This window comes from Mytilus galloprovincialis, chromosome 3 (genome assembly GCF_965363235.1).
Source record: "Mytilus galloprovincialis chromosome 3, xbMytGall1.hap1.1, whole genome shotgun sequence".
NCBI lineage: Eukaryota > Metazoa > Mollusca > Bivalvia > Mytilida > Mytilidae > Mytilus > Mytilus galloprovincialis.
Genome location: NC_134840.1, coordinates 79,743,339 through 79,815,427, shown reverse-complemented (window position 1 = coordinate 79,815,427; position 72,089 = coordinate 79,743,339). Strand labels below are relative to the sequence as shown.

The window sequence follows — 72,089 nt, the reverse complement described above, 5'->3', positions numbered from 1 at the left end:
TTTACCATTTATCAATAGGTAATCCATTTTAAATTAGAAATCGGAAGTGGTCTTTTTAGAATCAAAAAAGTACATTGAGATTTATATCTGATTGTGATGCATTTACTTAACCTATCCTATTTTCTTTTATACAAGCTAATCCAACATGAGAAATCTAAGGGTCTTAATAGATAAAGGATAAATCAAATGGATTTTTTGTTTAGTATTACTTGATATAGTTTGTCCTCGAGAAAGCAACATTTATAATAGTACGATATTACGTTAAGTTGTGGTTATATATTTATATTGCTTAATCGTAAAAATGAATTTCTTGCATAAATCGTGTCTTGCTTGCAAACAATTATATCATTTAGATTGTAAAGGTATTATCTTTGAAATTATCAATGTAAAATTTCTAAGGTGTGTATCATTCAAAAAATCCTTATGTCTTATAAATATAAAATAAGGATATTAATTATTTCGACAATGGGTAGGTGATTGCTACTTCAAAGGTGTCCCTTTGAACAGCGGTATACTACTGTTGCCTTTATTAATGATAAATCCAGAAAAAAACTTCATCAATCACTATTTTTCAAGGCCGCTTACGAGAGCCTTTAACAAACCATTTGATCCAGATGTTTTAATGACAATTTGAAAAACGTGTTACAGTTCTTGTTTCGGGTAAAATTCCCTCAAAAACGTGTATGGTGTATGGCATATGGTGCAATGGTAGGAGGCGTATTGTGTATAGTGTAAGGGAAATGGTGTGTAATTATGTGACGTGCGATCGGGAATGGTGTGGATGAAATGTGTGACATTTAAAACTATGCAAAATATTTATCAGAACTGATTTTTTATTTTATAAATTAATTACAATATTGTGATCAAATTCGTTTTTTTAAATGAATAGATAATTTTGTAGGAGCACGCTTACTTTAAAATTTAATTGCATTTTAAGGTAACTTCGGATGGTGTAGACAGAATGGGAAATGTTGTAATTTGTAAAGTGTATGGTGCAATGGTGTAATATGTATGGTGTATTGGCTCAGGGTGTATGGTGTTAGTTGGAAGTTAAGTTAACACTATCCAAGGACTGTAAACTTTTCTAATCTCATTGTTTTATAACCCACCCGATAGAGTGACATGATTGGTTTATCAGAAGACAAATAGAGAACTGCTTTTAAAATATAACTAAAATTTAAAAGGAATGTTAAGGAACACTATAGAATGGAAATGTCTAAGTTCGTCGTATTATTTTTAACCGTTCAAGAGTAATATTTGTTTGAAAATTCGAAAAGATTACAAAACTTTAATTTTATGTTTACATAGAATTACTTGAATTGTCTCATCCGGCATTGCAACTTATACATTATGTGAAATGTTTGGTGTGCAAGACCAACAAACATTCTATCGGTTTGGTCTGAACAAGGACAACATATCTGATGGCCCATGAATTGAGAGTACAACACACTAAAAGAACAATGTAGACAACACCCTGGTTGGTTGCTGGTGCCGGGAAAAATGTCTGTTTTACCTATCGTGTCCTTGTTTTTCATTTGCAGTGCACGTTTCTGTTTCCATTCCGATAGACAAATTAACCGTTGCATCGTTAAGCACAAATGCCACTCTAAATGTATCAGAACTTGCAACAACTCTATGAAGTTTGTATATAGGTTGTTTGTGCTTTAATAAATTCTGGCTGTTTCCACCATCTTTCATTTTTTATTGACAGTCAAAATAAAAATCCACGCACATTGCAGAGTATATCTTTCAGAATTATTGTAAATATGTTCTCGTCCTAAATTTATAAGGATCAATTGAACAATCTAGGGCCTGACATACTCTTTAAATTGGTTTAATTGAGGTCTGGAGCTGGCATGTTAGTTAACTGCTAGTAGTCTGTTGTTATTTATGTATTATTGTCATTTTGTATATTTTCTTTTGTTACATCGGACGTACCTTGAACTGAATTTTAATGTGCGTATTGTCATGCGTTTACTTTTCTACATTGGCTTGAAGTATAGGGGGAGGGTTAAGATCTCATAAACATGTTTAACCCGTCCGCAATTTTGCGCCTGTCCCAAATCAGGAGCCTCTGGCCTTTGTTAGCCTTGTATGATTTTTAATTTTAGTTTCTTGTATATAATTCAGAGTTTAGTATGACGTCCATTATAACTGAACTAGTATACATATTTCTCAAGGGGCCAGCTAAAGGACGCTTCGGTAGTGGGAGTTTTTCGCTACATTGAAGACCCATTGGTGGCCTTCGGCTGTTGTTCTATGGTCGGGATATTGTCGCTTTGACACATTCCCCATTTCCTTTCTCAATTTTATGGTAAGCATGAATAGAAGTTATCACGCTAAAAATATTCTATTTTGCCCTTTTAAAATCATCAGTATAAATAAATTAAACTTTACAATAACTTTTCCCTTCGCTCTCATTGGGCTATGACATTGTTGTCCTTTGAAGGCAAAAAATAATATATAACTGAATCAAAATCAATCTTCATCAAACATTTTTTACCATGTTAACAACTTCTTTCCGTCATTGGTCATTGGACTTAAATCTAAAATAAACACAACAATTCAGTTAATCAATTATATTATCATATTAACACGTTGCCTCTTAATCTCTAAAAGACAAGTCAAGAGAGTACGTTCTGAAAATTTTAATCATTATTAAGAAATTATTTTAATGTGTCGCAACATCTCATCAAAATTTCATTCAACAAATGATTTTTTTTTAATTTGAGCAGCTCTTTGAAAGTGTTAATTTCAGTTTAACTCAGAGCTCTGTCTTGAGTTTTCAATGTTGTGTTTTGTGTCTTTCGCCTCTCTTTCATAAGTACTTAGTACAGTGAAATCAGTCAAGTTAAGCGTTTGTTAGTTCATTGATAACATTCTGGCGTATCACAAACAAACAACTTGTAAAGTCTCATTTCATTGGCTGAAAGATTCAAATACAATCCACAATCATAGTGTGCACGTGAATTGACACAGGTGACTGACTATGGAATGTACTATGTTACTACGAACGTAAAAACAAGGATTTGACAATGCATAGTTTACAAATCTTTGGGCAGAAGAATTAAATAAATGTTTTGTGAATTTCGAAATATTATACCGCAGCAACATAATTATCTTGTACAACATTATAAAAAATATATGGATAAAATAAAATACATGTGCCGCTTTTATACGGACTACTTTTGATTTCTTCCAATGTCGTCGCTATTTATAATAAGGATCTCATAATACTGATCCATTACAATAATTAAAATAATTTATGATGGCTTCACATTCCTCTTTTATTGTTTTTATGCTATAAAACGAACATAGCGGTAGAACGTTACACTTGCAGTAGCTAAGCGTTTGGTCATTCAGAAATTACGTATCATTTACGGAGCAAATTGTCCCGAAATATAGAAACAAAGCAACAATAATCGTATCATTTGTGCACGTGAACGAAGACGTAGTATGCAATGTACTATCATGGACACCACGAAATTCAAATGAATTCAGTGAAGGCATGTTGGTATAAAAAGGATTGATTTGTTACATCGGCGAAGTTTTTTCTTTTGTATGTGTGGAACTAAAATTATTAATAAATAATTATAAGAAATATCGTAAACTAGTTTATAAGGAACAATATAAATGTACCTTTTCGATTTCAATTGGCTGAAAACTTATCTTTTAATTTCAAACCGTAAAAATAGTTGAACTATCCCCCAAAGTGACGTGTAGTATGCATGCGTATTTGAAATGAAATACGAAGATAAATCGAAATATTAAGAAACTACTAATGAGGGTGAATGAATGCGTGTACAAGAAGGGACCCACCCGCTTTTTATCAATACATTTAATGAATAAACACGCTTTTAAAAACTGATTGTTTTCTATGTTTCTATTTAGAAATTTACACTATGAAATTTACGTTCGTTTTTTAACAGAGAATAGCAAAACAGTTTATTATAAATTCATGAAGTATATCGCTGGAGTTTATAAAGAACCTTTCCTTTCACTCTCAATTTTTTTCTTAACAAAGCATGGTTGGTTACATGTTCTGAATTTACACTATCCTATGTCGAATACCTAAAACTTGCGACAGAATATGAATAGTGTACATGAAAGTTTATAACACAGACCCATTTACTAGAAAAAATCGAGCAATATAGTCAGTATGTAATTTTGTTATTTGTGTAGTTAAGTACTGTTTCATAAACTAATAAACTACATGTAATAAAAAAATGCAGGACTGCATAGACTGAAAATTAAAAAGACAGGATAGAGATTACAACTAAAAAAATGCAGGACAAAATGTTTCATTGAAAATAAAAAAATAAAACGTTAGCTCCCTTACGGACGAAATAAAAAGATTAATGTAGGATAAAAAAAAATAATTTCGAATAATTTGGGGGTTGGGGCGAAACATTGCAATGCTGCAATTTTTGTTTATTTGACATCGATTTTGCATTTATCCATATTGGTCAATCAAGCTTTTCCAAAATTAAGTTAAGAAGGGAAGGGAATTCTGTGAAAAAAAAATTGTGAATTATTATTTTTGTATCCTACATTGAACTTTTGATATCGTCCCTTAAGACAGTTGAATTAAATATGTCGATGGGAAAAAAAGGATCAGATTTTAAAGTCTGAAATGTTACTATTGCTCAAAGTTATAAAATCAATGAATTGTACACGTATACATGTATAAAAGCTAGAAATGAAATAAATAATCAAGAACACAATCATGTACGCGAATATGACGATGGAAGCTTTAAACGACCTTGGCCAGCTATGCATTCAACGTTATAGTACGTGTGTTCTATTTTCGCAGGTGTGAGATCGAAGGTTTGAATTGACCAATGAAAACGATCGTTCCTTAAAGAGTTAATCTAAAAAAGTGAGTTTGACTGATTATGTCGCACGACCTTTCGCTAAGCTTGGACGCATTTTGGTGTATATAGTAAATGATCACGGAATACATACCTTTCTATACGCCAATTTAACTCAGGTGTAATATCTGTAGTAGCAAGTAATGTTTCCAAAATCACCCAGTACTATAATTGACGCTTTGATTCTTATAATAATAAGCATAATAATTTCAAGTATTTCTTATTTACCAAAACTGTCGTTTATGCAAATCTATTTGATAGTTTTTAGAAAAATTATAACATCTAAAACTCATTTTTTCAGAGCATGGATATATTATTGACTATGTTCTAAATGCCGATTTGATAAATGGGGATTTGAGACTTTGCTACTACAATGCTATCAAACGTCCAGTTGTCAGAATCATATTTTAAGTGCAATCAACACCATTTACAAAAAAGACTCTTTCGTTTGTTTACTTGTTTTCTTGGCAAATGTCTGTGGAACAATACCCTTTTAAAGTTGAGCAACTTATCAATAATTAAAGTAATACATTTACTGCAATTCTTATTCGACCTTTCGTTGAATCGGTTTTCTTTTTTGCCTATATTTAGTGAAGATACCTTACTAGCTCTTCATCTTTTATATAAGCTTTGGATTTCAAATATTTTGGCCATGAGCATCACTGAAGAGACATGTATTGTCGAAATGCGCATCTGGTGCAGGAAAATTGGTACCGTTAATGTTATTACTAATTATCCTGTTTGTAATGTTATTCTTCATCGCTATATTGACCTCAAATGCATGCATTCATATCAAATTAAAATTCAAAAGGTCATATGAATATGTATATTGTGAAGTGGATAAACATTGCTCTTTGAAGTGGTGATTGGTAACTGGTACAATACGTTTCAGTATTCGACTATTAGAAACAGTCAGGCAATGGCTCTTCTATGTCCACGTGGACATAAAGTGTTGGTGTTATTTGCACGTGTTCTATTGATTTTTTACGCTGACATAATGGTTTTAACGCGTGATACGTGACATGGAATAATAAAAGTAAACAAATCTTTTCCTGTCTATTATAATGGAAAAATCATTTTTCCTCCCCCGATGTCCCATTAATAATGTATTTTTACAAATAATGCATTAGGGTCTTTATTTTTAATATTTAATATAAAGTAATGAGGAAAGTACTGTTTATTGGTTGCAGTGTTGTCTTTTTTTATTTATCTTTTGTTTTGATCTTGTGTATGCAGGAACATTTCGGTTAAATGATAAATGTATGCAAACAAAGCGTTGATCACATAGGTGAACAAGGTCTAACTTACCTTATATGTTATTTGTTAAGTATGGTATATGTTTTTTGCCATTTTCAAATCCAAAAGATTATCTGGTATTTATTTCTTCGTAAACCAAAATGACAACGAGAAATGAGCTTTCAAATTGACACCAACCCGAGTTTTGGGTATTTATAAAGCTGTACATCTACATTACTTTATTGTAATCAACTGTAGATCATTAAAGCGGAGCCATATAATAGGTATAGGTTGCACTTTGTAAATACAGGTTTTTCTCAAAACACGCCTCTTTTTGGGAGATCTTGAATATTCATAGAAAACTAATTTTGTTTACATACTGGTTCCCAGTTATACTCTCTGTGTTTCATCTCATAGAGACATAACTTGTCACCAGTGTTACCAGTAAATTTACATGTGCATATTGTTTACATTGAAATCTGCGGTAACCTTTCATTCGAGGCAGGGGTAGTTAAGAAAATTAGTGTTATTTTGAACTTTGAGAAGTTCAGGGCATATAAACGTTGAAAATATGCCGCACAGCCTTATATTTTGACCTTTGAAAAAAATTGTGGTGCATATGAACTTTCAATTCTAGTATAAGATTTTTCAAAACTTCATAGTAAAAGTGGTACAGTTTTAGCCGTAAAAGGAATTCCTATGGAAAATTACATTGTCAATATTTACAGATATGCAACCTATAGGTATTGCTATAAGTATAGTTATCAGGAGTCGGTTTCCCCCCAAAAAAAAGTCTCAAGTCATGAACAAATTAGTAGACATAAGATCAATCTCAGTCGTACGTGTTTATTGTGAAATCGACTCCAGGGACACCGCCACAATTACTTCAGTCTCCAAAAACCCTCTCATTTTCTGTAATACACAACATAGATATTTCCTCATAATAGAATAACGTATAGATATTTTGCCTATAACACATTAACAAATATCAAGCCCCCCCCCCCCCCCCCCCCAAATCCCGTTCATCCAGATCGATCTATATATCAGACTTTTTATGATATTTATATTCTTAGTTTGATTTCGCCCAGAACATGCATCACCTGTTTGCCACTGGCTGTTAAGCAAGATACAACCAATCAATCATTCATAGATGAATATCTTGCTCAAAACTAAAAAAATGCACAAAAAAGCAAAAGTTTTTTTTTATGAAACGGATCACTATTTGCTTGTTTACTATGTTAACAATTATTTGGTTTTAAGCATAATTAATCGGTAAATAATAAATGTATCAGAGCTATTGAATTTTAAATGAAAACATGTATTTTGGGACAAATTAAAGTAATACAAGAATACGTATATGTGGCATGATTGTATATGAGACAACTCTACACAAGAGACCAAATGACGTAGAAGAAAGTTTTACTACCAGATTATTTCGGTAGCGAGACACACCTAAATCTTTTTTTGCTATTAGACTATCGATCATTCCACAAAATAAAGCGGCTTGTAAATATAGAAAGTAATAAAAGTTGCATCATCCTTATATAAGGTTACACAGAATGAAATTGTTACTTATTTTGTATACATGTTTCTTCAAAAGACGTACGAATTTTGATTGTTTGTATAGCATTTGTAACTTACTATCATAACAAATTAATCTATACATGAAAACACTAATTTTACTCTTTTAAATCTAGTATTTGGAATTTTTAGCAAACAACAAAAATACTGCTTATTGTATTAAACTCAAACCTAATAAGCAATATATGTTTAATGTATTACGGTAAACCTATCATATTAAGTAACGATTGGTAGATCTATTAAGACAATTTTCCGAGTTGATGTAGTAAACTATTAACGGAAATGAATCCTAACGACACACGTAGGTATTAAGGATATCGATTGCTATGACAAAGCACTGAGCAAAGATTTTAAAGTATGGTCAATAGTTGAAGTCTTCATTTATACGTCATTTTTTTTGTTTATCCACTTATTTTTTTAATTTGTCTCTATTTAGCAGATTTGGTTGACTGAGAAAGAAAATGTCATAAGCGACCTACAGAATTCGGAAATATCAGAACATTTTCTACGAAGACAATTTGTGGGGGAGACAAATCAAATCGAATGTCATTTTTCAGTCTTTAGTGTACCGATGCAGGCTTATATCATCAAGGACTATATAACAATTTCGTCCTCATAATGACAAAACAAGTATATTTAAAAATGAACTGGTGGAAAAACAATTTACTGACATGTTATAGAACTTTTTTAGTGCTCAACATTTTTATAGGATCTTCATTGTCATTACATCGTTGGGAACGAGCAGGGTGCCACAGAGTAGGTAAGTACCAGTAAGAACTATTTAAAGGGATTAAACATTCTTTTACAGACTTTCCTTATTGTTCATATATTCATTTACAAAAATTGGAACCTACAGTTTTGAAGATTGCAGGCTGACCATGATTTTCTTATTTTTATGTTCTATACGTATAGCATATAAATTTGTATGCTTGTTTCAGGTCACGAACCCTCGTAAAATATATAAGCGTTGTAGTGACGTATAATTTTCGGACCGTGGTCCCTAATAAATAAGTAAACGATAATTACATACCTTTTAAGTGAAAGCTTCCGATTGGTAGGACATTGATCTCTATAAAGAGAAACGTGTATCTATTGTTGAAAGATAATTTCAAGTTATCGTGTAATTTTACTATATGATTTATTTAATGATTTTAATAGCGAACAAATGTCTTTGCGGTACCATTTAAAAAGAGAACTTATATACTGTGTTAAGTCAATTGGTAGTTTATTTACTGATATGACAAGACCAATGCCATAATCAAAGAATTAGAATTTGTTTGTTACTATTATCTGGGTATCTCACTGTTACAATAGACACGGAAAGACAAAGAAATAGATTTACAATATGTAAATTGGAATGATCAGTGTAGAGAAATAAACTGTGCAGTAATAGCAAAATGAATAACTGTAGTCGTTAGTATACAATAGGGACTTAATTAATCCATGCAATGGTAAAAAATATAACCCAAAAATGAAATTAATCATTGTCAAGGTGAGGTTATTTCATAAATTAACAATGCTGAGACAGTGTGACTGAAAAATATTTACAAATAAACTCTGTAGTGGTAGTAACATTAATAATTGTAGTTGTCAGTATACAATAGGGACTTAAGTAATTCATTTAATGGTGAAATATATTACACAGTGATGAAAGTAATTGGTGTTAGTATTTAGCCAGTAGAGCAATTTACTAGCTTATGACATTCAAAGGGAAATGACATAAACTATGAAAGTGAAGACCAGATCAAAACTTTTCAAGTTAATTAATTTGCATGTAATAATTGGTCATCAAATTCACGATAAAAACGTGAATTAATGAAAAAGTTCAAAAAATGGAAAAGGTTTCGATAGAGTCATAAATTTCTCATTAAATGAGGCTAACAATAATATAACAATTTTATAGTTATTATCCTGGTACCTTTGATAACTATTATAGTAGGTAGGTAATGCCTAATTATATTTGCTTGTACTCACCAATGTACTATGGTATCATAAACTTTGTGTTTGAGTATCAGTCATAAGTTCAAAATAGTAAAATAGCAATTCATATTGTGCTGGAAACCATAAGTAATGGGACAAAAGAAAGACAAATGTAACAATAAAATTCAAATAAAACAACAGAGAATATACACCAATGTTGTTTCTTTTAAAAATGTTCTATATGAGTTCATAAGATTTCTTAAATATGAAAAGTTAAATAACAAAAACACCGATTCCAAAATGAAAAATCAAAACGGAAAGTCCCTTATCTAAAGGCAAAATCAAAAGTGCAAACTTAAGAAACGTATGGTACACAACTGTCATATTCCTCACTTGATACAGACATTTCCTTGTGTAAACTATTGTGTTTGATTGTCGCATACATTTTCTTTATATTATGATAAGACAAGTTATATAGTCATTATCAACAAAATATAGTATAAGTAACAAAAGCAAGAACAGAATAGGAAGTCTTTTATTAAATGTGTTTACCAGTATTCTTCTTTTGAATTAGTCATGTATTACCAGCGTCATTTAGAATTTAAAGGAATTGTAAGTATCGTCTACAATTTTCAGAGTTAATGGTGTAAACATATCCGAAAAGCAAAGTGTTATTTCCGATGCTAAATATGGTCGTGTTATTCATTCATAAATAGCTATAAAGGGTAGGCGAGATATCTGGCAAAGATAACATAATTTAACTATTTATTTAGATCCGATAAAACTTATGTGGTTTGTTAAACAAAGTAAAAGATCAATTGGACAGGTTAGCAGTCTGTTATTACAATTAAGTGGTTAGTAATATCGTTTACATTTCAACATCGTTCTTCGATATCACGATTTGAATATACGCAAGTAAAAACATCAAATACATGACACTATTAAGTAACAGGTGCTATAACTAAGTATGTCCAATGAAAAAAAGTACTTGACTGATTTAAAAGAAATTGTACACGTTTATAATCTGTTCTATTCTTAACAAAATAAAGATAAGCATATCACAATTAAGAAATGTTATTACAATATCTCCACCGTGGCATATATTTCATTTGTCAAAAGACAATTATACCAATATGTTTGGTCTGTTCAACCCTTTTTTTTATATAAATTTCCCACAAGATATGTAGGCGTTATAGCGCTGACCATTCCATTCCTATTTCCATATAGTTTATATTTCGAATAGATATTAATTTCTGCAGTAAAACAGTTATCAAATATAAAACATTAAAAAAGCCAAACAAGTACAAAGTTGAAGAGCTTTGAGTACCTAAAAATTCCAAAAAGTTGTGCCAAATACGACTAAGGTAATCTACATCTGGGATAAGAAAACATAGTTGTTCTATGTTTTATTTAAGAGGCTGATTATGACAATCAAACACATTAAACACAACCGAATTCTGCATGTGACTGTCCAAAGTCAGGATCCTTTTATTAAGTGCTATTAATTTTTTACTCCTGTACGTTTATACATCCGAAATTGATTTGCGTTCTCAATTTTTTAGAGGGCCTCAACAATATGAAATCAAATGTCTTTACCGTGCTTATTACCACAGAACACATATTAAGTTTTGCCGTTCTTGTGTTATATCCTTTTACAATTTAGGGGTTTCCATTTTTTAACTTATATTTGCCAAATGAAATGATATACAATGCCTATTACCACAAACCTATAAAGTTATATGCAAGCCGTTGCATCATTTGTGTCCCGTACAAATAGTTAAGTAAGCTTATATCATCGTATAGATCATCTATCATCTATCACAAAAAATCTTCCTAAAATAAACAATTTAACCAAACTTGGCCACAATCATGAGTTGGCTATGTAGTTTGAAAAATGTGTTCGATGACCCCGCCTACCAAAAAACATGAATTTATGTACTCTCATATAACATCATAAATGTCGGAAAATGTCCTTAAATAAGGTATTTTACCAACTGTTTGTATTTTTAGCTCCGTCATCTTTTAAACTTTAATAGATAGATAGATAGAAACTTTAAATAGCAAACATTACACTACAAACCATTAAAGTCTGAAATGGCCTATATCTGTACTCGACTGTACTGATTTTTACTCGACCAGTCTGAATTTGTCTGACTTTTACTTGACATTACTCGACCCCAGTCTGAACCATACTTAACTGTACTGAATCGTACTTGACCCTTATCTTTGCCGTTGAAAATAGTCTGAACTATTACTCGACCAGTCTGAAACAGTCTTAACCCATTCTCGACATGTACTCGACCTATTTTTTCAGTCTAAACCATACTTAACCAAAGGTCTGAACAATACTCGACCAGTCTGAACCATACTAGACCAAAAAACCTCTACTTTTTTAACTGTTAAAATAAATTTCTTTTTAACTGACATATATAACAACAGCCAACAAAATTTATAAAAAAATTTAACCTTATAAAAGAAATATATCTCTGATAATATTTAGGATAAAAAAAAATATATTATATATAACTTATATCAAAAAGGGATAAAATTGAATAAATAAATAAAATTGTTTTTCTGATTAGTGGTGAAATATAAAGTATAACCTCTGCTTGGGGGCAAACTCATAAATAAGGTCAAACCTGGTCAGAGGTATTAAATTCTAAATAACATTGATTCCAAATTGCAACATTCTGTTTAATATAATAACAAGGCCTTTCGAATATATATGTATGTACTAGATAAGTAATACACGAATTTAAGAACATAGGGCTTTCTTTTTACCTGTAAAACACACATGTACTGAGGTAATTAGAACATATTAAAGTGCTTTATGTATGCCATGTTAATTTGACAAAAAAATACTTAAATTAATTGAATTTTTTTTTAATGTTACTTTGGAATACATTTCCTTTTTTAAAAAGGTTATCAAGGATTGCTATGGAAATTCTATTATCATGATTATATTAAATTCTTGGTTTAATAAAGCAAAACAATTAAGCTCTCATTTTTTTTTTAATTTATTAAGTTGTTTTATATACTATTTTATATATATCTTAATAAAAAAACATTCACTGCATTATTACCTGAACTCAACTGACACCATAAATCTATACTAGGCTTAAGTTAATGGTGAAAATAGTCCAGTTACCATAAAATACTTCTGAAATATTCATAAAATTTTGAATAATATTGAAAATATTAGTCACAATTCATTTTTTTAGATTATTTGAACAGCTTGTTTTATTTATATTTTAAAAGTTGATATATATTATTATGTAAGTGTTGATTAATATTGAGTTGAATTTATATTATGACTGATTATTGTGAAATTTTAATTTCAATACTGTATTGAATACATTTTTAATTTCAAATTGTTGTTCAAATTTCATTTTTATCAAAAAAATTCCTAAATTGTTAAATATCAGTTGATAGATACAAAGAATAGGTCTAGGTTGGTTAAGACTTGGTCGAGTATGGTTCAGACTAGGTCGAGTATGGTTCAGACTAGGTCGAGTACGGTTCAGACTAGGTCAAGTACGGTTCAGACTCGTATAAAATGGTTAAGTACTGGTCAAGTACATATTCAGACTGTTAAGTATGGTTCAGACTACAGTCGAATATTATCAAGTAAATCTCAGACGAATTCAGACTGGTCGAGTAAAAATCAGTACAGTCGAGTACAGATATAGGCCATTTCAGACTTTTAATGGTTTGTAGTGTTATCAGCAAGACAATATCTTCAATCAAATCACCATTCCCAAAATGATATGTCGACTCCTTATTGAATTTACTACCCCTTAATGACGGTTTTTATCAGTTGCATGGATTTTCGTCACTTTCTAAGGGAACTGAGTAAAAAGCAAGATAGGTAAATAGAAACTTATTGCAAATATAATAAAAAAAATATTTACAAATAAATCGATGTTGCAAGTTAAATTCCTATAGGAGTTATAGTCCTTAAATGACAAAAATAAAATTTCAGCATGACAAGATCCACAAAATCCTCATCATGGCGATTTTTTCAGTCAACCCTTTATTGGAGATCTAAATCATATTGTTAATATCTTTTGCTGAAAAGGAAACTTGACTGATAAGGAAAAACTACACAGAAAAGCAATTCAACATGACCTTAATTGCCATTCGACTGAATATACAGGTTAATGCTCGTAAATGACAATTTTCACTTTTTATTTCTTCTCGGTAAAAATTATCAAGGATAGAAAGAGCAGGTGAATTTCCGAATGATAGGATTTCAACCTATACGTACTATTTTATGTAGGAAGTCAAACAGTTTTCAAATAAAAATAAGAAATTTGCTACTTCATATCGTCTTTGTAATGTCACTAAACTTCTTGCAATGACTGTAATAAGAACATTTAACAAGGATTCCCTTTCAAAACCAAATAGCAAATGAAAATTATTCCATTGACAGAAACATATATTTTGTTTCTTTAAACATCTGTTAGAAATTAGATATTGCTGGGATATAACTGATATGAAAAGTGGCAGTAATATAAGAAAAATATGAAAAATGATTTCCCACTGGTAAAGTAAAATTGAACAGAAAACTTGTTCATTAAAACCATATATTGTTAAATTCAAGACATCCCGTTTAATGGACTCTTTTATCCCCATGCAATTAATGTCAGGGTTTGTTAATATCTACGCAGTTTCAAGTCAACGAGGTTGGCGACCTTTGGATATTGTGTCCTACTTGCAGTAAACTGTTATCATATTCCTATGTACATAGTTTTCATTGCATAAATCCGTAAATTCAAGTTCATGTAGATACACTCGTCATATATACCAGGTATACACTAAAACTGAAAACGTGTTTCATACTGAGCCTGCATGATTTTATATCATGTTTTAAAAACAGTCACAAGCAACAGTCTGGTGGAAAGGTAGGTTTTTAATTCTGTCTTATCTGTGACTCAGAATAGCAGTAAACTGCATCTCTCACGTTATTAAATTATATTTTGTTTGTTTTGCTTCACCTACGTTAGTAGAGGCGCATTATGCTTTACTGGTCTGTGGGTCCGTTCGTTCGTTTGTCCGTCCGTCCGTCCGTCTGTCTCGCTTCAGGTTAAAGTTTTTGGTCAAGGTAGTTTTTGATGAAGTTGAAGTCCAATGAACTTGAAACTTAGTATACATGTTCCCTATGATATGATCTTCCTAATTCAAATGCCCAATAAGAGTTTTTACCCCAATTTCACGGTCTATTAAACATAGAAAAATGATAGTGCGAGTAGGCATCCGTGTACTATGGACACATTCTTGTTACACTTGGAAATCTACTTTTTACAATTATGTTTAGTTGCAAAAAATGGGCAAAAGCATTTCGAATAGTATTAAATTATAATTCTGGTACCTTTGATAACTATTTCCACCACTGGGTCGATACCACTTCTGGTTGACGTTTCGTCCCCGAGGGTATCACCAGCCCAGTAGTCATCACTTCGGTGTTGACATGAATATCAATTATGTAGTCATTTTTTAAAATTTTCTGTTGACAAAACTTTGAATTTTTTGAAAAAAACTAAGGATTTTTCTATCCCAGGAATTGATTACCTTAGCCATGTTCGGCACAATTTTTTTGACTTTTGGAAGACAAAATGGATGCAATGTTTTGTACTTTTTTGGTATATATTATGAGTTATATTATCAGCAAATTGTCATTGAAATGCATGTGTCTGTATGATGTATAACAAAAAAAACTTTATCCAAGCCAATCAGTCTGGTTCGGTATTTTTCCAAGTCCATGAGTCCTATTTAACATCTTGCCTTATGATGATACTACCTTGAGTTTTTCCTAGTTTTCGTACTAATGCAAATGATGTTTTGACAATAGTTTAATGCTTCCTGTTTTTCAAATGCATGTTTTTTCTATAGACATAAACACCACTGGTAGGTTTCAGGATATGAGTCTATGAACATAACATTACGTTAATCTATTTATCTGTCAGAAAATGCTGATTTTGCATCTGAAAAGTTATAGGTATTCTTATGTTTTATAGCTTGCCCCAATCCTGGCCTACTATAAGTTGAGATTAATAATTTTACTTTCTGGTGACCCATCAATGAATACTATAATCTTAAGCGTGGGATTGTCATACTAAATATTATTTTAACATATTTCAATTCTCCTTATAGCACCTGAATATTAAAAAAGTAGAAAAGCTTTTTCATTTCGACAAAAAATAGCTGTCCAGTAAAAGAAGTAACATAATCACAGCATTTTGATTTGATTGCATAATGCTACCATACAAGAAGAATATGTGTTGCATACAATATCCTCCGTTTAATTTAGGGGACGTTAATTTCCAACGCAAATGAGAAGAGAGAATGATGTATCCAATTTATAGTAATCATAACAATAATATCATAATAATAATAAATGAGTTTTTGATAACCAACAGAACCATCTTTTATGTTCATTAAACTAATTCGATTTGCTTTACCCCAGGAGTAGATTACCTTAGCCGTATTTGGCACAACTTTTTGGAATTTTGGGTCCTCAATGCTCTTCAACTTTGTATTTATTTGGCTTTTTGAACTATTTTGATCTGAGCGTCACTGATGAGTCTTATGTAGACGAAACGCGCGTCTGGCGTATAAAATTATAATCCTGGTACTTTTGATAACTATTTACCCATTAACATTGATAAGCTTATCCGATGGTTTTGACACATGATCATCAAGCTACAAATTAATAAGTGAAAACTGCACGTAATAATTCTGAACAGTACTGATACGTTGACTCTTCGGCAAATAAACTTCGATTTTTTTTCCTGCTCTTGATTCTTGTTGTAGTCTATTTGACACATTCCCCTTTTCTTTCTCAATTTTAGTTAGGGATAGACCGTGAAAACACATAGCTGCTGAATTGAGACACATACACATGGTATCTGTCAACCAATTCGTGATGAAGACAAAGTGACAAAAAAGAAATAATCGATAAGAAAAAACATTTAGGATGTGTTTTATACGTGTTATACGCACAGATATTAGTTATGTCTCTGTTGTGTCGTAGTTCTCTTATATTTGATACGTTTTGATCAGGTTTAGTTTGGTACCTGTTTTTTTTCTCTATCGATTTTAGAATTTTGAACAGCGGTATACTACTGTTGCCTTATTTAGTGAATATCCCCCATAGAGATTCTTAAAGATATAACAGCTAACTAGTAACGGAATTTTAGTATTAAACGTCCATGTTGATCTTAACATCGAAAAGTCTGAACAATTATTTATGCAGTAATAATAGACATTTGTCATACTTATTAATTGTGGTAAATTCATTGGCGTTCAAACAATTTGCTTGATGTAAATTCGGTATTGTTTAGTAGCTTTTCACACAATATAGTATGATGTTGTTGTGTAAAAGTTAATAACAACTACTGAAAAGTTTCAACATAGTTTGAAATTTTGTAATCGACTTGTCCCAACAGTACTGAATTATCCCCAGTGGATATGTCTTACAACTGACTGTAAGACTTTTCAGATAGAAATTGTTTACCTAAAAGTAAGTAATATGTGAAACAAAAACATCTAAAAAAAAAACAACATTAACATCAACTATGTGACTGATATGTGTTGGTCTTTCTTTTGAGAATTCACGAAACCATTCGTAAGAACTTTAGACTGATCATAATTAATATAAAATATCATTTTAACGATATATTTGAAGTGACATTAATGAGAAGGCTTATTAGTATTGACATTGGAAAAGTGGCTGTTTTGTTGCCTGTTGCTTGTTGTTTTTGGTGACAATATAATGGAGTTTGATGCGACTGTCATACAAGTGAGAGGTTTAGCTAGCTATAAAAACAGGTTCAATCCACAATTTTTCTACATTTGAAAATGCCTGTACCCAGTCAGGAATATGACAGTTCTTGTCCATTCGTTTTTGATGCGTTTTGTTATTTGATTTTGCCATGTGATTATAGACTTTCCGAATTGATTTTCCTCTGAGTTCAGTATTTTTGTGATTTTACTTTTTTTCAACATCAATTATTTCTTCATTTCATCTGATTCTTACATATTTTCATTTTATTTGAAGCAAATAGATCGATAACGCGATAAAAGTAGTACTGATGTGTTAACATGTGCTGGGAAAAAAAATGTTGAGATTTACAAATGATGAAATTAAAAAAAAAAGTCAAAAATGTCAACGATGCGTACCTTATATGAATACATCACCTTAAATTATTTAATAAATCGAATCATTGTCTGTCTTATTTGATATATTAACCATAGTATTTATTTATCAAATTTACTGAAGAAAAATGCATTAGGCTGTCGATGATGTTTGAATTGTCACATAGTAATATCTGCAACGTGCCTAAACTCTTAAAGTACTTTGATAAATAAAATACGAACGTATGACTGCAGTCAAATAATACAATCTGTTAATTGATTTAGTAAACGACTTTTGAATGGGGTTTCGACTTACACATGCATAATGCATTGTTGACTGTCATACGGTGTCAATTTTAATGATTGAAACCAGGAAGACTTGCAATGCATTCTGACTAAGTTGACATTTGAGGGGATTGGCTGTTTTATTGGTCAAATTTACTTTTGTGTTCTCCAAAGGAAATTTATCTTTCGGGCTAATGAGGCTATTCCAGAACAATTGTCGTGTGCCATTTCCCCCTGTAGAGTTCATAAAACAGTAATTTTAAAATTAAGTGTTTAAATGATTATATCGCCACCTTCGTAGTATAATTTAGTTATATTGCAGGTTTTTGTCAGTCACTTTTTTGTTATACCAGCACGTGATTCAATGTACTATACATTGTTATCTGATATAAAAGACTAAATTTAATGAACGAATCCAGGAAGGCTTGCATCGTCCTATGAATAAGTTGACAATTCTCGATACCGAAACCAACCAGTACATCATACTACACATAAAACTAGTGAAATAAACTAATCAATGATACCAAGCGTTTATTCTGTGGGCCAGACGTGCGTTTCATTTACAAAAGACTCACGCTAGCATTCAAAACGTTAACATTAGGATAACTAAAAGTAACAATGGCTACTTAATAAAGCAATGAAAACAAACAATAGCAAGGATGAACTTAAAACATGTGTTTTGAAAGGATAAAATAATTCAGTTCTAGTACTTGTATCCGCTGCGTTGCTCATTACATTTAAAATAAGAGTATCTCTGCAAAAGAAAGTACTACGGAATTTTGCAACGGCAATTAAAATGGAACATTGAGTTTTACATCCTTGATACAGATATTAAGTAATACTTATTAAAATAATGAGTAAATAAACTCATCATAGATACCAGGATTGAAATTTTATATTTACGCCAGACGCGCGTTTCGTCTACAAAAGACTCATCAGTGACGCTTGAAAAAAAAATGTTAAAAGGCGAAAGAAAGTACGAAGTTGAAGAGCATAAGTACCAACAATTCCTAATAGTTATCAAAGGTACCAGGATTATAGTTTAGTACGCCAGACGCGCGTTTCGTCTACATAAGACTCATCAGTGACGCTCATATCAAAATATTTATAAAGCCAAACAAGTACAAAGTTGAAGAGCATTGAAGATCCAAAATTCCAAAAAGTTGTGCCAAATACATCTAAGGTAATCTATGCCTGGGATAAGAAAATCCTTAGTTTTTCGAAAAATTCAAAGTTTTATAAACAGGAAATTTATAAAAATGACCACATTATTGATATTCATGTCAACACCGAAGTATTGACTACTGGGCTGGTGATACCCTCGGGGACAAAACGTCCACCAGCAGTGGCATCGACCCAGTGGTGTGAATAGTTATCAAAGGTACCAGGATTACATAAGAGTTTTGCCAAATACAGCTAAGGTTATCTATTCCTGCGGAAGAAAAGCCTTAGTATTTCAAAAATTCAACAGTATTATAATTATGAAGAGATCAATGAAAATTCAAGTCAAAATAGAAGTGCTGACTACTGGTATTACCCTCGGGGAAATAAATCCCCACAAGCAGTGAGTAAATAAACTCATCATAGATACCAGGATTGAAATTTTATATTTACGCAAGACGCGCGTTTCGTCTACAAAAGACTCATCAGTGGAACTTTTAAAGTAAATACATGGTACATTCGAAGTGATGACTTCAATTACAAAAATTAGAGCACTTGTTTCTGAAACCATCTGTACGCAGAAACCCTATCGTGTATATCTTTTATCAGTATAAAAACATGGTTATAAGTAGTATACCTTTCGAATTCATTGGGTTAATACGGTTTATCTGTTTGTCCCCGTATGTATCATCAGTTGATAGTGCTGCATCCTTTATTCTAAATATTTCCAATGTTTTATACATGCTATGTTCTGGGGTTGCCGTCTGTTTATGTGGTTCATATGTTTCTCGATTTTATATCGTATAGACCGTTGTTTGTCCCGTTGGAATGGTTTTACACTAGTAATTTTGGGGGCCCTTTATAGCTTGCTGTTCGGTGCGAACTAAGGCTCCGTGTAGAAGGCCGTACCTTGACCTATAATGGTTTTTCTTTTATAAATTGTTACTTGGATGGAGAGTTGTCTTATTGGCACTCATAATACATCTTCCTATATCAATTCACATGATGAAGAAAAAGCCTGTCAACGATTTTCGTAAAAAACTATTTGTATATATTCTCATTACCAAACCTTCATTCCCGGTAAATAAACTCATCAAAACGGTCTTATTTGCCTGAAAGTAGTCACGACTCAACTACGGTTTATTTAAATTACCAATCCTTTCTTAATTAATTAAACGTCATGTCCAGTGGTTGACCACGTTGTTTTCTATATACTTTAGTCATAGTCCTGAGAAAATATGACAGTTGCCTACAGCACATTTCGAAACTTTTTTTGTGTTTGATGAAAATAAAACAAAAAACAAATACATCCGTAAAAAGAAAAAAAAAAGCCTAATAATACCTTTCAAGCCATATAGGTAAATCGAAAAAAAAAACACAAGACTGTGCATTGTGATGGCATGTACCAATTAAGAATAGACTGCATTATCATTTTTCCAAATATTTATAATAATGTCAAGCATTTTGTTGTTTAAAGACGGACCTTAACATATGCAAGTTGCTGCTGAAATATTTCAATATTGGAACATATCAATTAATTGATTGATGATTCACATATCCGTAAATTCAAGTTTTTTCATTCAGGTTGATGTTGAAGGATGTTCTTTTTAGGACAGTCTTAAACCAACATGAATTGATGTACATCCAAAAGACACCGTTTAATTACCTCCAATGAAAAATATTGCCTAAGTTAAGAATGTTCTTGTTTCTTTTTACAATTATCAATACAAAATATTAGTCAAAAGCTACAAAAGTAGTGTATCAACGTTTTAAACAATAAATAAGGGTATATGATCTAGCAATCATTCTTCTAAATCTAAAAGCACACATATGCAGCTGTCATTCTGTGGTTTCCAATAAATAGCCCTATGTGAATTAAATGCAGTGGAAACCATTCGTATTGCATGTTATTTGCTGAAGATTTAGTAAAATTGTATGTAGAATATATATTAGTTTGAAATGTCTATGGTATGTGTATTTTCAATTTCCTTGAAGATTTTCATTAAAATGACTTTTTGCAATATCTTATATTAGGTTTGGTTATGATAATTCCTCCTGTCTCTTTAAAATTCAAAAAGCACAAAAAACAGGATTGCAATAAACATCAAATTAAACCAAAGATTTCAAAAGAAAATGTGTGTCAATAGTGTTCTATCCTATATGTTTGATCTATTTAATTAATTTCTCATTGCAATTCAGCAAATGTCTTTCAAAAGGAATACCAATGCTTTCAGAAATGGGATTGCCTCTGTTATAATTGTCTGATCACTGTATACAACTATTCATAACTGATCTGGTTAATCTTTACAGCTTCCGACATTTAACAAAAATGATGATGTTTAGACGTTTTACTTAATATCAAATTGATTTAGACTGCTAAAACGACTGATTATGCTCACTATCAATGAAATTGTTCAATATTGCTTTAAAAAGATTTGTGATGCTATAAGTGATGTCATCATTTTTCATAGAATGATTGAAATATATCCATTGAATTCATTCAACATATCATATAATCATATATTGTTTTAGATCTTGGCCGGAAGTTAAACAATCAGCAAATATTAAAGCCAGATATTGATAATGAGATTTTACAAATGTGTTTTTTAAGCAACCACAAATAAATCAAAAACGATTTTCCGTCAGTACAGATCTATTTTGATATTAAAATATGAATGATCAGTTTAAAATGTCAGTTCATATGGCTTCATGATGTATAAATATGAATTCAAAGCAAAGGTCAAAATCTGGAACGTTCTATTAAACTATGACCTTGACCTTAATTTCAAGGTCACAAACCAAGGACCTCAAATCAAAAGACCATAGGTCTATAATATGTATGGTTAATGAGATGATAAATATAAGATGGGCGATAATTCCCATTTATTGTCTACATACTATTTCAACCAAAATTTATAAGTTACGACCTGTCGCAACTAACAATTTAGTAAAAATAATATGTCGATATGTTATATAAAAAAGATGTGGTGTGATTGCCAATGAGACAACTATCCACAAAAGACCAAAATGACACAGACATTAACAACTATAGGTCACCGTACGGCCTTCAACAATGAGCAAAGCCCATACCGCATAGTCAGCTATAAAAGGCCCCGATAAGACAATGTAAAACAATTCAAATGAGAAAACTAACGGCCTTATTTATGTAAAAAAAAAATGAACGAAAAACAAATATGTAACACATAAACAAACGACAACCACTGAATAACAGGCTCCTGACTTGGTACAGGCACATACATAAATAATGTGGCGGGGTTAAACATGTTAGCGGGATCCCAACCCTCCCCCTCCCTGGGACAGTGGTATAACAGTACAACATAAGAACGAACTATAAAAATCAGTTGAAAAAGGCTTAACTCATCAGATGAACAAAAATACAAGTAGACGTGGCCCGGTACTTATACATCCCGACACAAAACGACACAATGAACAGATCTGAGAGTACTCGCAGTTATCTGACAGCTAGTTCAAAGCCACTAACAACTAATAAAAAAATCATGCAACTAAGACTAAACTATCAATCCTACACATCCAACATCCAATGGATTTAGTGTAAAGACGTCATAAACAGCCAGAGAAAAACATGACCTTGTGTATACCGTTTTTGAAAACAAGTGAAAATAAGCCAACATCAAAATTTAGAATATGACCTTAACCTTTGATTTCGACCTAATTTTCCTTTTTTTTAACATCTCAGATCAAAAGACCCTAGGTCTCTATCATTTATGGTTTACCAGTTAGAAATGCATAACACTTATATCAAATGCATAAGGGGAATAACTCTCATATAAAGTTTCCGGATAGCTACGGTCCAAATAGCCATCCTTATCCTGAAGATATAACGAGCAATTTGGTAAAATAAATTCGTCGTAATTTTTAACGGTTCCGAAGGAGTAGTGGCCACAAGAAAAACAGTGTTTGGGAGATAACTCTTACCACGTAAAGTGTTCGGTTAAGCAGTGTTAGTTTCAAAAGCATATAAAAATATCTAAAAATATTCTAAATATCTAAGCGACATCTTATAAAACAACACTACGCAAGAAAAAAATTAGGCGGAAGATAAAAAAAAATGTTTATTGATCATATTAGGATACATTTATCTTCGAATATCTCGTCCGAGACTTTTCACGATAAAACATAGGAAATCATACAAGTATCTGTTTCCACTTAGTCAGGACAAGTGTAAATTAATATAAATCGGATAGTTTTCCCCATCGTTATTATGGGCTAACGAAAATCTTAGTCCCTTCTTAAACCTGTATCCAAACATTTTGTCATATTATTTTTTTTAGAAGGTTCAGAGCCCAAGGAAGGCCAAGGTAGTTTGGGTTGAATTATATCAGTCTTTAAGTTGTACAGTACATTTAAATTTATCTCTGAATCTAGAAAAAAAAACTATCCAGTTAGAAATTTATAAATTCCCACTTCAGATCTCTTTAAAATACACAACGATCTTTGTTAAGGGGCTAAGAAAGTATGCTATACCTTAAGAACTTAACTATAGCGTTATTTTTGTGTTCGTAATCGAAATTAAATAAAGGCTGTTCGAAATACAGAGCTGATTATTTCACGAACATCACGGGAGTGTCGCGATTATTTTATGCCATATAATATTAGAAATAATTAAGTCGTTTTACTGGATAGATTGAAAAACTCATTAAAATCACTAGGCTTATAATAGTGTACGCCATTCCCGCGTTTCGTCTATAACAGTCTCACCAGTGATGCTCGAATCGAAAAAAGTTAAAAAAGGCAGCAATAGTGTCTTTTAGTGTATAAAGTGTCAAAGTACCATCACTAAAACAAAACAAATAACAGGTATATTATATATTTAGAATATAAAGGGATATTGATAAGTATATTTATACATGAAGAAGATGTCTAACTTTCATAATTTCCGCTTATTCTATAAATAGTTATTTATTACGACGCATTAGTCTTGTATTTTACACTTCTTGAATGGAAAGCAAATGATAGAAACCACAGATAATTCCCATCATCTTAGATAGACATATACATCTTTGGATTATGTCGCCTACTGCCGGCATTAAATTGTGCATTTTGATGTTTTGCCTGTCAACCAATTTTCCAATACAAACAATAACAAGTCTAGTGTTGACAAGAAAAAACAATTTTCCCAATAGATGTACGCGTATGGCAAGAGTAACAGCATGAGATAAAAAGAAAGATGGATTCATTTTTGTTTCTAAAGGTCCATTTATAAATGACTTATGCGTATCAATGAGGGAAAAAATCAGTTATAAATCTATTTTGGTAATTACTCCAAAGTGGGCCGGTAATTAGGATTGCCACTAAAAAATTTTAGTATTTTGGATAGGGAGATTTCCTCCCTTTCAAATGGTCAATCAGGGACCTTTCAGATAAAATCATGCTGTTACAATGATTAATTAAGGCAACAGTAGTATACCGCTGTTCGAAATTCACAATTTTTTAGTGTTTTCAGTCCGACCGACGTTAATTGCATATATACGCCCGCAGTGGCGGATGCAGGAATTTTCGAAAGGGGGGGGGGGGGTGCTAGCCCAGGGCAAAGGGGGGGTGCAAAACATTGCAAAACATATGTCCCGATTCAAATGCATTGATCGGCCAAAATAAAGGGGGGGGGTGCGGACCCCCGGAACCCCCCCTCTGGATCCGCCACTGGCCCGCACAGTAGAACATTTTTTTTTTAATTATGCATGGGTTTTGCTGCCGGATGGGATATCCCTAGTTTAAAAACTATGTTAACATAGCAAAGTTTACTTGTGGCTCCATGGTGTTGTATATATCTCTAGTTTCTCTTATATCGATATGAGCAATGTAAATTTGTCTGATCATAATCCAAGACGTCATTACCAGCCTTCTACCAATATGAGGTTTCTAAAGTTTGCTGGCTCTAAATGTTGCAAATTATTTTAAATTAAGGAATATATTTCCCTCATAAAAAACTCTAAATCCTTGCCGACTTTGGCTACTTTTCGTGTCAATATATGTAATAAGCTCTTCATCATTCTAATAAATTTTAAGGCTTTGTCCGTTTGATGTGCTTGAGATTTGATTTTGTTATTAGTTTAGGGACTTTCCGTTTTAAAATTTTCCTTGGAATTCAGTATTTTTGTAATTTAACATTTTCCTCTGCTGGAGGACTCTTACGTCTTTGATGGTATCACCAGCACTCTTGGTTCTAAATTTCGGAATTTATTATGTCTTCGATCATCACTGAAAGGGATCTTTGTTGTCGAAATGCATATTAGGGGCAGAAAATCAGTATCGAGAAAGTTGGAAGCCATGCAATTACAAGGACAATTTCTGAAATCGTACAAATACTAAATAAGTGTGTAATTAATGGTTTATTTGTATTGGTGATGGAAGTTAACATTTTGACAAGAGTCAGAAGCATGTATTGTAGGAGACGCTCTTCGTCTTTTATATAAGCTTTGGATTTCAAATATTTTGGCCACGAGCATCACTGAAGAGAAATGTATTGTCGAAATGCGCATCTGTTGCAGGACAATTGGTACCGTTAATGTTATTACTCTGTTCTTTCAAAGATTCTCGCATATCTTTGATTTCATAGGATTTGATCATTGCTAAACACTTCTGTTACATTAAGTGTTTACTTAAAACGACCAAAGAGCTATTTTCATTTACTTTTGTTTGAATAAACACATTAATGGTTCTAAATTCAGTTTTTTCACTGCATCATTACGACATAAATAAATGCATGTTTTGTTTGTTTAATCATCTTTTTATACAAAGAAATGAAATTCGCATTTTTTAAAAATGTTTTACGACGACCGCTCCTTTAAAATATCTGATAAGAAGCACAATCATATCACGAAGTATATAGTCCAATTTAGGAAAATGGAAATGTGTTATACAGGAAAGTGAAGGGAAGCGAGTCATATCCTTGCATATAAATAACCAAGAAAACTAGCGACAGCAAATGTATATTAACTGGAGTCTCCTGGATAGAGAGGAACCATTGTTGTCGAATGGATTTATCAATATCACAGTCCATATTTAGAAATCCATTAGTTTTCTTCGCACATGCTTGACTTGGTTAATTTCTTTGACAAGTTTTTACCCATTTTAAATTTGCAAGAGTTTCAGTGAAAATAATTATAGCTACGATCTTTCAATGGGTATACATTTCTGAACTTTTAAATGTGAACGTTGAGTAAAACAAGTACATTAAGTCAAAAACAAAAGCTGTTTCAAATTGATTAGAGTGACAACACAACAGTTCCCCATTTATCATACATTCTTGAGGAGTAAATCATTATTTTATTGGGTTACATTATTTATGATGTATACAATAAACTAATGTGTGAAACACCAGTTAATGAAATACTGTGACAGGGGATTAAGGATACATTTTATTGTCTTGTCTGCTTTGATTAATTCATTTGTTTAATACAAGATCACGCGAGATTCCAGTTTTGATCACATGCAACAAAGAACTAAGTTTCGAGATAACAACCGATATCGAAATCAAACATGAAAAATATCTCGTACAATATAAATAGTTAATGTCTGATTGACGATAAAACGGACAATAAATAAGACTTAAACTTGCATTGTAATGTTGATGAAACAAACCTTTGGTATCTAATTATACTGTGGATTCATTTTTTTTCGTGGTTACTAGTTTTAGTGGATTGAGCAAAACTTGAATTTTCGTGGAAATTTGATTTCGTGGTTTTGCCAAAGTCTGCATACATTCCTATAGAAAATTTGTAATTCGTTGGACATCCGAATTCGTGGTTTCCGGGTACCCACGAATAAAAATGAATCCACAGTGTATATATTGTCATGCATGTAATTTCAGGCTCGTGTATTGAGTTAACATAAATCGTACAACACCTTTTGAATAAATAATATGAAAGCAGAAATGTGAATACGACCTTCAACAATGAGAAAAAATATATAGTATCGTCAGCTGTAAAATGCCCCTACATGAAATATGATCAAAAGAGAATAATAATGACATAACTTACACAATACATTTTACGAAAAAGTCAACTATGACAGACACCGGCGACAACCAAAGAACGTCCGATTATTCAAACATCCTTGAGGATTAGATTGTTATTTTATTGAGTTTTATTATTCATGATGTATATAACATACCCATATTGGAAGCCCATGTTCATAAATTTTTTTTGACAATGGACGTAGGATACATTTCATATACTTGATTGACAAATGTTTTTCTCTTAAAAGTTTTTTTTTATATCCATAATTATGGTAAGTTGCATTGTGTAATTTTGACAATTCACATTTTTGTTAATTTCAGGTCATTCCAGAAGTGTACAGATACCAGGTTGTGTTGAATTTAATGTGACTACGACTGCATGCCGCGGTTTTTGTCTTTCTTATGCCATACCATCACCATCTAGAACACTTTTAACAAATCCACTGCATCAAGTAACTTCTAGGGCAGAATGTTGCAGTATAGAAGCAACACATGATGTAAGTATAATAAATATTCTGAAGCTTTGACAATTAAATGAATATCGGAGAAGGATATAAACACCCTGCGCAGCACAAGCAGTCATCTCCAGGTTTTGGTAGTCTCATCCTCTTCCTTTGTTTTTGGCTTGGTCTCATTGGGCTATAATGTCCCTTTGGTATATTCCGCTTCTTTTTACCGACACCTGTGATATTGCAATCAGGCAAAATAATCTTACTAATTTGATTTTCTTCACGTATAACGATGACAACTCGGCATAACCCAACTGTTCGCAGGGTTACATCATCATTACCCCCGGACTAAGATATTCATATATTTAATCAAATTCGAAGAAAAAGTTAACGTCTTGAAAGTATCCTTAGAATTTTGATAAAAATTTGGTACTACAGTAACTAATAATAAAATCGTTCAACTGCATACTTGACTTTCTCAGAAAATTGATAGGAAATTCTTTGCTGCAGTTGAAGGATTCTTTTTAAATGTCAGGAAGTCAACAAGCTTATGTAAGTATTTTTAGGACTTCACTTAAGATCTGTAGACATCTTATCGTTGAATACAGGAAACTGTAATTGAGTAAAGAAATATGAAAATGAAGCAAAAATCTATATATCAATATGAAACGCCTTGATTGTCCGAAAATATCTGATAATGTTCATATTATTGATTTGCTTTCTTTTATTATTGTTTTCCGAATATATTTCCCGTTTGCATTCACGAGATAACAAATAGCTAGTGCAAGGAAACTCAAAAACAAACGACTTTGGTTTACGATGAAAATAAATAGCATCTCAAATAACTTTCACAAAAATAAATATCAAATGGGCTATTGAACTAGCACATATCTTTCTTAAGTTTACAATCCTGGTCATACGAGTAGATTGAATTTTGATGTACTAATCAAAAAGCACAGTCAATATATCATATATCATATACCACAATAAAAATTCCCTAATAGTACCTTTCACTAGCACATCAGGTCAAAGGTAAAATCAATGGTACGGATAAAATGATTGCAATTTTGTTTTCAGGTAATTGTTGCCGTGCGTTGCATAGACGGTGTCAGAGAAGTGACTTTTAAATCAGCAACGACATGTGCCTGTAATTTATGTCGGCGGAACTGGTGACGTATTATACTCCATCCATTCTTGTGATATATGCTGAATCTCAACCTAAACCAATGTCTGACTGTTCAACTCCAAATAGTGGAAAACTTACATGAATCACTCGTGAGAAGACGTATTACAGCTTCCAATAATGCTTATATGACATATTTTGAATTGACCGATTCATGTGTTCATTATATCTTTACTGTTGTAGTGAACATACCCTTTGCGGTTTCATCTGTGTTTAATACTCACTCATAACCAACAGCTATATGCTATACAATTATGCTATGTAATATGGTTGGTTATTAAGGGTGCTTGGTTGTGATAAATTGTTTTTGTGTCTTTAAATGTTGAAAAATATTTTTACATGTTTTTGAAATGTTGTAATCAAAATTAGAAACAAGGAGATGTGGTATAAAAGTACATTTCAATGTCTGTTATTGTTAGAATTTGTAATGTACATGGTTTTTAAGACATTTATATCGGGTTTAAGCCTTTAATAAAGTTAGCAAATACCATAAAAGACAGACTCCACCACAGCAAAAAAAAAATTACAAAAAAACCAACGACGAACTAACACACAATAGTTAAAAAAAATACCATACAAAAATAAGTTTGAATGAAGAGGTTCTAAAACGTGTTGTAAATAATTATTCTTAAGGTTTGACTACCACAGACCTCAACTTTAATCAGATTTATTGGACATCGACTACAATTAAATGTATCACTATTCTATACTTTCAGGAGTAAGTTTTTTGCAATTTGATAATACGCATTTTCATATCACCAGAATAATAATTTTTATACAAAATGGCAAAAATATCTGAATACAGAATCGTTTGATAGAATGTAATATTTTATGAATCCAAACGTTTTCAAAGTTTGGAGTGAAGCTGTTTTGAACACATCGTTAACATGTTAGATTTATTATATATGAACTATGGAAAGAGATAAAAACATCTTAAATACATTAAAAAGATAATTTACTACTATGCTTTGAATATTTTTCTGGTACATATTTGTTTATCAAATATTAAGTGTTATTTTTGCGTGCATCGTGAATATATAATTGACAATTTTTACCACCCAACCTCAAAAGAAATAAAAAATAAAGACATGTAACATTTGTTAATATGAAATAAGTTTTAATTTTTTTTACGTATAAACTGTAAATTAACCGTAAATGAAATTCAAAATTCAAAAATGGGTTGTAGTATAAGATTTCCCAACTTAATTATTATTGAATTTGTGACTGCTTGTCAAATGGTATGGAAACATTTGTATCCGCAATATTTTATGAATGTAATTTATTTCTGCGTTTTCTTTAGAAGAATTATATCGGGAAACACATGTATACTGTGTATACCATGTGTTAGCACTTTCTTTATTAGCGGATCACAAGCCTCGCCTTTATTTTCTAAGCTCAACATTTCAACTGAGAATGAAGAACATGTGTGATAAATGTTATGAATGTATTTACTATTTATTTTATGTACTATTGTACGATTGTAAAAACAGTTATATTTCATTTTTTCGATTGTTAATTTAAATGCAGAAATAAATATTTTTTGAAAAAAAAAATACTCGTATAGTCACGTTACTTAAGCCTGCAGAGCTTGAACTATATTCTATAACTTATCAGGTGCTAGCTCATGTGGCTATATGAACCAATGCAAATACTTGGTACCGTCGGCGTCGGATCATCTTATAACAAATCGACCACAATTAAAATTAATCTATAAAATAAGTTTTAGGAGTAGAAAGAACAATAAGAACATCGACATTCAAGGCAAATTTAAAAAAAGGAAATCTTAAGAAAATCAAATGTAATCAAATGCAATCAATCAACAGAACAAGTGTAAAATGAAACTGAAACATACCTCTAACAGAAGGATTCGGTTCCAGTACAATCTCTCAATCCTTTATGGAGGATTATAAATCGTATAATAAAAAAGCAAAATGAGGTTGTTAAATATGATGTTTGCTTTTTGTGCTTCTTTGTTATATTTGCTTGTTCTAATAGTGATTTAGATGATTACACAATGTTGACCTATTTTTGATATTTTTACCTATCGTGTCTGTTTATTTTGTTTACACATCGGAATTAATATAATGCTTTAATGGAATTTGATGCAACTGTCATACAAGTGAGAGGTTTGGCTAGCTATCAAATCAGGTTCAATCCACCATGTTCTACACGAGAAAATGCCTGTACCAAATCCGAAATATGACAGTTGTTATCCGTTGAAAATATTCAATAGGTTTACTGGAATCTACTATGAGGTAGAAGATAAGAAAATCAAATACCAATATAAAATAACTGATGATTTTGAAAATTTCACTGCCTTTGTCTAGGGACTTTAAAACTATTCTGGATAAAATAGCAAATATGTCAAGAAAGGATAGATATATGATATTTCAAATGGTTAAAATCGTCTTAACTGGTTCACTACACATCACTTTGATGCGTTCAGTGAGGTTTTGTTTAAGCTCTTTAGGTTGTTATGCTGAGAACATTATTAGATATAGAACAAGTATGTGTCCATAAAACACGGATGTCCCATACGCACTATCATTTTAAATGTTCAGTGGACCGTGAAAGTAGGGTTAAAACTCGCATTTGGCATTAAAATAAGAAAGATCATATGATAGGGAAGATCAAAAACTACCTTGACCAAAACTTTAATCTGAAGCGGGACAGACGAACGAACGTACACAGACCAGAAAACACAATGCCTACAATGTATAAATGGAGCATAAAAAATGAGAGCTGCTTAAATGATCAACAATATAAATGAACATAACTGAGCTAAGTGGATTTTAATCAAACTTGGGCATACTGTTGCTTAGTGTGTTAACGATAGTTGCCATAATTGCTCATGATTTTAACGTTAAATAGTGTAATAAGGATGCTCATATGGTTAACGATGCTTCATAGTCCCTCTTTCAAACTCTCAGAATAGGAGTTATCTCTCTATATCTTAAGAACCCGAAACAAACTTGTAGAAGCTTCAAAGTATTTATAGATTGGCTTTGAAAACTTGAAATATTGAGTGTTGCATGATCAACGTCATGTCTTACAAGGTAGTTTTTGAATAAAAAGTTCCCAGTTGTAAAGGTTAATTCTTTATCCCAGAAGAAGGTGTGAGCGTTTGGTTGGGTTGACCGTTGTGTAGTTGTAAACCCCATCCTGTTCTATTTTCTTCCACGGAGCAGAATCTGTTCACGTTTCCACACAATCTGATACCAACTTGCTTTGTTAGTGGGGTTCTTCTAATTCAGTCTTTAGTTTTCGTACGTAATTTTTCGTAAACAGTTACCGGTATGTGTCTTTTCATAGTATTTTTTTTTTTTTTTTTGTAAGGTTTATCTTGGACTTGTGATTGCTTCTTTGGTATCTTTCCTTTCTTTTTGTATACAATATTAATAGATATCCAGCAAAGACAATAGTTAAACACGTTTGAATTTGAATCAAATGACATATCGAAACGAATCATATTACAATATCAACATTCAAATACACCGACAAGACTGCACATATATATACAAAACATTGGACCGCAAATTCTAAAATTGATAAAAAAAAATCAATTGTCCATAACGTCTCTTTCAAAACAGGCATCACCTGTCATAAATAGACATACTCAATCAAAATGTCACACAACCGGAAATAGAACACAATCTGAAAAAATACTAAAATGATGCTGGTATCTTAAATATTGGAACATCAAAACATGTCGCTAAAGGGTTGCGACTGAAAATTTATATAAGCCTACCAATTCGTGATGGTGACCGAACAATCTAAGTTGTCGTTTTGTTCTCAACTCTGTATGGGCCAGTTTTTATGTAAGGAGCATGACACTCATAATAAAATCGGAATTGTGTGAGCATCCATGAGAACTTAACGATATATGTAAACGACATACAACGGGACAGAAGTTGTGTATGGTGTTCCTATTTTACAATTATATATTTTCTATCGACATAATATGCGCAAACTGGATGAAAACTGGACACAACGCTATTATTTGTATTGATATTTTGCTTCTAATTCCACATCATATATTTTATTCTATTAATTATTCAATATCTGCACGGACTATTTGGCACCATCATCAGTAGCTAGTCCATTGACGTTCAGAAAAAAAAAACATAGATTGATATGTAGGAAAGTTTATCACTTTTAAATTTCGGTCAAACAAGGAATTCATAATAACCTTATTCAAATGTAAGTTCATTTAGAATATAAAAAGAAAATTGCAAATTTATTATTGATGCGATCATATTCAACGGATAAGCATCAACAAATATTCCTGAAGATATATGCAAATTATGCGGGCTTGAAAAAACCGGGATGGAACACAGAAAACGTAATTATTACTTTCGTAGTTTTTGCCGTCAGAAATTACAAGCACCAACCATTGATTTTTTATTCTAATGATCAGACATGCAGTATGTATGTTAATTGTACGCAACTTATAACAACCAATTGAATCTGATGTCCAGTAGTTGCCGTTTTTTAAATAGATTAGACCGTTGGTTTTCCTGTTTGAACGATTTTTCTTTTAGGGCACTTTGCTGTTCGGTATGAGCCAAGGCTCCCTGTTGGAGCCTTGCCTTGATCTATAATGGTTTATTTTTTTATAAATTGTGAATTGGATGGAGAGTTGTCACATTGACACTCCTACCACATCTTCCTATTTCTATTGATCATGTTTCGGTATTACACATTATTCAATGCAAACATATCATATTGTTATAGCGTATTTTGAAAAATTACTTTACGAGATATGAGCATCGGTACACTACTATTTGTTATTATAAATAAAGAAAGAGAAAACTATGAAACTATGAATTATTTGTATTTCATATTCGAATATACTGATCTCTTTTCACTAAGTAATACTATTTCCCCTAGTGTTTATATGTCATTATTCCAAAGGAATTTGAAAATTAAACGAATCTACAATTCTACCTAGTATCTCGGTGTTTTGCGAATTTGGTGGCGAGATTAACAACTCAATCCTTGAAAAGTAGCTTGAAATGATTTCAGTTTTCAACTATCAATTTCTCGTTGTTTGGACCATTTATGTAATTTCAAATATGACGTCACATGTCGTTAAGGTTTTGGCTTATTCGGATGTGTCGAATTTTTTGTGTTGCATTTTGTCGGGTTATGTAATGTATTTCGGTTGTTTCCTTAATTAGTTAATACTTCAGTTTCATCATGTATATCTTTTGAATAGTCATTTTATAGAATGTACTGCTTGCAAAAGTATATAGGGATGTTCTGGTACCTAACAGAAAACCCTGGCCGTTTTTGGCACAACTTTTTGAACTTTTGGTACTCGATGCTGTTCTACTTTGTACTTGTTTCGGCTTTCAGACGTTTGTATCTGGGTGTCACTAGTAAGTCTTGTGTGGACAAAATGCACTTCTGGCGTATTAAAATTTTAAATTTAATTTTGTTGCCTTTTGTTAGCAATTATTCGTGTGTTTCTTTGTCAATTGTGTTATCCTATTTATCTATATTGTAGTTGTGTTGTCATTTTAATGATATATTTTACATGGCCTTAAAAGAGGGAGGTTTAGCATGCCACAAAACCAGGTTCAACCCACCATTTTGTCCTTTAAAAATGTCCTGTACCAAGTCAGGAATATGGCCATTGTTATATTATAGTTCGTTTCTGTATGTGTTACGTTTTAACGTTGTGTTTTCGTTGTGTCGTTTGTTTTTCTCTTATTTTTGAGTGTGGATTCACATTACTATAAGACGTGTCACGGTACGTATCTATCCCAAATTCATGTATTTGGTTTTGATGTTATATTTGTTGTTCTCATAGGATTTTGTCTAGCGCTTAGTCCGTTTCTGTGTGTGTTACACTTTAATGTTGTGTCGTTGTTCTCCTCTTATATTTAATGCGTTCCCTCAGTTTTAGTTTGTTACCCCGATTTTGTTTTTTGTCCATGGATTTATGAGTTTTGAACAGCGGTATACTACTGTTGCCTTTATTTACCTCTATTGATGAAGTATGCATATCTCAGTTGATACGATATTTCAAAATATGTTTACATGACGGCACTGCTTTAGCACCTCAAAGAAATCACTATCATTTGCACTTCTGGAGCAGTATCTGCTTACTCTTTCGGAGTAACAGAGTTCATTCCCGTTTTTATGATGGGACTCATTTACTTCAATATGTAGTTATCTTTTATTTATTTATTTCGTCTTTCTTATTCATTAATGTCATGGTTTAATTGTTCTTTCATTGCCCACTTGATAACTTACATTTTCTATTCCACCGCTGTTGCGCAATAGATTCTCAATTTTTCAACTCGCTAGACATTAAATTTATAATATTCGAACAGCAGTTAATTGATGCTGTCCGAAACTCGTATATTCCGCATGTCATCACTCGGAAATTATCAATTTTTGTAATGTTCCAGGTTTTGACAATTGCTACTTTAACGGCTTAGAAATTATATGACGGATCATGCAATTCACTTTCATACTAGTCTGTGGATCATGCAATTCACTTTCATACTAGTCTGTGGATCATGCAATTCACTTTCATACTAGTCTGTGGATCATGCAATTCACTTTCATACTAGTCTGTTTATAATTGATGTTGCAATATTGAACTGGAATCCATAAACTATCTTGATATATTGCACCTAGATAAGTAGTTATACATTATATATGATAAATAACGTAATAACAATTAAATTGTCTTATATTGCACACTCGCCTACTATTTGCCTTGTTCACAGTACATATTTTATATAATAAATGTAGTGATAAAGTTTATATAAAATAACTCATGTGTCTAGAATCACTCACATATAGACACATAGAACACATTACTGTTGTTTTTATCTTCCTTCAAGGTAGAAATACATACTTCGAATAGAAAGCAGATGTTTCTTTTTGTTTTTTCCATTCATCAACGACCTTTGATCTATTATTATTACAAAGGGCAAATACAATTTATTGACAAAATTGTATTTCCTTTAAAGATATATTTTATTGCATTTTTCATTCAGCTCCTAACTCCTCAAGGACTTTCCATTGTCACATCAGCACTTAAATTAGATTAATAAATAATGTTGCATTATGGGATTTCGTTTAGTTGATTCAGTTGAATACAAATAAACTCATCACTGATACCAGGAATACGATTTTAAACGCCAGGCGACGCGATTTGTCTACAAAAGACTTATCATTGACGCACAAATGAAAAAAATATTAAAGGTAAAAAAAGTCAGTATGCGTCATATGAAACTATTCTCAATTAGTATCGTCATTAGATGTATCTTGTACTTTTTAGTAGTACTATTTAAAGTTTTTCATTGTATGTCGCATGACTTTGGCGTTATCAGTCAAACAAAACAAAAAAGTTTTCGGAAAATGAAGGTTAATATTAAATTTCAAATTTTGTTAATATATTAAGAACTTGTTGCCGAACTTGAAGTGAAGTTACATTAACAACACGACGGGTGCCACATGTAGAGCAGCATCTGCTTACCCTCCAGGAGCACCTGAGATTCACCCCATTTTTTGGTGGGGTTCGTTTTGCTTAGTCTTGAGTTTTCTATGGCGTGTCTTCTGAACTATTATTTGTCTGTTTGTCTTTTTATTTTTAGCTATGGCGTTGTCAGTTTATTTTCAATCTATGAGTTTGACTGTCTTTCGTCCATCTCTTACAGTTAAGTCTGTCTCATCTCTTGACTAAAATTTGCATTTGACATCGAGACTTTACTACGAAAAAACCTTTGGCATAAAAGAGATGACTTCAGTATTCCAACTGTTAACCTTCCGTTTCTAAAGACCAACGTTGCACAAGCTCCTGCATATGAAGGGTATCTCCCAGTGGCTACGACATTCAACAAATTGTGTTTACGGATTTTCTTGAAGATTGTGTGACAGGTTTAAAAAGGGGGCACTCAAAACACTGTTGGTCAATAAGAAACTGACCACGCCACGACAATAAGCGATTAGAACGCTATTTAACGTAGGGTTCTTAGTGCTGAAATTGAATCATACATTAGCAATAAAGATTTGGTTGACCGGAATGTAAAGTCATACACAAATGCCCATGCTTTGTTTTCAATTGTGACGTCACTAAATGAGGCTTATAATTTCTTTTACACTTACCATGAACAATACTACGGGATTGTTTTTGCGATTCGAATTGCTCTTTCATCAGTTTTCAATATAGGGTTTGATAGACTGTTGTTGGCTATTCGGCGCAGGACGTTTGAACTCTTTTTATGGTTCGTTCATGATGTCCTAATCCCTAGGAATTAACTAATTTAGTTCTTGTAATCTGCCGCGACTAGTATTTCGACCATATTTCAAATAAATATTTTAGTTTATCTATGTCCATTCTTGACTGAGGTGTATGTTCATCATTAAAACAAATTGTTATGTAATTAATCGTCTGTTGATCAATAACACAACATTAGCAGCAGGATGAGTCGAGTAGAACAAGTCATTGTAGCTGGCATGTAAGAATACTTGACCATTTGTTGTACTATGTGATGATAAAAGAATTCATTATATTGGTAAAAATCGTCAACTGTAACATAATTTTCTGCCAGGAATTTTGCAAATTGGGATCATCTGATCTCTTACGGTAATTCAGTCGTCAACCAAGACCTTTTTCTCCAAAGTTAACATCAATAGTCTTGGGTATAAAAGTCAAATTCCGATCAACAATAACTTCAATTACCTCAGTTAAACAATAATGGTATATTTCCTCTTTTCCAAGTCAATAGAATAAATAAAGAGAATACATCGTTCTCATTTTTAATCTTTTAAGGTGGTACCTAACACTACAGGGAGATAACTCTGTAAAATCAGTTAAACGTTTTAATTACGTTGCGTTTTTAAGGGAATATTAAGCTTTTAAAGTTCAAAATTAGTGTTTGTCAAAGTGCTATAAACCAGTGTATTTTTTCTGATCAAACGGTTGGTTCAAATTTTTTGAAATTTTTATATTTTTGTCAAAGGGTCAAAGTAAATACTTTGTCAAAATTTTATGAAAATTAAACGAGCCAAATTAATTTAAGTAAAGGTGCTGGGTACCACCTTAAGCTGTTTACAGAATGTAGGCCACTATTCAAATGATCCGTCCATAATACTTTCAATAAAACACATGTATTCTAAATTCGTTTTACACATGAAAGGAATTATTCTGTTTTCTCGATCATAGACTAAAATGAAATCTGGTTATATAGTCTGTACGGGATAACTTTCATAGAGTGTATGAACATCTTTTATGACTAAGCCAAATTCGGATAAGATGTTCTTCTAAACCTGCCTTTGATACATACTGTTATCTTTATGATACAAAAAATCATCATCCACATCCTTCAATCTAGCAAGAATTAATTCTGATGGTGTCTATGTAAGGATGTTATCAGCCGTCCGTTTGGCAATGACCTTTTCTACAAAGTTAATAATTTTTTTTCATTTTTTCTGTTATCACATTGTAAGTGAATGTGTCCATTTTTTTAATTCAAAATATTGGAAGTTACTATGTCTAGATTTTGATTCTAGCATTCCAATTTCCACGGTAATTTTTCATATAAATTCTTCATTTTTGAGGGTTTATTCAAATCGATATAAAAAAAATCGCAAATGTGGTCTGTACAGGATAACCTTCAATGAGAGACATCTTTTATGAAAGAGACAAATTTGGATGAGATTTTCTTCTATCGCTGCACTCAGCCTTTGATACATACATACTGTGAATCCTTATGGTAAAAAATATCCTCATCCGCATCGTTCAATAAAGTAGGAAATTATTTTAATAGTATCTGTGTAAGGTCGTCAGCAGCCTTCTATTTGGCAATGGTGCTCCAGATTTCTTTCATCACATTGTGATCATGAGTGATTATGTTTATTTTTCTAATTCAAAATATTTGAGGTCCCATTGTCTGTGTTGATTTAAGCATTACATTTTTTTCACGGATCATTATCAGGAAATTTATACTTAGTTAACTTGGTTTTCTTTTAAACATGACCCTAAAAAGATAAAACTTAATGTTCCTATATGAATATTACAATATTTTATTAATGAATACAGCAGTTTTGAAAATGACAAAATTCAATTACATTGGTTTCAATAAATTAACGATATGCGGAAATCGCCAGTGATTATCGTAGTGAAGACCTGACCATAATAATAGCAATACAAATCAAGAGATATTACAATTACGTTAATGTCATTGTTCCCATAATTAATTTTCCTTTCAAAATTTACTGATACATATTTATATTAATAAATTATGTTTAGGTTGAATACCAATGAGTCTCTAAAGTATATTGTTATTGTGTAATAAAAAAAAATTGCTCACAGTAAATAGTTATCAAAGGTACAATGATTATAATTTAGTCCGCCAGACAGACGCGCGTTTCGTCTACATAAGACTCATCAGTGACGATCAGATCAAAATAGTTATAAAGCCAAACAAATTCAAAGTTGAAGATCATTGAGGACCCAAAATTCCAAAAGGTTGAGCCAAATACGGTTAAGGTAATCTATTCCTGTAATGCCGTTGAAAATTAAATTTATTTCCTGACGAATAAAATTTCATCGATACAGTATGCTTGTCATGGATATGAAATATGATAGTATACTTTTTAAGAGACATATCCTGATATGCAGTGATATATTTCAAAGAAAGTAACAATTTGGATAGATCAAAGCAAAACATATGATTTATTTTCTTTACGAACATCAACTTTTCTAAAACAAACTACAATATAATAGTGATGTATGATTATTATCTGCACTTACATTGATTTCGATTATAGACGACGAAATATATTTTGCTTTTTTATGTATGAAAATGTATGGTACTACAACCTGTCAATATGAAAAGTAAAATAACAAAAATACCGAATTCCATTAAAAATTCAAAATAGAAAGTGCCTGACAGATTGCAAAATCAAAAGCTCAAACACATCAAACAAACGGAAAACAACTGTCATAATCCTGAATTGTTACAGGTATTTCCTTGGGTAGAAAACGGTGGATTGAACCTGGTTTTTATAACTAGCTCTCACTTGTAAGGCAGTAGTAGAATATAATTCCATTATATTGACAACAAAGTGTGAGCGAAACACATGTAGACATACCGGTAATAGGTTTAAAATAAAAATAATGCACTTCCAACTTATATGTACTAGTATGTTTGCACGAAGCCGTGGTTTTCAGTTAATAACTTTCTTACACTAAATCCGTATGATTTCTACTAATTTGTACTTTTATCTTGGGGCTAAAGACATGTTCGTACTTCAGCATTGTCTACTACGAATTGATCGTTAGTAAAATACAAGTTATTTATAAGTTTTGTTGGTTTCTGTCTACAAAGGATCATACATATCGCATACTTGAATATTTTCCATTTCAAGAATACAAGTCGTTTCTTTGAGAAAATCTTAGTATTATAAGCAATAAAAACTCATCATAACATGTGTGTAACTAAGGTTTCTCATATTTGTTCTTCTGAGTTGAATATGCAACTATTTATTGTCCATGGTTTTGCATTTCATTTTAAAATAATTGAATATACTAAAGGAAAATAGATATTGTTTAAAATTGATAAATGACATACGATAATTATTCTTTTGGAATCGATGGATTCTCCCGCAATTTTGTTTTGAAACATCGATACACAATATATCAGTTTATGTAACGTAAGTACATTTATAACATGTACTGTCGATGATTTTTTTGGTGTATTTATTTATATATTTTCATTTTTATCTCCTTTGTCAATGTGAATATCTCTGTAATTGATTATGAATATCTGTTTAAAATCAAAAGAATCCATACAGGAAAAAGGTGTTATTAAAAGATATCGTGACAAATTCAACATCGGATCTATTTAATAAAGTTCTTGTAGGTAAAACATTTTTTTTTATAGAAATGAGTACCAAGATAATCATCTATGACTTTCTATGCAAACGATTTTATTACTGTTTCATGACATAGCTTATTTAGATAAGAACTTAAAATGTCTTTCTGGTACATCAAGTTAACAGTAACGTCCGATTCAAGTAAAACAAAATTCATTAACTATAGATGTCATACATACAAAGATAAGTTGTTTTACGTGATTTTAGATTAAAGATGGTTCATGATTCCGATATGTGTATCAGAAGTTTAAAGTTATCTTTCTAAACCATCCAACTTTCATCAATTAAATGTAAGTTACAAATATATTTTATTACCAAAACGAATTGTTAAAATGCATAATGGAAATTAAGCTTGAACATAGTCAAAATGTCTTAGTGCGTAAAAACACCCCCTCCAGCTACCTTGGCTATATCATGTTGTCAACGTTTTATTGTTGGGCGTGCCAATAGACTATAATAATCGATCTTATAAAAGAAAATTTGACATAATTGTTTATCAAGATCGTAGTTCAACAAACAAGATGTACTTTGAGTTATTGCTCTACAGCAGACACCTATCTTTGGACAGGCACACAAGAATGTGGCGGGGTTAAAGATTTTGAAGGCGCCAACTCCCCCCTAACGTGGGAGAGTGGTAAAACAGCACAACACAAAAAAAAACCAAAAATATCAGTTTAAAAGGATTCAACACTAAAGAGCGATATAAAGCAGGAAAATTTCTAACAAAAACAGTGCGTAACATGTATGTATGCATTCCTAACAATCAAAAAGAAACAAAGTACAGATCTGAGTGCTTGAAGCTACTGTCAGCTAGTTGAAAGCCAATAGCAACTTAGAAATAACAAGAAGATTTGTTTAAAAAAAAAAGGCAATAGTAGTATATCGTTGTTCAAAAAGCCATCAGTCAATTTAGAAATTACAAATCCTGGCTACAAACTAAACCTCAGTACAAATCCAACATTCAAAGGATTTATTGTAAAGACGTCTTCAAAGGTTTGATAAAACATGACCTTGTCCAATGCGTTCATATAGGTATCGACAGATTGTAATACTGTGAATGCGCACATGTATTTGTGTGTATAACAATGATTTTCAGTATGGTTATATTTACTGATACCAAAATCAATATTCATACCAATAAAAACAACATTTAAAGATCTTATTACAGAGTTAAATAGGTAACCTTTTAAATTAAGTTGGACTAATAAGTATACCCTGATCGTATATTAGTTTCTGGCTAACATCATCATCGTTAAAGTATGTACTTTTCTGTTTGAAATAAGTTTTCTATCAGTACAGCTTAGCCAACTTGCCATAAAGGCCCCATAGACTTTAAACAATTTATTAATCACTGTTAACATATGTCTTGTTTATTATCGAAAACCTTGAATATTAATTTTGCAGTCTGTTTGTCTCGTTTTGGCATTGTCCTTTGAATTCATCCTACAACATAGTCGGATGGGTATCTCATTATATTTTTTTTTATATAAAAGACAGCATTTCGTTGTTTGAACAAGAGTCAATAAAATGTAACAGTACAGTTTAACGACTATTTGATTCTACTTTACAAATAAATCACAATATGTTGTGACAAACGTTTAACAAATGGATCATTAAACACATTGTTGATTCTAAGACATCCCTTATGGGTTATTTATCTTCATGTCGCTTATTGCCATTCTTATTTAGATTCAATTTGGTTCTGAAATATCTCCATATTTGACCTAGAGTATTAATATTCATACATAGCCAGAAATTAATAGTGGTTTTGCTAATTAATATTCATAATATGTAAATGAGAATTGTACCACGTGATAGTAGTTTGAACTGGACTGGCTTGATATCATTAAAATCATTAAAATCTTTAAAACACGGATATTATAAGTTGCCCGTCACAGAATCCTTATTTACAATCACTTTGATATTTCCGTAAAGTTGTCAGGCGGTCAAAATCAAAACAATAAACGCGAATTTAGTGAATTGTTCGTGCTTTCGTGAGTTTATTCTTCTTGAAATCGTGACATTTTAACTTTACGTGGGAACCTAGAGTTCAACGACTACACATACAAGGTTTGGACTTGCTTATTCTTTGGAAGTTCAAGTTTCAAATTTCACTCCGGCAACCTGTTTTTGTAATGACCTTAGTAGCCAATTTTCAACACGAAGTTTGCAAATTTGACGTTTCAGCCATTTTAGCCTGTATTTTACACTGCAATGTTAAAGGCCTCTCGCTTCGATTTTTAAAATAGCTCAGGAACCTGTATTTTTGCAACAACAGTCATTATGTTTCGTTTAAATGGTGTATAGTGTTGTGTATATTCATTTTCTGCCCCGGCAACCTGTCTATCACTTAAATTAAAATTAAAACAGACATTTTTTCAAAATTCCCTATCATTTTAATGCAATTTCCGTGACCCGTATCCGATTTCTTTAGTATAATATTCAAATAAGCAAAGTGGCGTTGATTTCTGGATATGTAGCAATAGAGGTGTAAGCTCACATGGCCAGGAAGCTATTTCAAACTGATCCCTTCCCTTTATTTGAACTATGAATGAAGTACATCATTTCATATTGTTTAGCTACATGTATATAAGCTAAGATGAGAAACCTTACAAATTTACCTGAGATCTAGCCTAAAAAGAAATAATTGAAAAAGGGATTTCCTATTTTATTCTATTTTCGGTTTTATTATTAATTTGGTTTCCCGCATTTTGAACAAAATACTAAAAATATTTAGTTTAGATGTAGTTCATAACAAAAATGATATATTTGAGACAATTGAGACCATACTATCAACTGTTAAACTATCTTATTAGAAAATGTATAAGCAACAGATTAACAATTAATCTAATAATGTTTTGGCATATACAATTAACGGGGATGGATGGAGGGAAATTAAGACTGTATCCAAAAAAGCTGGTAGTTTATAACCACATTATGACTTAAAATTACTAAATATTTTTTTTATGTAAATAGATTATTAGATCTTTTAAGCCGAACGTGATTTTACAAATTTGAAGTATTTTATTCACAATTTCTTCTTTCTATACCTTTGACAATTTAAGTTGTTACTCTGTTGGTTTTTTTTAGAGAAATCAGTAATATAAAATACAAAGACGTTAAATTTTGTGAATCACATATTGATATTAATACTATAGAAAAGAGTAAAACCGATCAATACAGATTAGGTGACTCGATAGTTATTGCTAAAGATCAATCCGCAGCATGTCCGTTTATTTTACTCAAAAAGTATTTAAATTTAGCTAAGATTAGTTCGTCAGATGAATTCCTATTCAGATCTATTTTTAGATCAGGCAGATATTATAGTTCGATATATAAAAACAAACCACTTAGTTACACTTGAGCTAGAGAATGTATTGTCAATCGTTTGAAAGAAGTTTGTAAAAATTTGAATATTGATTTGCATTCACTGAGAGTTAGTGGTGCTTCAAATGCACCGAATTCCAATGTAAACAATAGGTGTTGGAAACGTCATGGTCGTTGGAAAAGCGACTCGGCCAAAGACGGATATCAGAAATGACCAAACATTTAGGTATTTGATTTTTTAGGAGAATTTTTTTTTTTCTAGTTTTTGCTCTAACTACTCTGCGCCCGTTCTTTGTGGATTTCTATAGTTGTCCGTACGGCAAAGGCAATATATATTTGTTGAGTTGTTATTTAGATTTATATAGTCTGAAATATAGTCCAATTTGTATTTGGTATTATTAATTAACTACACTGTTATTGGACTTAATATGATGAAAACTGCCTATGCAATATAATGTGTAAACTAGGCCAATACAGAATAACTCGGCCAATACAGATTTTTTTTCTGTATTGGCCGAGTTATTCTATATTGGCCGAGTTGACACAAGTGCAGGAATTCGGAACGTCTCTAGATTTTACATCGAAAGTCACGATAAACACAAACTGAAAGTAAACAGTTGTTTTGAAGACGCAGTTGTCATTTTTTTAATAGTGATCTTAAACATGCTGAAAATGTCAGTATGGCGTACATTTCAGGCGAAAGACGGTCACATTCATTTAAAAGGTATTTTGAAAGCAGACGATAGAACTATTTCAGGTTTGGGGAACGAGTAGATTATCACAAAGTTCATTTCTTGACGACCTCATAATTTCACGATTGTACACATCGATTTTAAATTAGTTTCTGCATATCACATGCAATGGCAGTACCTTTCCAATTACTATTTATGTGTTGCGTCTAAATTTAAGTTGTAACACTTTATAGTGACTGAAAAGGGTAGAAAAATTCATCAGATGAGAAAATGCTGAAGACACCTGGAAACAGCACCAGATCATTATGTATTGCATCTAATACAAAGAAACAAACTGAGATTTGGATAGTTCCACTTCAAGGTAAAAATATTTATCTCTTGAAATGATATTAAGAAAATATTGTAACACTGTAGTTAATTAATAAAGATATTATTACGTGTATTTCTGTATTGGCCTTGTTATTGGTCCTCGGCCAGCTGTATTGGCCTTCGGCTTCGCCTCAGGCCAATACAACAAGCCTCGGACCAATAACAAGGCCAATACAGAAATACTTACGTAATAATATCATATAATGGTCAGTCAACATTGAGTATGTTTGGTATATCAAGTATGGTATAGTAAATACGCATATTTTTCTGCGTTTCGTAGTATAGTAGAAGAATTATGTATTGCACGGTTCATCAAGACTAAGTGTAGTCACGTGTTCAGAATGACCAATAGTCAAGGTTCTTTATGGTTTGACGCCAAATGTATTGCCCGTGTTAAGGTCTTCTTTTTAGCCGTGGACGTTCGATAGTAAACCACAAATTACAAGTGTATATATTTATATATAAATATGTTATAAGCAGTGGCTGTTTATTTTTGTATTTAGTTCTTTAAGCACTGGACTTTAAGCTTTCTCTGGAAGTGGTGTCGGCATTACCTCGAGTTACAGGTTTTTATGAATTAAGTTGTTTTTTATGGTTTTTCCTGGGTGACATTCATCACTTATTACGGAGATGAATATTCAAGGAATAGAATCTTTTATATTGTTTATGAAATAGACATATATGTTAGTCTAAATTATCATTTTCGATTGATGTATTGTATAAATATGTATCGTCACATAATGTCAGATTATATCATATGAAATGCCGGCTTGTTCGTCCGTACAGCAAATGCAATATATATTTGTTGAGTTATTATTTAGATTTACATAGTTTGAAATATAGTCCAATTTGTATATGTATACTGGTCAGTCAACATTGAGTATGTTTGGTATATTTTGTATGGTAAAGTAAATACCGACGTTTTTTGTTAGCTTGATTTGAAGAAAAATACTTTCACCTTATCATATATAAGATTTTTTTTTAGAAAATGACACTTGCTGAATCTAAGGATATTGCAAATTTTATTTCCACATCTGTACCTAGTGCTCAAGTGTATATCATTCTACATGAAAACTGGAATCCACCTAGTTCTTTTCCTTTTCATAAATGTGAAATTTACGGGTTAAAAAGATGCTTCTAATATGCGTGGCTGCACTATTTCCCATGCATTGTCTATTCAACTTCACAGGACGAAATTTATTGCAAATTTTGCGTTTTGTTCGCTACTGACAACCCCGGAGAGTTTGTTAAAAAACACGTTCAGAATTGGGTAAAGCTGATGGTGAATGTTAATCTCACACAAAAAAACCAAAAAAATACCACCAAACAGCCTTATTAAGACAAAACTTTACCAACACACATGATAAGACGCGGCTAGTGGAATAGATACAAGGGGGGATACAGCAATTGCAAAACGGGTAGATACGATCTGAAATTAAATAATTAAAAAAGATTATTTCGAGTAGTCATATGCCGAATGATCAAAAAGTGCCATTTATTGAAAAACATGGTTTGGTATAACAAGAAAACTTCTCTAGTGTTCAAAAACAATTCTCACAACCCCCCCCCCCTCCCCCGCTTCAAGCTCTGGATCCGCGCCTGGGCTGCTTCATTTGTTCTAGTTCGGGCTTTACCCGGTTATCCCTATCACGTGACCGGGTTACATATGGCTAAAAAGTAAAACGAGTGGAATCGACTGATTTAACGATGGCGACAGAAGTTCAAATTTACACTTTTTGGTTCCTACGCTTTGAAATATAAAAAAATAACCATTTAATAATTAATATATATTTTTGTTGTGCAATTTGTTTATCCGAGGACTAAGTTTTATTCATCATAAAACGTTTATCCGCGATAATTTTATAAATTTGAAAATAAAATATATTGCATGGCAATTTATTATCGTCATAGTGGACTATTGCAGTATCACATATTATCATCTGATTGAAAAATGTTTCAATCTTCACCTTTCAAAATTCTGACTTTTACCTAAAATTGCACTCCCCGTCATATTTTTATGACCAGCTGATTGCTTGCCGTTGAGTCCAGACCGGCAAAGGCGGCGTATGCCTATGTGCGCCGGCTGGTGATTTTACACCAAATTAGCGACTGTGTCTATAACGGAAGTACCTTCCGGGCTAACCCGGGTTAAGCCGCTATGGCAAATGAAGTACTACCTGTATGTTTATTCGAAATGAAAATCACATTAAGCTGAGCGTGCTAAAAGAAAGTAATCAAATGTGTAGCAAAATTGGCATGTTTGCAAGTGTAGTTTCGGAATACCCCGAAATAGACTTTGCATGACTCTACATGTCCTCAAATAACTATGAACAGCGTAATCAATCTACTGACGAGATATGTTTTAATTAAATCTTCATCATTTCAAGAGAAATTAAAGGCAATTCAAATTTACTAATTAATATAATTAAGGATAAATGCGAATGGCAGATTTGGAAAATTGCAATAGTGATTAATACACAATTCTCCAATAATTATTCCTCAAATCTTTATTGAACATTTTCTAATACGATTTAATCAACTTCCTCGTTTTTTAAACCGGAAATAGTTAATTGTTTGCTATATTTTAAGCCAACTCAAGGAAAGTCGCTTAGCTTCGCAATTTAGAGGTACAAATGAGCTTATGGCATTCTATTGTTTTTTTATCAGCTTAAAATATTTCATTGAAGGTAACTGTTAGTGCAGAACATTAACATGTCATTTCTTAATTATTGATTGACGCAACAGTATGATTATTATGATCTTGCAATATTTCATTAAAATTTCTGATGATATTTATTTTTTTGATTAATGAACTTTGCATCATTTGAAAGTGTAAATTTACATCAAGGTCTCAGTTAAAAAAAAGATAGAAAGTCGGGAGTACATACAACACTATGGCTAAAAGTAGGGAACGTTAAAATATAATAAGAGCGAGTACAACAATAGAGTACGTGATAACGTCTGTTTGTGAACACGGAAATACTGTACTGTAAGAAAAAGCAATACAACGGAAGTTGTTCTGAATTGTTGACATATTTAGAGATAACTATCCATCGAGTGCGGAACAATATTTCTCCTCTCAAGCCAGTAAACTTTGATTGGGGCTTACTGAATGTTTTAAAAATGTGTCATTGACAGCGGTTTAAAATCCTACTGTAGGAGACACAATGGTGAATTATGCTCTGTTATGAGTTTATAATGATGCAGATGAAATTGCATCCTTCTTTTTCAATAATTGAAACCATGTTTTGTTGGTGTATGACGTCGTCTGCCATTTTGTTTTTGTGGCGGGAGTCAATCATATTGATGTGCGATAAACCTTCCCGTAACCTGGCTTTGACTGCTTATCTGATGGGATTCACTGATTGATCGCTTCCAATGCCTCATGGCACATATGACAGGCAAACTCAAGACCAGATCACATTTTCAATTAACTTTATACGTAGATTTTTGTATGATTGCTAAAGGGTCAAGTTTCCACCAGACATTAAAATGAGTTATCTTACAACTATCAACAATAAGCAAAAAAACAGACCGCATAGCAAACTATAGAAATCCCCGACATCACAAATATGATGGTGTATAATACAATAATCGAACGCCATTTCCCGTTTCTATCCAACTTGTTTTACCACTTTTTTCAGTCGGAGGCGATATTTTTCCGGCTTTTATACGAATAAATGCTCTCATCAAAACCGTCCTATTAAGTTATCTGTTAATTAAATACTCGCCACTGGCATTATGAAAAAAAAAAAAAAACATCATTTAATATTTACAGCAAAAAAAGCGTGACATTTAAATTGATGTCCAAATCTAACGCAAATGACTGTTTATCTTTAGATTCCACCCAGCCAAACATTCTCGTATGTTATATACAAATACGATTCTAAGTATACTAGCATCAAATGTCGAGGCTAAATAAAAAAAGCAATGTATCAGAAAATAGTTTCTTTATTAGATGAACAAACATCAAATATAGCATTGGACTATTCACATGAGATTCGGCTCCGGACCATTGACGTCACAAACATTCTTTGACAAACAAAAATTATAAATAAAATTATAACATCATTAAAGGTAGGTATGCGCTACACTCTCTTTATCCTATTTTACATGTTTTAGAACTAGAGGATGTAAAAGCTGATATGTAAACTTCTTCATATTTGACATTCTCCTGCAAACCTACTTATATACCATCATCACATATAATTATCAAAGACAACGCGTGACCTATTGAGGCTAAATATTACTGACAATATAGCTTAATACGAAGTGATATATGTATAATTTACTTATATTGTCCAAAAGTGTTTATTGAAAACACCCACGATGCACAGCGACAGACAATGAACGAAACAAGTATCAAAAATTTAAGGTGACAGTCACTTATTCAAATCTGGTACCATGAGTTTTACATCTCTATCTATTTATACATCCTTATCGTACAATTCCAATGCCTTTTCAGAACGATTTTTATTGGTAAAACAAGACTAGTCTTATTAAAAAAAGAATAACAAAAATATCGAAAGCAGGGTGAAATGTAGACCCTTTTAAACTTATCGATGATACAAAAGGCAATTTTAGCGAATGGAAAATCATTTGATATGAAGCCATTGTTTCTAAGTACTTTTTAATTTTAAGTTTTACTCTAAATGGTTCGCAGGTTAATCGTGAAAACATTAACATTGATTATTCCACTTTTAATCAGTAAAAATAAGACAAATTCATACATTTAAAAGAAAGGTTTATAGTTTATATTTCGTTTAAAAAAAAAAACAACTTAAAATTGGGTCAGGGTAGTATTATGCAATTTGTTTGCTACTTTTCAATACTTGTAGTGTAAGTCTTGTGTGTAAACAGACTCGTTAGTATTATAAAGGTCATTTTGTTATGGTTTCGTATAAAGAGAGATATATTAAAGCTAATTTAAATTCTGATTACTTAATTTAGTGTTGGGGTGTATTTAACATCGTAAGATTTCGTACATAAAACGTAAAACAGTATATAGCGACTTAATAACCATAGCTTCGTTTCTCTCCCACAAGACAATTATCTCCTTTCCATTTGAGAGCTATAAACGCTGTGCCATTACGCTATACAAGCTTAAATGTCAAGGTTGATGACCACTATCATCCTTGAACTTTGCAAAGTAGTAGTAAAAGACCCTTTTGTTATACTATAAAAAGAATGCCCAAAATAAATCCATTGCAATTTAAATGTTTGATTATCTGTCCGATATAAGTAATGATATTTCAGAAAAGCATAGCTGCAAATAAAATGTGTACAGCATTAATACATAAAAACAACATATCTGAAAAAAAACTTTTGATGCGAGTCAATAAAGACGAGACTATTGCTTATTTTATAGTGTTACCTCATAAACTTTGCCAAAAGACGAACATTCTGTCAAATATTTTAATCATGTGAGGCTTACTTATCATGCCATACTGACATGACAATTAAGTTTTTTGCAGGTAAGTCATTAAAAGTAAACTACATTGATTTTTTTTTCAAAAGGACGAAACAAATCTATCTTTTTCTTTATTTCGGGGCAAATATAAAAGACTTAACCATAAAATCCGCCTTTGCAATGAGTGTCTATTTGACCTTGTATGGCTAATGTAACGATCACTTTTGGATTTTCATGCAAAGTTCTACACTTCATAACCTGCGATATAAAAATTATATCAACAGTACAAATTAGGTTTTTTTTCTACATAACAACAGATTCCAGTAGTTCACAGAGTGTAACAATAAATAGAAGTCCCTGTAGTATAATACTTAAACAAAATTTCACTAATGTATAATACAAAGAATAGAATAGGGAAAATATAATGTCAATAATAACAGGATTTGATTCTTTATAATACTTCGGTTGGCCATAATCTGATATAAACATCATAAAATCAGTCTATTGATCCCTGATCCTATCCATTTAGATTTTCGCAGCTTGTGCTGTCAGAACTACAGCTTTTACAGGAACAGAACGTGGCGTCGAATACTTCGTAGGTCGGATCCGGATGTAAGGGATGACAATTGGTTAATGTTACTGTCCGTTTCTGTACATCTCCATAAGTACATACTTTGTGGTTGCTAATTTTATATGGAATCTTGTAATCTGCAATCTGAAAAAATAACCGGAAGTGGAAAATGTCACATGTTAGAAAGATTTATCAGACTATATGTAAGACGTTTCTTAGTTCAATTTACATTTAAAATCAAATTAATGCATAATGTCTTCACGAATAATAAGATTAATTCAAGGATAAGTATATCGTCAACAAATCAGTTCACTCTGTTAGAAAGTTCTACGAACTTTGTTCTACATGAATGGTAAATATAAAAAAATTAATACAATTTTCATTATAAAAACCATATGACCGCAAAATAAATGCTATAGCGAAAGATATTCTCTAGACAATACGCTTTATTCGTATACTAGTAAATACAATTTGCGTGCTTCGAATAAAGAGAATTGTTGGTCCAGTTTCTCCTGAATTGTTCCAGTTACATGCTCAAATTAAAAAAAAAAATGAAACGTAAACGGGAGTGAGAATGTCGTAAAGTCAAAACAAATATATTACTTAATGGCACTGTTCGTAGCTATCAAAATTGCACTTTCACCATCTAAAGACATTTGTTTTATATTAGTCGTAAAAAATCTCATAGATCAGACATGAAGCTCGTACAATGTCTACGGTTTATATTTCTAAAGACATTTCCTTATTTTTATTAGATCAAGCTTAAAGATTTATTTTAAAACTTTCGTTAACACCAACTCAATTTACACAAAAACATATTGGTAAATATGGGACAAAAGTGCTTCTTTTTTCTTTGTTTTAATTACCATTTTGATAGTTAAATAGCAATACAAAACACAAAACATATTTAAGAGAACATTTTCATAACCAAGGAATAAGGATATTTAATGAGTTATTTGAAATTGAACTCATCAGAGATACAAGGCAGATAATTTGGTATGCCAGACGCACGTTTTGTCCACATAAATCTAATATTAAGAGGCGCGCGCGAATCAAAATCTTGTATTATTATTTGGTTCAAAATAAACCTGCTACACGTATATTGTTGTGTAATTTTCGTGTTTTTAACGAATGGTTTTGCCAGTAAAATAATTGCAATAGAACTATGATACATTTTTATTATAGTGTTATAGTGGACTTTTGTCTAATACTTGCTGGATTGTCGGTCCTGAAAAATTTAGTGTGACGCAAAACAAATATATGCTTCAACTTACCTCACTAGAGTCGCACCTGCCATAGCAGGAGTAAACTGTTATAATATCAGAACATGGCAAAACAAGTCCATGACGAGTTATAAATGGTTTGGTAGCTCTGAAATTGTACTCTCTTCGGAAACAAGCCAACATCGAATCAAAATCAAAGGATCCGGATACGGATGACCGTTGAAGATATGAAGATACAACAAATACCAAAAAGATCCAATGGTTAACAGCCATACACAGCCTGAAACAAAATAAAAGGACATTTTACCTAGGATTGGTTATTCTGTTAAAGACAAAAAGCAAGAAAGTCGATATACCGACAGTTTATAAAATTCTTTTACGAAATGCAAAAGTACTATACAATGTTTTCACTATATATTTAAGTTTCAGTTTTCCATATCAAAAGGCAATATTGCATAATACATTTTAAGGAAGTATTGATTTGGAGTTCAAATTGTTCAAAGCTGGAATGTTTTAAAGACGATTGGCCTAAATCCGGTTAAGTATAATTCAGACTCAGTCTTACATAGTTAAGACACAGTTAAGTGCAATCAACACATGGCCGAACGCTGTTAAGTAGTAAATTCTATTTTGCAAGCTTTCAGGAAGATCTAAGGAGTTGTTGTACGACTTCTAATAGTAAATATGTAGATGTATACAAGTAATCGTAACAACACAGAGACTTTTTAAAGGTTATTGACCCCTTCTGTAGGTGTTTATAATTGCTGAATATTTAAATTTAAAGTACAAAAATATAAAAACAGCAAAAATACTGATAAAACAAACGCGTCATGAACATGAACATGTACCAAAAGAAAACGTCGTTCATATCAATTATAAATAGCAATTAATAGAAAATGTAGAATATGTGTCGATACAAGCTAATATTTTAACAGAAAAAAAAACCCAGACTTTATTATATAAATGTTCGTTTTAACATTTGAATATATTTGAGAATGAAAATGGGGAATATGTCAAAACGACAACAAGCCAACAAAAGAGCTGAACACAATCAAAGGCCACCAACGGGTCTAGGCTGTCGTTTTTTTTTTAAATAAAAAAAGTTTTAATTATTCAACCTTTAGCATTTTAAAATGTTGTGTTGAGTTCCTGAAATCGATTGTATCGTATAAGGTGTTATTCAATAGGTCTAAATGTGTACTTGTTTTGACTTATATCTTTATTTAAAAAATATTTGTACGGAAATTATTGCTAGCACTGCAAGGAGTAATCTATTAAATAACTCATCATAGATACCAGGACTAAATTTAGTATATACGCCGACGCGCGTTTCGTCTACAAAAGACTCATCAGTGACTCTCGAATCCAAAAAAGTTAAGTGGCGACATCATATATAGATGTGCAAAGGGAAAGGCTGTGGATAATTCCATATGTTGAGCATTGAAACAACAAAAGGGGTACATAAGTTACTTTATAGATTAAAAACGGTTCTTTTCAATTGTGTCATGAAAAGAGAGCATTTAGCAGTATCCATGGTAAATATTTACTAAGGAGTGAAATATTTATCAGCTTCGGTTTATTAACTCATCAACACACAAAGATAAATGATGACTAATTCTAATCATGTATGTCTTCAATTGTTACACCTGAAATTTTGATAGCAATAAAGGAAACACATAATCGAGAAAATAGTATTTGAAATGATATTTAAATAACAGATCACTTAAAATTTTTCTCAACATGTAGGCTTTAATGGTTTATCTAAAAATGCCAATTAACTAAGCAATCAAGTATATAGACCCATAGGAAGAATTTATTTTAAATCTCATAAAGAAAAAGAGTATGTGGGTCCCAAGGACGAGTTTAACACTAATCCTATCAAAAACCAGATAACTTCAGTATCACAATTAGTCATCACATCAAACGATTAATATCACTTACATGTAACACAAGTAATAGGGTCTAGATGGGGTGATCTTTATTTCCTTATTCTTTAATTTCGTAGGTCATTGTTATATATAGATATAGGAAGATGATTGTCTCTTTATCTCTATTCTTTATATTTTTCACCTTGTTATTCTTTAGTTTTGATGTGTTTGTCTAATTTTCCCTGCTCTTTTGTCCATTTTTCTGTAGTATTGTTTCATAATTAGAAATAAGATCATCTCCATCCAAGTCACAATATGCAAATGTAAACAGTTATAGGTCACAGTACGACTTTCCGCACCGAACAGCGAGCTATAAAGGGCCCCCAAAATGACTAGTGTAAAGCCATTCCCACAGGAAAACCATGTCTTCATTATACAATGTATATCTCATCCAGACCCTCATATACAAGTTATATACGAGTCATTGTATCTCCGCAAAGTAGTGATACTAATGTCGAAGGATTAATCTGATAATAAAGAAAGATTAGAATATCTGGACACTAATAAGAAAACAATAAATGCTTCTTTGAACATCCTACTAGTCACTTGAAACGATAGTGTTAATATCCATAATCGTCGACTTGGCGTTTTTTGATTATCTAAAGATTGGTCATTATTAATATTTATCATATACTTAGCATTGATATGATAGCTTTTGTATATGTGTAATGAGCGGAAGTTCACAAGCCATAATTTCCCACCCGGGCTGATAACCCATATCAGGAGCATCTCGTGCACAAAACCCATAATAGTGCCTCTCGTGCAAGTTACTTCCGGTTATCTGGTATCGGTTGTTTACTTTTCCATTGTGACGTCAGATATTTTTTATGACGACGTCAAAATTAACGGGAACTTTTGTGGGAATAGTTTAGTACTTGCTAACAAATGCCATTGACAATTATGAATCATTTTAAAGTACAACAAACATGGAGTAATAATGATCATAGAACTCCTCCAAATTATATCCAACTATAGCAGTCATCACGTGACTTTGACGACGTCACACATCACCCGTATTAAGCCCAAGTAAAATGTATAGAAATGCACAGGGGCTTTCAAGAATCGATAAAATGAAGTACTTTAAGTTCATGATACAAAAAGTGTGGGAATATATAGTAACTAATTCCTCATATATTAAGAAATATATTTACGCCTTTTGAAAAAGTTTAAATTTTGGTCTTCTCCCCTCCAAATTCTTTTGAAAATTTGTCTTGTTGCCTCGATAAGTTCACACTGTTAATCATCCAAATCCGATAAATATTGGATTTTCTGTCGTGTTAAACCTAAAATTGCGATTTAAACAAAACAGATAGAATAATTGTGGGCATATGTGCTTATTACTATATTCATAAATATTTGAAATATCATATATGCAATAGTTTAATTTTTTATTATGTCCCTTCCAAATTGATTTGAAAATCAGTCATTTTCAGAAAATCTGATATTATTTTTCAAGATGGCGACTTCATTGACAGCGTGGGACGACTTGGTAAAAATATATTTTGTAAGATTGTTACATTGAAAATGAAATAACCGTTGGATGCTCGTGTTTTCAGTCATTATCTTACCTTAAATCAGCATAGAATCAAACATTGGTTCCTTTTGATAAAGATGTTACATGCTGTTTATTTTATAAAATTTTGAAAAAAAAAATGGCGACCAAATAATTTTCAAACGTGGACGATGTTCGACACTTATTTTGTACATGCACATAATTCAATTTAATTTCACTGTTTACATTGCAATTAAATATGACATGTTATAGTCACTATAATGATAGCCAAGGGCATAGCTAGATTAAGGAGATACTAATTAAGTTATAACATCAACGTACGTGATCAAAGATCGAAAACAAACATGGCACCTAATCACGATCATGTAAGTTTTGACAATACCTATATATAATACATAATAATAATACCAATGTAGTTTAGTGTTGTCCGATGAAATTCATTACGATATTATTAGAATTTAATTCAATAATAATTAAATTCAGTTATTGTAATTATATAACTTGGTATGCCTATTATTGATTTAAATTGACGGTGTGTTCGATTCATTTTATACTGGTCACTTTAATATGCTAATTAGTTTAGCCCGCGAAATGTTAGTCCGTGCAATTTACCTCGTGTGGTTTGGTCATTTGAATTCAAACCTTACACGGAGCTTGACCAAAGCTATAGAATTTAAAACACAGAAGAAAAGATGAGTATTCTTTTTTAGTTTTAGAATTAAGCAACATTTTATAAAAAATAATAGCTCAACAATTTAAACTGTTAATCTGGTTTTTCTTTCTTAAATAATTTTAACTTTGTTAAATGCTTTAAATAGTCGTGAACTTTTTCTTTGGTGTTATAACTGAATTTAAATTCTATCATTGCGTAAATTGTCAATCTTTTCTTGGATATTATTTTATATTTATATTTGTAAATTGAGTAGATGGTTATACTTATTGTGCGAGTTGTTATATCTAATTGTTTAACTGTCTTAATACGCTAATGAGCATTTACCATGTTATTTATTCTTAATCCAAATCCAAATCTTGCAGCGCGAAGTAACCGGTGAGTAAGCCACATATTAATTTCAACATAAATGTATAAATAAATTCTTTTTAGTCTAAATATGCATGAAATAGGTGCCACTGGACATAAAGAAAACAATCTATGAATCTAGGTATGGCAACGAATGCTATTCACATTCAATGCATTTTGAACTTCAGTCCTGAATGAGATTGGTTTACAGATTTCACTATATAAATATTGCAACTGATATACAGATATGAATTTACTTTACTTTTATACATACAAGTATTTTAATACAGTGATCTGACATAATTACTTGTTTGAAATGTCTGGAATGAGAATAATGTTATATTATTTTCATTGTTTTTCAGTGCAACAGGTATTTTAGTCCAGTAGAATAATTGTTAAAAGCTTGTTGTTTATCTTTATTTATAAGCATTCACTATACATGCTATATAAGAATAAGAATATTTCATTAAATGTTAATGAAAAGGGAACATTCTAAAACTATCATGACAATACAAAAACAGATGACATATTTCAAAACTTTTCTTGTCTCTCATGGTACAACTGATTTTTATAGTTGTTCTTATGTGTTGTACTGTCACAGGTCAGGATGGGGGGGGGGGGGGGGGGGGCCTGCTAACATGTTTAACCCCACCACATTTTGTACGTATGTGCCTGTCCAAAGTCAGGAGCCTGTAATTCAGTTGTTTTCGTTTGTAGATGTGTTAAATATTTGTTTTTTGTTCATTTTTTGTACATAAATTAGGCCGTTAGTTTTCTCGTTTGAATTCTTTTACATTTGTCATTTCGGGGCCTTTTATAGCTGACTTTGCGGTATGGGCTTTGCCCATTGTTGAAGGCTATACGGTGACCTATAGTTGTTAATTTCTGTATCATTTGGTCGCTTGTGGAGAGTTGTCTCATTGGCAATCATACTACATCTCTTTTATACATACACACAAACATATACATTTGTATATAAAGAGTAATATTTCATATTTTGTTTCTTTACATTCAAATGTTAATAAAGTTTTACTTTACATTTTCAATATACCAACTGATGCTCTGAAAAAAGGAATAAACAAAAATCGTCATGTTATGTGACTTTGGACGATAGAATTTCATGAGAGTGGTTGACATTTTCATGCTTTAAGCTTCTATTTTGACCAAAAAACTTAATATGGAGGATTGAAATTGAATCACAAGATGTAAAAGAAGAAAATAAACAAAAGCTATAACCCAAATGATTAAAATAAAAAAATAAAAATATATATATATATATTTTATTAATTTTTATAGAGAGGCAACAGTTTTTCCAGAGTAGTAAAACATTACCATTTTGCATCGCTTTCCGTACCTAATGAATCATTTCTTTTTGTAAACTTTTGCGAGCCATCAAGGATGTTAGTTGACTATTTAAATATATATACTTTTCGATTTAATTGTTTCATAGTTTTCATGTATTATAGTCGATTATAGGATAGGAATATTTCTCATTAACGAAGGCCATTTCAATTGATATTCGGTAGATACAATAATTATTTTCTTTTATGACTTTCGTTATCAATATGATATTATCATTATGAATATACTTGAAATATCTGCCACTGGACATAGACAGCCACAATCAAGCATTTGCGGTTTTTTCTACTTTGGTTATTGCCACTGTATCTTATTACTAATTAGTCAATGGTAAAAATTGAAATATTTGTATTTCAATATTGATTCAATTGTTTAAGGGATGTAACATTGACAAATGATATACTATTTTACTAATGCATTGACTAACATTGTAATTATTTGTTTAAGCCAGTATGCCGAGAGGAAAAGGGGAGAAGGTGCTGCCAAACCGTGCTGTACGTAGGCAAAATCAAATACAGCTACCGGTAAACAGAAGGCTTCGCCCAAAGAGAGCTGAAATTGTAAGACAAAATATAGCCATTCCACAACAGCCGTTAATACCACCACAACAGCCATTAATACCTACACAACAGCCATTAATGCCGCAGTAAAACAGCCATTAATGCCACCACATCAGTTATTGCCACCACATCAGTTATAACCACAACAGCAGTTATTACCACAACAGCCGTTTGTACCACTACAGCCAATTCTACAACCACAACTCATTTGAACCTCAAACTTCCTCAGCAGCCCGCTGAACAAGTTCCTGATCAGGGATGTGTACACCCAGGGCAGCCCACAGCTCGTAATTCTGTACAAAACGGTGAGATTTTAGTTATACCTACTAATAATGATGTTGATGTGTTTGTACCACAAAAAATTATAAACCAAATATGGAATTTAGAATATGTTGATTTGGCACAATTACTTTAAAAAAAAAAAAAAATTGTTTCAAATATTGATCAACCGAAAAAAGTGCTCGGTTTTGATGAAGATGGAGACATTTTAATTGACAGAAACAAATATTCAAAAGTAAATCATTATCTAACTTAGGTGAGTGGACTGAAGGGTTTTTAAATTATATGAAAATTTTATTGCAAAGATTCCCGGAATTGGCAAATGAATTGATTAGCTACATGACGATTATAAGGGGGTGTACCTTTTGAGAACGTTTATAAATTTGACATGCAATTTCGACTTAGAGAAGCTCGTGATCATATGCGTGCATGGGACGTCATTGATGGGCAGCTATGGCTTCCGTTTATTGCAGTAGGCATACATCATGTTCCACAGACATCTTCTTATACTTCTCACACAGTTATTAGTTCTTGCTACGATCATAATTTTAAGGCCGTTTGTACTCGTATGAATTGTGTATACAGCCATGAATTCATGTATAAGATGTAGCCAGTTCCATCCTTCGATGTATTGTACAAATTATTCATATAACAAGAATAATCCTCGAAGTTCTGTAACTTCGGACTATTCTGCTCCTAGGTATCAAAACTACCCTAGGGCACCTGATGCATACAATTTTGCACCAAGGTATCAGTCCAGTGCTAGAGCAGTCAAACAGGTTTTTGAATACACATGGAAATTTTAACCCAAATACTCGTTTTTCGATAAATAATTAAAGATTTCCCTGTCAGCAGGCAAATGTTCCACGGATGCAATTTAATCATTTCAAATTTTATAATTGTGTTTACAGCTTGCAATCACAGTATGATATTTGGTATTTTGGTTGCTCCCCTGTTAATACTACGGTTTAAGGGAATATGTTGACTGACTACCCCGTTAAAATATTGGCAAATTTATTATATAATGGTTTTAAATATGGTTTTCGAGCACATCATACAAGCAAAACATTGAAGTCTGTTTTACAAGATCCAAATTTAGCTTGGAAAAATCATGAGTGAATTGAAAAATGGTAGAATTACGGGGCCTTTTTATTATCGACCTATTTCTAATCTACGTGTTTGGAAAATAATTTTAGAAATTATAATGGCATTTCTTATATTTTGGGTGACAAGTGGTTGTCGAGTTCTGTTTTAAATCTCTTTATCGGTAGTGTAAGAGTTATTCAAATACTTGGCTTACGTATCAAATGGACTAATTTAATTTCAAAACTTTAAACATAAACTAAACCTGTATGACGTATGGCCATGCCCCGTTTCACATTTAGTTAATAGTAGCTGACATGTTTAAGGATGAATATTCTTATTCCACTGGGAATGCGTACCTTTCAGGCATTATGTTTAATCATAAGATCAATGGTTTATTGGACAACACTCATTCTTTTATTGTTCAAAAGATGCTCAGTGACATAAGCGACACGTCTGTCGTAAGCCTATTACTATTGGTATATTAACTAGACTTTTAGATGCGCTTAATTTAGTTTGTTATTCAATATATGAAACATGTTTATTCAAAGCTTCATTTTCAGCTAGAATTTTGGGTTTCTTAGTTTTGGAGAAATTGCAAATTCAAGTTTTTATGAAAATCTTATTGTAAAACGATCCAAGATATAATTTGATGCTTATTCAGGGTCACTTATTATAAAAGTTCCTTCTCAGAAAACAGATCAGCTGGGTAATTCAGTAACGACAATTCTGGAAAAGAATAAACTACTTCAATTTGTCCTGTCCGGTTGATGTCGGACTACATTGCTGAGACACAAAGACGATGGACATTTTCATACACTTTAAAAAAAGGTTATGTATGAACAAACCTTGTATAGTTGAAACACTTAATTACAGGGTACCTGAAAAATATTTGGGTAATTGGCTCTTTTATTGTCATAGGAGCTGTCATATTAAGCTTATAGGTGCATCGTTCGGATTAGAGATAGTTGGGTGTATTCCAGGAGCTCTGAAAATGTTATGTATATATTTTCTTTAAATTTCCTCATTGTTTGGTTTTCCCTTACAATGAATAACATAGCTTAGATGTTGACAGTATTGCATTTTAGCTGGGGTTTATGTTGATGTTGCCACATGAATATCAATTTAATGAAGTTGTAAGTATTGAATTTAAGTTGATGTTGAAGTTTTTGATGTTTGTGTTGAAGTTGATAATAACGTTGAAGTTGATAATAATGTTGAAGTTGATAATATTGAAGTTGATAATAATGTTGTAGTTGATAATAATATTGAAGTTGATAATAATATTGAAGTTGATAATATTGAAGTTGATGATAATATTGAAGTTGATAATATTGAAGTTGATAATAATGTTGAAGTTGGTAATATTTAAGTTGATAATAATGTTGAAGTTGATAATGATGTTGAGTTGATAATGATGTTGTTAATATTGTTGATGTTGAAATTGATTATGATGTTGAAGTTGATAATGACATCGAAGTTGATAATGATGTTGAAGTTGATTGATGTTGATTCTTGCTGTTAAATTTGTCATGCGGTAAATTTTATGGCGGATTACAAGTTGTGCAACTAGTTACTCAACTTGTAATTTTGGCGGAATTTACTTTAAGCTGCTATGGACTACCCAGTGGCTCCTGATATAACTTTGTTACTGCTGGATAATCCTTCAGTAATTCAATCGTCATCAAGTTTTGATTGACAAGTTGATTGTGTTTCTTTCTTGCAATAATGCCATGACAAATTTACAGCCAAATAAAACATAATTTCTTTAGTGATTTTGATTTATAGTTTATTCGTTGGATTCATTAATTACATCATGAGGTCAAACAATGAGAATACAGATTTAAACAATACAAGTACACTTACATTTTATCTAGGCCCCCCTTTCAATCTATGTGTGTATATATATATATATATATACAATAATAGAATTTAATTCAATAATAATTAAATTCAGTTATTGTAATTATATAACTTGGTATGCCTATTATTGATTTAAATTGACGGTGTGTTCGATTCATTTTATACTGGTCACTTTAATATGCTAATTAGTTTAGCCCGCGAAATGTTAGTCCGTGCAATTTACCTCGTGTGGTTTGGTCATTTGAATTCAAACCTTACACGGAGCTTGACCAAAGCTATAGAATTTACCCGCCCTCCCTTTTCCCATTATGAATATTTTCTGCTGCTTTTCATTTATCGTTTCAGTTTTGGAAGAATGATTATAGAACCAGCGTCATGGCATATATAACAGACTGAGTTTGGAGCTTTTTTGTATTGTGAATGGACAGGCGGAATTTACTTTAAGCTGCTATGGACTACCCAGTGGCTCCTGATATAACTTTGTTACTGCTGGATAATCCTTCAGTAATTCAATCGTCATCAAGTTTTGATTGACAAGTTGATTGTGTTTCTTTCTTGCAATAATGCCATGACAAATTTACAGCCAAATAAAACATAATTTCTTTAGTGATTTTGATTTATAGTTTATTCGTTGGATTCATTAATTACATCATGAGGTCAAACAATGAGAATACAGATTTAAACAATACAAGTACACTTACATTTTATCTAGGCCCCCCTTTCAATCTATGTGTGTATATATACATATATACAATAATTGATATTTATAAAAGAAGACCTCGAATGGATATTAAATAACCGAGGTTTATTCTATATTATATTTTATAATATATTGTTTAATTTTCTTTAAATCATTCATCGGGTAATCAGTAAATTTTACATAATCCTAATTAAAACAGTAACTTGCAGAGTTATCGAACGTAATTATGACTGGAATAGTTGCATATGTTTCAATGTTTCAAAATGCCTCTATAGGAAATGTTACCATACATATATATGGAGGTATTGATGCTGTTATTGGACAATTATAGTATATTTGATTCATAATTTAAGGTTTATGACCCCTTCTGTAGCCATTTTTGTACGAAATTTTCAAACTTCAATTGTATCAAAACTATAGATATAATTAATAATAGAGATGGGTCATTTTGTACATATACCGAGGGGAAACTTGATGCGTAGCATTATTACTTACTGTTACCTTTTATTTAATAGAAAAAGAGTACTTAGTGGCAAATAAACCAAGATTTTTTATAGAAAGTCTACAGCCTTTAATAAAGAGTTTTTATACGACCGCAAAAATTTTAATTTTTTGGTCGTATATTGCTATCACGTTGGCGTCGTCGTCGTCGTCGTCCGAATACTTTTAGTTTTCGCACTCTAACTTTAGTAAAAGTGAATAGAAATCAATGAAATTTTAACACAAGGTTTATGACCACAAAAGGAAGGTTGGGATTGATTTTGGGAGTTTTGGTCCCAACATGTTAGGAATTACGGGCCAAAAAGGGCCCAAATAAGCATTTTCTTGGTTTTCGCACTATAACTTTAGTTTAAGTGAATAGAAATCTATGAAATTTTGACACAAGGTTTATGACCACAAAAGGACGGTTGGGATTGGTTTTGGGAGTTTTGGTTCCAACAGTTTAGGAATTAAGGGCCAAAAAAGGGCCCAAATAAGCATTATTCTTGGTTTTCGCACAATAACTTTAGTATAGGTAAATAGAAATCAATGAAATTTAAACACAAGGTTTAGACTACAAAAGGAAGGTTGGGATTGATTTTTGGAGTTGAGGTCACAACAGTTTATGAATTAGGGGCCAAAAAGGGGCCCAAATAAGCATTATTTTTGGTTTTTGCACCATAACTTTAGTATAAGTAAATAGAAATCTATGAAATTTAAACACAAGGTTTATGACCATAAAAGGAAGGTTGGGTTTGATTTTGGGAGTTTTGGTCCCAACAGTTTAGGAATAAGGGGTCCAAAGGGTCCAAAATTGAACTTTGTGTGATTTCATCAAAAATTGAATAATTGGGGTTCTTTGATATGCCAAATCTAACTATGTATGTAGATTCTTAATTTTTGGTCCCGTTTTCAAATTGGTCTACATTAAGGTCCAAAGGGTCCAAAATTAAACTTAGTTTGATTTTAACAAAAATTGAATCCTTGGGGTTCTTTGATATGCTGAATTTAAAAATGTACTTATATTTTTAATTATTGGCCTAGTTTTCAAGTTGGTCCAAATGGGGGTCCAAAATTAAACTTTGTTTGATTTCATCAAAAATTGAATAAATGGGTTCTTTGATATGCCAAATCTAACTGTGTATGTAGATTCTTAACTTTTGGTCAAGTTTTCAAATTGGTCTACATTAAGGTCCAAAGGGTCCAAAATTAAACTAAGTTTTATTTTAACAAAAATTAAATTATTGGGCTTATTTGATATGCTTTATCTAAACATGTACTTTGATTTTTTATTATGGGCCCAGTTTTCAAGTTGGTCCAAATCAGGATTCCATATCAAGTATTGTGCAATAGCAAGAAATTTTCAATTGCACAGTATTGCACAATAGCAGTAAATATCTAATTGCACAATATTGTGCAATAGCAATTAATTTTCAATTGGAGTTATCTTTTTTTGTATAGAATAGTAGTTGATAATATATGTTGGAAATTTGCCAGACATGACTATGATATCATTTTCTATGGTTTTTTTTTTGGAAAAAGTTTGTTTCCAGTTTTTGGAGAAAAAAATAATTTGCTTTTGATTCTGAGAAAAAAAAATGTTTGTTTCCCCCTCAGCTGCCACTATATGTAATGCTAAAATTGAAAGAAAAAAAATGTTTTCGACTTGTCGCGAAAAAAATAGATACATCCAAAAAAATCCATAGCCCCCCCTCCCCCCCCATAAAATGAAATGGTTGCTGCCTTACTCACCAAATCAAGTACACCTTTTAGGGTGCGTTCGACTTTAGTGACTCATCACGAGATATTTTGGAATTTACAGGTTGGTTTGAACTTTTTGTAAAAAATAAACACTAGCACATCATAGAAAAGCAAGTGAGTAATCTATGTGTCATATTTTATAACAAAACCAGGTGCTCCGCAGGGCGCAGCTTTATACGACCGCAGAGGTCGATCCCTGAACAGTTGGGGCAGGTATGGACAAAACAGTTAAGCGTGATACAGCTCTGAATTTGGATTGTGATCAAGTTTTTGACATTATATGGGTTTTTTACACAAAACAAATATCAAGATTTTACAAATCAATTAAAGATTTCTTCTTCAAACTTATTTAAATCTAAAATTAAATAGTTGACACAGCATAGGTTTCTGACACAGAATGAATGTGGTCTAATGAACTTAAAAATTTTTTGCCTTTGAGCAATTCACTATGCTGTTGAATATTAATCCTGTCAAAAAAATGTTTGAAGAAATTTTCTTTTTATTTATGAAATCTGAAATGAGAACAAGTATGGACATAACTTTTAAGCTAAAAATATTTTAGATAAGATAAGGAAAAAAAACTTCATCAGCAACATTTTATATTGGCAAATTTCCAATGAAGTTATTTACATAAAGTTATTGGAAAATAAAAATAGAACATGACATCATAGTCATGTCTGGCAAATTTCCAACATATATTATCAACTACTATTCTATACAAAAAAGATAACTCCAATTGAAAATTAATTGCTATTGCACAATATTGTGCAATTAGATATTTACTGCTATTGTGCAATACTGTGTAATTGAAAATTTCTTGCTATTGCACAATACTTGATATGGAATCCTGATTTGGACCAACTTGAAAACTGGGCCCATAATAAAAAATCATAGTACATGTTTAGATAAAGCATATCAAATAAGCCCAATAATTTAATTTTTGTTAAAATCAAACTTAGTTTAATTTTGGACCCTTTGGACCTTAATGTAGACCAATTTGAAAACTGGACCAAAAATTAAGAATCTACATACACAGTTAGATTTGGCATATCAAAGAACCCATTTATTCAATTTTTGATGAAATCAAACAAAGTTTAATTTTGGACCCCCATTTGGACCAACTTGAAAACTAGGCCAATAATTAAAAATCTAAGTACATTTTTAAATTCAGCATATCAAAGAACCCCAAGGATTCAATTTTTGTTAAAATCAAACTAAGTTTAATTTTGGACCCTTTGGACCTTAATGTAGACCAATTTGAAAACGGGACCAAAAATTAAGAATCTACATACATAGTTAGATTTGGCATATCAAAGAACCCCAATTATTCAATTTTTGATGAAATCACACAAAGTTCAATTTTGGACCCTTTGGGCCCCTTATTCCTAAACTGTTGGGACCAAAACTCCCAAAATCAAACCCAACCTTCCTTTTATGGTCATAAACCTTGTGTTTAAATTTCATAGATTTCTATTTACTTATACTAAAGTTATGGTGCAAAAACCAAAAATAATGCTTATTTGGGCCCCTTTTTGGCCCCTTATTCATAAACTGTTGTGACCTCAACTCCAAAAATCAATCCCAACCTTCCTTTTGTAGTCTAAACCTTGTGTTTAAATTTCATTGATTTCTATTTACTTATACTAAAGTTATTGTGCGAAAACCAAGAATAATGCTTATTTGGGCCCTTTTTTGGCCCTTAATTCCTAAACTGTTGGAACCAAAACTCCCAAAATCAATCCCAACCGTCCTTTTGTGGTCATAAACCTTGTGTCAAAATTTCATAGATTTCTATTCACTTAAACTAAAGTTATAGTGCGAAAACCAAGAAAATGCTTATTTGGGCCCTTTTTGGCCCGTAATTCCTAAAATGTTGGGACCAAAACTCCCAAAATCAATCCCAACCTTCCTTTTGTGGTCATAAACCTTGTGTTAAAATTCCATTGATTTCTATTCACTTTTACTAAAGTTAGAGTGCGAAAACTAAAAGTATTCGGACGACGACGACGACGCAAGACGACGACGACGACGCCAACGTGATAGCAATATACGACCAAAAAATTAAAATTTTTGCGGTCGTATAAAAACTCTTTATTAAAGGCTGTAGATTTTCTATAAAAATCTTGGTTTATTTGCCACTAAGTACTCTTTTTCTATTAAATAAAAGGAAACAGTAAATAATAATGCTTTGCATCAAGTTTCCGTCCCCTCGGTGTATGTACAAAATGACCCATCTCTATTATTTGTTATATCTGTAGTTTTGATACAATTGAAGTTTGAAAAATTCGTACAAAAATGGCTACAGAAGGGGTCATAAACCTTAACTTCTTTATAAACTTTTTGACTGTTTTAGTTATTGCATTTGTTTATTTGCCTTACATAAAACTATTGTCGGAAGTATATGATAAAGCGATTAATACATGGCCTTTTCCATATCAGCCTGGGTATCATCCCTCAACCCATATCAGCACCCCGACTCCGTCTCGGGCTGATATGGGGTCTCGGGATGATACCCAGGCTGATATGGATAAGGCCGTGTATTAATCTCTATGTAATGTAGTATAAAGATATACTTATTTCTTATATTATAAACAATATGTGGCGGATATGCGTAAATAAGACAGCAACTAACCAAACAAACAAAATAAACACACGCACATACACATTTATTTTAAAAGAAAAACAAAACATGTTCCGAACTTTTTTGCTAAATTTTATCGACTTTTAAGGTTCTTCATCTTGTCGATACTTGTATAATAGATTTGCTCAATGTAATGTTTTCCTAAACTTTTTTTGACATCTCTACACTGAATTCATTGGATGTGTAAAGTTAGATATTTTGTCTTCAATACATACTTGTCTTGATAGTTGATATACACTTTAAAATAGCTTTCAGTAAATAAGACTACTGTCAGACCAATCAACATAATACCACGCATACACATTCACAACTAACATTATGTCTTATTGTTAGTTGTGAATGTGTATGCGTGGTATTATGTTGATTAGTCAAGTCATTTTCAACTGAATTTCATAATTTGTTCTCATGTTGTGCTGTTGCACCATTATACAAGATTATGGGAAGAAACGGGTGTCTGCAAACATGTTCAACCCTGTCAGATTCTGAATGTGCCTGTCCCAAGTCATGAACCTGTATTTCAGGGGCTGCAGTTGTTGCAGTATACTATGTTGTTTTTCGTTTGTTGGCATTTTTGTTTGATTTGTTATTTAAGAGGATTTTATAACATGGGCTTTTTTCCAATGTTCTAGTTCTTACGATGACCTATACAAGATAGTCACTTACGATGACCTATACAAGATAGTCACTTACGATGACCTATACAAGGTAGTCAAACTAAGTAAATGAGAAAGATACCAAATGGTTTGTCAAATCAAGTCTAAAACGAACTGACAATGCTAAAATGTATGTTGTTTGTTCTCTGATGGATAGTGGTCTCATTGGCGATACCACTGCATCTCCTTTATATAATTGGCGTTCATTGAGTGATAAAATATTTTTGACAACGCCAAAACAAATAAATCTGTCTTACACATCTTGTGCAGGAACGACTTACCATACCGGATCATCCGAGTGCATCACATATTGTTGGTAGGGTTCGTGTTTAGTCTTAAAATTTCTTTTGTTTTTGTTTTTCGTTATTCGACTTTTTGTCGATTTACGCGTTTTGAATGAGGTAGCTTCAGGAATTTGTGTTTTATACAACTGGCGTGTTTTGTGCCCCGAAATAAAACAAACGCCAATATTAAGTTGGGACTAGGAAGGCCTGTTGTCAAGACTTGTCTTGATTTAAATTAAACGAGAGAGAAAAACGCATGATATGGTTTTCGTGCGAACAACACGTGACCTGAAATGAATAACTTTCGTTTTGTACGCTTTTAAGTTTGGTAAACAAATAAAAAACTGGACGTTGCTGATCATAAGTACTCAAACAAGAACAAATAGGGAAATTCCATAACACCTGACAAAAAAGTTGGCCTATGTCAACCAACGGAACTGATGGAAACAAGGGTCATAAACCTTACTTGGTACAGGCATTATGCGAAGAAAATGGTGGGTTGAAGGTTACATTTCTGTAAATATTGACAATGCAATTTCCCATAGGAACTCCTTTTACGGCTAAAACTGTACCACTTTTACTATGAAGTTTTGAAAAAAATCTTATCCTAGAATTGAAAGTTCATTTGCACCACAATTTTTTTCAAAGGTCAAAATATAGGGCTGTGCGGCATATTTTCAACGTTTATATGCCCCGAACTTCTCAGAGTTGAAACTTACACTAATTTTCTTAACTACCCCTACCTCGAATGAAAGGTTACCACAGATTTCAATGTAAACAATATGCACGTGTTTATTTACTGGTAACATTCCCCAGTTCTGTCTCTGCGATATGGAACACAGAGAGCATAACTGGGAACCAGTATGTAAACAAAATTAATTTTCTATGAATATTCTATTTCTCCCCAAAAGAGGCGTGTTTTGAGAAACAGCTGTATTTACAAAGTGCAACCTGAAAAGCTTTTATAGCTGCTCATCTCACTTGTATAAGTTGTTTTTGACAAAATTTGATGAGCTGCCCATATAATTATATATGTAACAATTACAGGGCTCCTGAAGCCAAAACTGTGTAAATTAGGGTTAACTTTGAGCAAGCGGGGAGTGGTAACCTTGGCATTCGCATAAATTTTGTTGAATGCTTTTGAAAAATATTTTATGGAGTTGAAACTTAGAGACCAAATGTATTAAATGTTATTCTCAATATCTTATCACTGGCCACTTAGTGGATGTATTGCAGAGGAATAATTTAAAGCAATTTATTTTTTAAAAAGTTACTAATTAGCGTGTGCCTGAAACTTCACATTATACCATAAAGTAAACTCAATTATAAAATTATTGCTGGTATTGAATAAGTAGAAGTCAGAAATAAATGAATATTAATTTTTCTTTGTAATTTTCGAAAAATAAAGTAAATTTAAATAATATAACTCACCCAATTTTTCTTCAAGTGTCTTTAAATGATGTAGGATAAATCACACAAATTATCTGTAAAAGGAGATAGCAATTATAAACGATTTTATCCATGTTTAGCATTAATCCGTGACATTCCCACGTATGTTTGTAAAACACGCGACAACGGATCAATACTGTAGTCCATCACCACCCAGTAACAGTTCAAATACTTCCGGTCACATTTAGTACCCCCTATTATAGAAAATTATGTCAATAGGTGTACTAATACCTAACGATGTAACAAACCCATCTCTTATTATAGCAATGTTTAATGACTGTTATAGATAACGTCTATCAGGCTATCAATGAAAAATAAACTACCGAAGTGTAGTGTAGATTTTTTTCTTTAAAACCAAAAAAGTGTTTTTTTTAAGTAATTGATATTTTTTATAGATAAAATTGGAATACTGTAAAATTTAAGTATCAATTGATATATTTCTATATTATAAAATGCATTATCGACGTAAAGCAGACTTTAAAGAAACCTTTCAACTGCAGAAGTCTGATCAAAGAAATGTCGTTTGACGATCCGTGCTATCAACAGAGCAATTAATGAATAAATAAAGCGTTGCTATCAACATGCACAAATAGCAGATTTTTAATGAGTCAAGACATACAAAATATAAAGCAGACAACACAATAAGCAGATAAATTTCAATGTTGAATGAAAGTGTGTCGTACACCTCCAGTCAACTGGTTTATATACACTGAAAAAAAGAATAGTTTTGATTTTAATATTAAACATATATTGAAAAACTACATGCGAGAAGATATTGTTCTGTTGATCTTTATTAATATTTTAATAAAGAATAACTTTCATTGAATTGAATGCATTCTGGGTATATTTTTTATTTAAAGCATGCACAACTCCTGAACAATAAATATTCATCCAGCGTCGTGAATGTTCAATATTTTCAACTCGTGTTGAATTACAAATATCGAAATGAAGTGGCCAATTGCTTATTGCACATTGGAAGTCTGTTCAAACCTATATATTCATGTATAAATACAAATTTTAGATTTATATCGACAGTTTATGTAATAGGTTAAAGTCTTCTGAATAATACTAAATGTACTTTTTAAGTGACACGAATATCCTTTAACGACTTTGAAACATTAATGAGTTGCATCTGTACATTTAACCACCTAGTGCAAAATCATTAATAGACTTATGAGACGAAATTTCTGTCTGAAGCAAGTTTTTACTTTGCATTTTGTTCATCAACCATACCGTAATATTTAAGCGTTGACTGCTTTTCTTATACTGATTTTTATTGCATGTTGTGTTATGTAAGTTTTGTAAATCCATTGATCGAGATGAAAAGGCAAAGTGTTGGTGTATATATTAAAAAAAACTAATCACGCTTCATATCAGATTATTGTGCGTGTAACAAGTCGGAAATTTCGTCAGGCCATTCATTAAAATAAACAAATAGTGCTTTTTGTGAACTGAAACAGTTTTAGAGAGTTTTGTGTTAAGATATTATGTGTTCTTTGAAGTTGTTGGTTCATATGAGTGTACGATTTATTTAATTACACCTATTATATAATTGAGAACGTGACAAATTTCAGCAAACTCGTCCGTATTTTTGTTTTCGTTCTAACTTATATATTGTGATATTAACATGTATTTTGGTCTTCTGTGTGGCCTTTTTTTTATTTTTTATTTACGCTCGGGGTTATTGCTCATTGTCTATTAGGGAGTTCTTTAAATAATATTGCTGATGTGGTGTAATCATTTCCATTTGATCATCCTAAATCCTTTTAAAACAAGTCAATCTTATGTGCGATGTCACAATCCTAGCCTATATCTAAACATTTTATATTGTTCGTTGTTGCGCATTTAAATAGCACGCAAACTCAAAATGTCAACCACTTTGCAGGACCTACCTATTATATTCATTGTTAATTGACTCTCGTCCTGGATATTCATACAATATTTCCCACAATAAATTTAGCAATAGAAGTTATTAATTTGTCATGTAATAAATCTCTGCATTGTTTAAAGTCCATTTTAAAGTCTTTTGTACCAAGATAAATACTATGTATACTCTTGCTAACTTGCTCAGATAATACAGCTTCTGTTGGATATAAAATCAATATAAATACCAATCTTAAATTGAGAGTCAGAATTATTATTCTTGGACCATCAGAATTCGTTCTTCACTTTTTATTAGTAACTAGGAGTCAAATGAAGTACTT

General features: G+C 31.8%; 1 protein-coding gene across 1 annotated transcript; it reads right to left on the bottom strand.

Moving 5' to 3' along the window:
* Nucleotides 1–49,043: 49,043 nt before the first annotated feature.
* LOC143069064 (thyrostimulin beta-5 subunit-like) lies at nt 49,044–70,125 on the bottom strand. The gene is made up of 3 exons (XM_076243498.1): nt 69,868–70,125; nt 52,366–52,594; nt 49,044–51,235 (listed from the first exon to the last, which is right to left on the bottom strand). The coding sequence occupies exons 2-3, from the start codon at nt 52,585–52,587 to the stop codon at nt 51,038–51,040; spliced, it is 420 nt and encodes a 139-aa protein (XP_076099613.1). The 5' UTR covers nt 52,588–52,594; nt 69,868–70,125; the 3' UTR covers nt 49,044–51,037.
* Between the last annotated feature and the right edge of the window lie 1,964 nt (nt 70,126–72,089).

Bases quoted from the DNA above. Each gene is read 5' to 3' on its own strand.
- LOC143069064 (XM_076243498.1), bottom strand. From the start codon at position 52,587: ATGGCTGTTAACCATTGGATCTTTTTGGTATTTGTTGTATCTTCATAT. The intron at 51,236-52,365 runs GTAAGTTGAAGC...TTATTTTTTCAG, and splicing joins GCAGGTGCGACTCTAGTGAG to ATTGCAGATTACAAGATTCC.